The 72,089-nt window shown below is 39.7% G+C and overlaps 3 protein-coding genes across 4 annotated transcripts; all 3 read left to right on the top strand.

The window, feature by feature from the left end:
• Window positions 1-5,594: 5,594 nt before the first annotated feature.
• Window positions 5,595-6,370, top strand: LOC144712201 (dehydration-responsive element-binding protein 1E-like). The gene has a single exon (XM_078586406.1). The coding sequence runs from the start codon at window positions 5,686-5,688 to the stop codon at window positions 6,271-6,273; it is 588 nt and encodes a 195-aa protein (XP_078442532.1). The 5' UTR covers window positions 5,595-5,685; the 3' UTR covers window positions 6,274-6,370.
• Window positions 6,371-20,673: 14,303 nt separating this feature from the next.
• On the top strand, window positions 20,674-25,681 carry PRH75 (DEAD box RNA helicase (PRH75)). Its single transcript, XM_078586776.1, has 14 exons — window positions 20,674-21,341; window positions 21,431-21,565; window positions 21,643-21,783; window positions 21,881-21,992; window positions 22,069-22,139; window positions 22,234-22,388; window positions 23,189-23,300; window positions 23,390-23,491; window positions 23,606-23,666; window positions 23,763-23,934; window positions 24,009-24,105; window positions 24,188-24,282; window positions 24,393-24,526; window positions 25,380-25,681. The coding sequence occupies exons 1-14, from the start codon at window positions 20,796-20,798 to the stop codon at window positions 25,577-25,579; spliced, it is 2,133 nt and encodes a 710-aa protein (XP_078442902.1). The 5' UTR covers window positions 20,674-20,795; the 3' UTR covers window positions 25,580-25,681.
• A 23,996-nt stretch (window positions 25,682-49,677) lies between these two features.
• LOC144711918 (obscurin-like protein) lies at window positions 49,678-54,031 on the top strand. 2 transcript variants are annotated; one of them, XM_078586065.1, is made up of 5 exons: window positions 49,678-51,549; window positions 52,126-52,273; window positions 52,348-52,495; window positions 52,745-52,990; window positions 53,669-54,031. In XM_078586065.1, the coding sequence occupies exons 1-5, from the start codon at window positions 49,962-49,964 to the stop codon at window positions 53,855-53,857; spliced, it is 2,319 nt and encodes a 772-aa protein (XP_078442191.1). In that variant the 5' UTR covers window positions 49,678-49,961; the 3' UTR covers window positions 53,858-54,031. The 2 variants fall into 2 exon arrangements, with proteins under 2 accessions (XP_078442191.1, XP_078442189.1); XM_078586063.1 differs by having other exon boundaries at window positions 49,681-51,549; window positions 53,624-54,031.
• Window positions 54,032-72,089: the final 18,058 nt, after the last annotated feature.

The following is a 72,089-nucleotide window of genomic DNA, read 5'->3' on the forward strand; positions in this document are numbered from 1 at the left end:
GAAGCTGCCGAAAGAAGAAGAAGAAGCTATTGAAAGAATAAGAAGAGGAAGAAGCTGTTGAAAGGAGAAGAAGAAGAAGATGTTGAAAGAAGACGAAGAAGAAGAAGCTGTGGAAAGAAGAAGAAGAAGAAGAAGAAGCTGCTGAAAGAAGAAGAAGAAGCTATTGAAAGAAAAAGAAGAGGAAGAAGCTGTTGAAAGAAGAAGAAGAAGAAGTTGTTGAAAGGAGGAGGTGGAAGAGGAGGAGGAGAAGGAGAATGAGGAGGAGAAGAAGACTGAATATGAGGAGGAGAAGGACAAAGACAAGGAGGAAATAGAGAGCAAGACGAGCAGAAACCTGGAGAGGTCATCGAAATCAGATCTGAAGATCTACACGATGGGTATCCACTATCTATCATTAGTATCTCCACAGTAATTTTGACGACATAGATCACACTGATATAATTCAGACTAGATAAATAGGTCATATTCATATGATTCAACATTATATCTGGACATTTCAATATTCTTTTAGAGTATTCTTTAAATAATAATATTGATAACACATGTTTAAAAGACAATTGATCTATGTATTATGGTTTTATCATATTATATTTGGTCATTGCATGTATTCATGGACTTCATTATAAGCACCACATGTGCAGTATACTGGTTATATTGTATAGCTAAACATTCAACAAGATGTGATTGGGAAACATTTATTTCCTTCGGATGTCCCTGGTTATTTGATATAAACCTAAATAAAGTTACGTATCGATTTCCAAGGTAGATCTATATTGATGTAGTAGAGAGTGTGTTGTATTTACATGGAAATTTGGCTTGGTCCATAGTTTACTCCATCCTTATAAGGGCCGATTCAACACACCACTGATAAATCAGATCCATAATAGCTCAGGCTAAATGGATTGCTAATGTCAACCCTTGAGTCAGCTTGGCCAATCTGACTGAACTCACTTACCGTAGGTGTGGTTATATTTGGATTGGGTTAAGCAAACTCCGCAACTTGAATGACAGCTCTTACTATGCTCAACTAGGGGTCATGGATTTGGGCTTTGATTAGAAATTGCTATCACTAGGAAGCCATGATTATAATCTGATCATGTAGACCTGTCAATCTAATCCACTCATTCATGATGTATGCTTTCAATCCAGTACGATCATGATGACACCCTGTGATCTGATCAATAAGATTGGCCAATCTGAGTGGTTGGATCAAACTATTAAAAAAATCCTAGGATGGAATAAATCCAAGCAGGGGGGAAGAGAGAATGATTTTTTGCAAGGGGAGAGGACAATGCCTATGAGAAGGCATGCATATGGTAGTGCATAAGGATCAATCACATAGGGCAGTGCATTTTTTATCAATCACAGACATTCGACACCAAAATTTATAATTATATATGTGTATTATGCTCAATTTTAGAATTCAACACCAAAAAGTCAATTTATAATGACTATACTATCATCACTCTTAACACAATCTGATTTGCACTATTATCTATCACAGTTATTGATTGGGCTTGGGACCCATTGGGATGATTGGTTATTTTTTTGAATCCTGCCTATCAAGGTGCCCGGAGCTTACTTCTGATGGAATAAATAAAAGCTAGATTATCTGTTTAAATTTCCATTTTCTGAAATAAATGAACATTCCAAAACCTGTGGAAAATTCTATAAATTTTACTCCGGCTTTTTTCACATTTTGGATACAGGTTTATTATTATTTTAATTTTGTTATTTCCTCTTTGGTTGACTTCATAACTTGATCCCAGACCCTTATGTTGGGCACATTTATCACCCTCTTGCTGCCAAGCTTCTTTCTTGCTCACTGGAAGGATCCAAAATGACAATCTCTCTCTCTCTCTCTCTCTCTCTCTCTCTCTCTCTCTCTCTCTCTCTCTCTCTCTCTCTCTCTCTCTCTTCGAGACTTCAGCCTTCGCTGTCAGAATGAATGTGGCAGCTGACCCCAAAATAAAGGAAAGGTTTGACTCGTTTTAAATGAATGACAGGCTGCGTGAAGCTGTTTTTCTCCTTTTGTGAGTCATGAGAAGGTACCCAGCTCATAATTTACAGTCTGGTGCTCACAGATGATAAAGTCAACATTAAAATAATTTGCAAACTTTACAGTTTTTCTCCTTTTCGGAGTTATGAGAAGGTACACAGCTCATAGTTCACAGTCTGATGCACAAATATTATAAAGTCAACATTAAAATAAGGACCCTGCGACGCAAGGCAACCGGTTGCCCCAAAGGAATCTTGGGCAACCGGTACACGTCGGAAAAAAACACATGTCTCGCCCTCGCCCTCGCCCTCGCCCTCGCCCTCGGTGGCGTGTTTGCCGTCGGAAAGTAAAATCGCTATCTCTCTGTACTCGGTGGCGGCGGCGGGGGGGGGGGGCAGAGAGATGATGGCCGGTTCGTCGATTCTTCGAAGGAGATCGAAGATGACGAAGATCGTTTGCGTGAATTGGCAAGGCGAGAGATTCCAAGCCGCTTTCGCCCATCCAGTCGACGGCAAGAGCCTCTCGAGATCAAAGGCAGTGGTCCGCCGCTCCTTCCCTTCCGCCACCACTCGAGGTGAGTACACTTCGGCATTCTCCGGCTGATTCCGAAGTATCGAGTACAGAACGAAGAACAACACGCAGAGGCCGAGATTGATGCCAACGGAGGTAAACAGCGCCGCAAGAATCATTGCGAAGAGAATTTCAATCTAACGAGCAAATTCCCAGCGGACGATGATACAAAAAAAACCTGATTCGACAAAAAACAGATCGTTAATCCGAGTTAAGGCACGCCATCGGCGTCCGATCCTCCCGCCAAATCAGGCTCACCGCTCCAATTTCTCCTGCGACAGCACGACGTGTAGCATCAAACACGCCGGATCACGACGTCTAAAATCGAGAATCAACCACTCGGAAATCACACCACAATTCAAACATCGTCACTTCCAAAACAAACGAAATACCTCCAACGATAATCACTTAAAAATTTCTTCAGAAACTCAGCTTTCTCGACGTTTGATTTCAGGAGCTATGAGCTGATGGAACAACTTCTTAAGGTCTACGTATACAGGGACGGAAGAAGACCGATATTTCATGAGATATTCGGCCACGGAAGGGCAGAGAGAAATAGAGCTGTCGCCGAAGTTGGGCGAGTCGGTGGGCTTGCGCCCGGTGAGTAGCTCGAGCAGGACGACCTCGTAGCTGTACACGTCGCCCTTGGTGGTGCAGCGGAAGCTCTGGTAGTACTCGGGCGGGACGTAGGCGGGGGTCCCGGCCAGGGTCGACGCGCTCAGGTGCGTGTCCGCGGGCGCGTCCATGACCCGCGCCATGCCGAAGTCCGAGACCCGCGCCTCCATCTCTGCGTCCAGCAGCACGTTGCTGGACTTCATGTCGCGGTGGATGATGTGGGGGACGCAGCTGTGGTGCAGGAAGGCGAGCCCGCGCCCACAGCCACGTTCCGGCGGGCCGTCCAGCCAAGCCGCGGCGCGGGGCGGGCGTGCAGCGCGTCGTCGAGACTGCCGTAGTTTTTTTCCACGTGTCTCGGTTGCCCGAGATTCGACGGGGGCAACGGGTTGCCCGTGTAGAGGTGTCCTTAAAATAATGTGCATACTTCATACTGACGTCCATAAAAGTGAGCTTTGTCGTTACCTCCAAAGCTGCTTCTCATCAAAGAGGAAGAAAAATATGGTTTTAGAGAAAGAAAGAGGAAAAACCAGAGGCGTTATGGAGATAAACGGTGTCTGGGCCCTCTTTTACCTTTCTGACTTCCCGCTCATCTGGAGAACATTCATTTAATGGAGAGAGACGTTTACAGGTAAAAGGAGAGAGAGAAAGAGACTGAAAGAGAATAGAGAGAGATATATAGAGAGGAAAGGAGAGAGGGGAACAGAGAGAGAAGGGAAGAGAAATGGAGATAAATATAAATAGATAGACAGATATAAAGATAGAGTGATAGATTTATAGATAAATACATAGAGAGATTTAGATTTATGTATGCATACATACATACAGACTTAGAGTGAGAGAGATAATGATAGATAGCTAGAGGGATTGGGAGATAACGAGAGAGAGATAGTTATTAATAGAGACATTAGCGAATGAGCGATAGATAGAGAGATAAATTGGTGAATGAGAAATAGATAGTGATAGAGAGATAGAGAGATACAGAAATATGGATAGAGATAGAGACAGAGAAAGAGGGAGAGATAGAGAGATAGAGACAGAGAAGAGGGAGAGAGATAGAGATAGAGAAAGAGGGAGAGAGACAGAGAAAGAGGAAGAGAGATAGAGATAGAGAAAGAGGGAGAGGGAGAGAGATAGAGATAGAGATAGAGAAAGAGGGAGAGGGAGAGAGATAGAGATAGAGATAGAGAAAGAGGGAGAGAGATAGAGATAGAGATAGAGATAGAGAAAGAGGGAGAGAGATAGAGAGATAGAGATAGAGAAAGAGGGAGAGAGATAGAGGGATAGAGACAGAGAAAGAGGAGAGAGATAGAGAAAGAGGGAGAGAGATTAAGAGATAGAGACAGAGAAAGAGGGAGAGAGATAGATAAAGAGGGAGCGAGACAGAGAAAGAGGAAGAGAGATAGAGACAGAGAAAGAGGAAGAGAGATAGAGACAGAGAAAGAGGGAGAGAGACAGAGAAAGAGGGAGAGAGATAGAGAGATAGAGAGATAGAGATAGAGAAAGAGGGAGAGAGATAGAGATAGAGAAAGAGGGAGAGAGATAGAGATAGAGAAAGAGGGAGAGAGATAGAGATAGAGATAGAGAAAGAGGGAGAGAGATAGAGAGATAGAGATAGAGAAAGAGGGAGAGAGATAGAGGGATAGAGACAGAGAAAGAGGAGAGAGATAGAGAGATAGTGACAGAGAAAGAGGGAGAGAGATTGAGAGATAGAGACAGAGAAAGAGGGAGAGAGATAGATAAAGAGGGAGCGAGACAGAGAAAGAGGAAGAGAGATAGAGACAGAGAAAGAGGAAGAGAGATAGAGACAGAGAAAGAGGGAGAGAGACAGAGAAAGAGGGAGAGAGATAGAGAGATAGAGAGATAGAGATAGAGAAAGAGGGAGAGAGATAGAGAGATAGAGGGATGGAACCCAGAAAACAAAAAATGGAGACGCCTTTGTGCAAGTTGCGACTCGCAACTTCTGCGTGGCTCAGAGTTCCCCTTCTGCGAGGTCTCTTTGTCCCCCCCCCCCCGGACGTCATCTGACGCACCAAAAAGGCAATATCGAAACCCATCCCAGAGATTTTCCCAGACCCACGGCGCCGATAACATCGACTGACCAGTCAACCTCTCACCCCCGCCTCCTCTCAAAAGGATAACTCTAAACAAACAACACTCCCAATACGCGCGAAGAACGCGTCTTCCATCCCCCTTATCCAAACTGGGTTCTCCCCCCCTTCCCACGTCACTCAACGTCACCCACAAAAAGCCATTTTTGTCTTCTCCCCACTCAACCAACGCCTTAGATTCACCCACCATCAAGCTCCCTCCGATCACAACCCATCAAGTCCTCTGCTCCGCTGTTCTCTGCGGGCCCTTCTTCCTCCGCGTCTCAAACGTGGTCTTTCCCCCCTTTATAACTCCCCTTCTCCCCCCCTCACTCACACACCATCACTCTCTCCCACAACACCAACAACAACAACAAGAAGCTGCAGAAGAAGAAGAAGAAGAAGAAGTTGTAGATGGAGAGCGAGACGAGTAGCAACATGGGGAGTCCGCAAGGGTCGGACGAGGAGAACTACAGGACGGTGTCGTCGGAGCCGGCGAAGAGGAGGGCGGGGAGGACCAAGTTCAGAGAGACGAGGCACCCGGTCTACAGAGGAGTGAGGAGAAGGAACGGAGAGAAGTGGGTGTGCGAAGTGCGAGAGCCCAACAAGAAGACGCGCATCTGGCTGGGCACCTTCGCCACGGCGGAGATGGCCGCGCGCGCCCACGACGTGGCCGCCATGGCGCTGCGCGGCCGCGCGGCCTGCCTCAACTTCGCCGACTCCGCCTGGCGCCTGCCGGCGCTGCCGCGCGGCGCCACCGCCAAGGAGATTCAGCTCGCCGCGCAGCAGGCCGTGAAGGACTTCCGGGACGAGGACGACGCCGCCGTGGATGACGCCGGCGCCGCCGGGATGACGCCGGGTTACGGCGACTTCGACTATCTCCTCAACGTGCGGATGCTCTCCCCTCCCCACAGCGCGGAGATGTACCACTGGGGAGACGACCAGCTCTGGGATGACATGGAGGTCGTCTCCGACGTGTCGCTCTGGAGCTTCTCCACGTAGCCTCCCCTTGTGTACAGATGGCGCTGACGTGGTGGTCCGTTGTAGCTTGGCCTGCCGTTGAAGGAAATTAAAAATTTTGGAATGGGTTTGCCTTGAACGAGCTTCTTCGTTGTGCCAATTTGGAGATGGGTTTTCTGTTTTTTTTTTTTTTCTCAGAGGTCTAGGAAGGATTTTTGACGGTAATTTTGGGAGGGATTTGTTGAATTCTGGGTTAGAAAAGAAAATGGGGATTGTCTTCTGATGGCCACAGAGAATTGAGATGATTTGAACCCGTTCTCCTCTTCCAAACGGCAATTTGGGGATGGGTTTGCTAATCTCTGGGTCGGTAAAAATATAAGAAAATTGAGATGATTTGAACTAGTTCACCTTCCTCCGCGAGGATCAGATTTATATTTTGACCCAAAAATTTTGGGATGAATTATTTGATCACTGGGTCAGAAAAAAGATGAGATTTTTTCTCTGATGGGCACAGAAAATTGAGATGATTTGAACTAGTTCACCTTCCTCCGCCAGGATCAGATTTATATTTTGACCCAAAAAATTTGGGATGGATATTTTAATACCTGGGTCAGAAAAAAGATGAGGTCTTTTCTCTGATGGGCACAGGAAATTGAGATGACTTCATCCAATTCTTCTTCTTCTTCTTCCAGGAGGATCAAATTTATATTTAGCTGCAATTTTTGGGGTGAAATTGTTGATCTCTGGGTCGGAAAAAGGATAGGATTTTTTTTCTGAGGGCAACAGGAAATTGAGATGAGTTGAGCCAATTCACCTTCTCTTTTGAGGATCAGATTCCCAAGTAGACTTAATTTTGGGATGAATGTGTTGATATCGTCGTCAACCGACAAAAATTACCACTTTCTCGTCACATCAGCACCGGATGGTTGACTCTTTGATTATCAAGAACAAATAAGTTGACTGATATCTCGTCGGCTCAAAGTCAACGTCTGGGCTATTAAAGAAGTCAACATCAGTCAATTCCTTTTGTAGGACGATCCAGTGGGATGTTGTGACGATTCAAGAGCAGAAAGAGTGATGGGGATGGCCACGGCAAAGCTGATGACAAAAAAATTCAGAGAATTCAGTCGGTGCGTTCAATAATGGATGAATGGCAATCAAATATCTGTGATAATGTTTCTAATCCTTTTATTTTTTATAATTGAGGCCCAGACATTAAACCTGTCGGCCAAAACAGTCTCTCTGTGGATTTTGACCCTTGTTCGCACAATGAGTCATTCAGATGCTTTCGATCAAATTTAAAAGATTTTTCTGAGAAAAATGGTTTCTGAGAGGGATTCTAACGCATGTGCTTAAATTTTCAAAAATAAGTATTTAATATTTTCGTCCAGTCATTTGCATTGTGAATAAAATAGCCAAGAGAAGAAAACCTGTATCCAGCCACTTTGGCTTCAAAAACGAGTGTGGACAAGAAATTTTCAGTTTTTTTCTCAAACTGAAAAAAATGAGGCTTATATTAAAAATAAATATTACGAAAACACTGAGGACCTGATCAGTTTTTAAAATTATCTGGAAGGAGTGAAGATCACATCATAGAGGAAAAATGATAAAGAAAAAGGGGAATCCTAGTCGACGTTTTGAATTTTCCTTGAGAAAAATGATCTTAGACTGAAACGGGGAATCCATGGCATATTAACGCTTTTTCAGTTGGTCGGATTACATGGAATAACATCGAGCGGAAGGATTGCACAAATCGCCAGAACCGATTAATCCAACGATTGAAATTCAATGCATTCTCGATGTTTTACTCATGCCAGGAGATTCGGATGATAGTTTAAACATATTCTTTCATAATTCACCAAGATTTCTAGTAAATATCACGCAAATGCTTATTAAATTTATCTGGTAAAATTATGATAAAATTGTTATGAAAAACAATCCCAAAGCCCACGTCAGAAAATAATTGTTGTGGATTAACGAAATTGAAAAGAAGATCAAGAAAGAATATTTCCGAACCTTGTGAATGCCATTCAAAATGGGCCAGAAAGAATCGAAATTTTGATTGATACGGACATCTGGGTTCCTAGGGATGAGAATGACCGAACCCACTTTATTTATTCAGGGAAAGAAACTGAGAGTATTAATTCTTATATAAAAAATACAATTTTTGTTCGGGCCAATAGCCCAACCCAAAGCCCATTTCAGAAAACGAGCCCAATTAATTCCCAGTAAGAGGAGTAACGGAATGGGCCTGTTCAGTTTGGGAGGCGTAAACTGCCCAGTAGCCAAAAAATCCCATTTATGTTCCAATTTTTCTCAAGCTTATCCCGTCATATTTACAGTTGCCATGGTCTCATCAAAATTTGATGGGTTTTTTGGCCCAGGATAAGAAAATCAGAGGGGAAATGGAGTATAAGTTGCAAAGAAGGAACAAAGAAAAATTAAACTTTTAATTCGTTGGCCTCTTGATAAAACTGTATTCAACCCCAGCCTTGATGTTTGACCAGATCCGAGGTTTTGTCTCTTCATGGTAAATATATTCCTTTGTTAATGATGGTAAACTTTCATCCAAACCTAAATATGATTTTCTTAAGATTCCATAAAGTTATCCAAAGAAGTAAATTTATATCCTCTCATCTGCCCAATGAAATACATAATTTTTTTTTTACTGTTTTCAAGTACTTTTTTTGTTAGTGGCTGTTGGATTTCGACACTCACCTATTGTGCCCAAAAGCTATAGCTAATGGCATGGGCGCTACTTTTCATCTTTAAGCAGGATTTTATTCTTTGATGCAATCCTGATTTGGGAGCATGGTCGATTCAAGCTTGTAACTAGATTTCCAAAACCAAAATGAGATTCCAAATGATCTCAAAGCATTTAAAAGCATTCACATAGAGACGAGAGAGAGAGAGGTTCCTAGGGCAGAGAGGAGAGAATGGGAATGGTCAAGAGGAATCTCGAAGGATCATCGACGAATCGTAGTTGCTTCGCAAGGGGAGGACATCAGGTCTACTCGATTGAAGAAGTAGAATCACAACAGGAATGGAGCAGAGGAGGGGTACTAGAGGGACTCATAAGTGACCTTTTTCTTGGCCTTCCTCCAGGGAAGGAAGGCTTAAATAGGGGATGATAGGGGCTGGGCCTGCACTTCTGCGTCAGGCTGTCGTCGGGTCTTCTTCTGAGCATAGACACATTGACAGATCATATAAATACTCCCCCTATTTTGACAGCTTTTCCTCAAGCTGGAAGTCAGGAAATTGGTCACAGAATGTAGCTATGAGTTCCCACGAAGCTTCAAACGCAGGGAGGCCTTGTCACTGGGTAAGGACTTGGCAAACCACTGTGGAGGGCAGAAAATGGAAATTTTTTCTGGTGCCACCTGCCACACTCAGTCTTTGGTCTCTACCACAAGACACAAAAGCTTGTAGGTGTGAATGACTAGGTGAATATCGGTATCCGCCATAAGAGATAGATTGTCAGTGAGGAGATTGAGCCATTGGTTGATGGAATAGGGTTCAAAGTAGTGAGACCCAAGCTTCTTGAATGGTCATGTGGCAAGCGACTGCAGATGATAGGGGTGCAGCTTAAGGTAGAAGAGATCACCAACGGTGAATTTCAAATTGCGGTAATGCTTGTTGGCGTGGATCTTCATGGTGGCTGATAATCTTAATTTTATGCTATTGTTAATCATAGTTTCATACATTTTATGTGCTTATTTTCGTTGAAATGATCATAAATCCATGTTATTAATGGTTAAATCCATTTATTACTCTTTTAAAATGAATTTCTGATTTTTCTTAATTTTATGGTATTTTAACATAATTTTCTGACATTAATAAACTAATTTTAGAAGTCATAAAATATTTACTTAGATTTAGTCAAATATTTTGGGGGATTTATTTTATTTTTAAAACAATACTCTGATTTTTTATGAATTTTCTAGTATTTTATGGAATTTTTTGAAGTTAAATTCACTAATAAAATATTATTAATAAATCAATTGACTTTTTCTACTCCTAGAAGTTTGTGCCAGGCTGGCAATCTGTCATACAATTCATAGGAGAGAGAAAACCGGATGGTGTAGTTTGCTCCAATTTGAAACAATTATACCTAATGATCCAAAAGGAGTTTTGGGCTGAAATATTGAGGGTAGTTTTGACCTTTCCCTCCTCTATACATCCACCATCTTGGATATACATCTTTGTGTAAAATAAACCTTTGGATTTTGTTTTCTAACTATGATTAGCGAAGTGATTTGCTCATTCAAAATATCGTTTGGGTCAGTTCTTGTACAACTTGGCTTGCTGGGCATGTGACAATGAGGTTAGTATGCTCCTTGTCTTTTTTGAACTCGTATCTTCATCCTTTTTCCTAGGTTATCATCACCCATAGCCATGATCACGCATGCCATCTTCAACTCCGCCGCTCATGGGCACATATTGGCCTCCATCTTCGTCGCATCAATGACAGCAAAATCATCATCTCTCACAGCCAGTCCACAACTCGTTAGCGAGTATCACCATCATCTCTATTGCAATCAGCACAGTATCTCTTTCATTCAATTCATTCCACTCACATCCATCTTCATCTATTGTTGCCCGAGTCTCCCAAAGCACCCATAATGGTATTTTAAATTAATTATTAATCTTCAACTATAAAATGATATTACAATTCTCAAAATTATTCTGTAAAATCTGCATAAATTAGGCTAAATAATATTCATATTTTTCTGACCATCCTATAATTATTTTTAATTACTCTTCCCTTTTTTGCTTTCTTTAAATTAAATTAAATTATTGAAATAAATATAAAAATCCTAAAAGCAGAAATTAAAGATAAAATCTGCTTATATAATACTTTATCCGTGTGGATCTGACCCTTGCTCTATGCTCATGAGTAAATTATAAATATTGTTATACAAACCAGAAACCTTAAACGACATATTTAGCCCTAATTTTTGGTTCATTATAGAGTAACTATAATCCTTTGTGTCTTCTAGAGCACGGGGAATATTTTAAAATGTGTGCTTGGCTTGCTTGTCACATATATTTCCATTAATCTCCCTCTTGGAAAAAATCCAATCACTCTCAAAGAACAAACCCGTTGTTTCCTAAAAATTCTCAAAATATTTTACTTTAATAGCTTCATCAATGGATTGAAATCTTACGCTATGTCATATCCTTTATAAATGATCTATATAATCAAGTCAATTATCTTACAAAGGTTGTTACTTATAATGATACCTTGATTATTTTACTTTTGCAATTGCACAACAGGTGTTGTACGATAATGGAATATGGTATGTGATCAAAGGATGACCGGAAGGTTAATCTTGAATATCTTGAATCATCATTTTGCGTCAGACATACATAATAGCTGAAATTAGGAACTAAGATTTCATGGTCAAGTTTCAAGTTTGCCTACTAAGAACCTCTGCGATAGGCTATACCTCTATGTTGTATGAGCATGAACGCAAATGTAGATTTTTTGTCATTTGCATATGATTTAAAACGCTAATATGTGTTGTCCTTGAGTTTCAGTTATTATTCAATATAAACTAGAAATATGTCACTGGTCATTTCAAAACCTAAACAACGCATCTCATATCATTGCAGTACTCATAACTATTACAACATAGGCTACCTTGGGCCTTGTACCTAGAAAGGTGTACATGATGAATCCAATTGGCATTAGACATTGGATCTCTAATTGAGCTCTCCATCACATAGGCTAACTTGGGCCTTGTTTCTATGTTATGAATTTGGATAATGTTGAAAAATTCATGACCTATCTCTATAGATCCGTATTCCCAACATGAAAGTTTCTTTTCCCAAATCCCTTCATGGAGAAGATATTTGATAATCATTACTTTATTGAGGATAATACTCCATCATTGTTCTTAAGAAGTATAATCTCCACTACATAAAGAATTACAATAGTAAGTATACCTTACTTGTCTATACATACATACACGTCTCGTCTTCATTCTCAATGATTACATGACATTTGATCACTTTATCAAAATTCATATTCCAACTTGAATTAAATCTAACTAAATCTAAATAATTTAATAATATTTATCCAATTAAATTTACTATAATCTAATTAAATATGATTTAAAATCAATGATCAGCTCAAATCATAAGAGTGCATTGACAAAGTCAACTCATTCATTTTTAAGGATCTTTTTTGGAAGCGGACAATGTAAGGTTTATTAGGAATATACTTTTTAATTTGAAATAATAAGAAATTCAATGAAATGTGGCTGACCCATTGGCTTAATCTCAACCGAGGGTAAAAATGATAATATAATTTTAAGAAAAATATATTTTCATAAATTAGAATGAAAAAGGATAATTATCATATTCGTTTGGGAATTTTTTAGAAGAGATAAAATTATTATCAGTGTTTCAACTTCAATGCTTTGAAGATTATGTGAATACTGAAATCAGGTCAAAGTCAAGAAATTGATGTCAGAATTGGATGCATGAGTTATTGATGGAAAGATGATGAACATAGGATTCCAAAGGTATTAAAATGATACTTTTTGGAGATTCAGATACCAAGATATGCATCTAATAATTCAATTCCCTAAAGATTTATTCACATGAGAATGTTTAGTTCAAATGAAGATTCGGGGGTAAAAAATCAGAATAATTACAATTATCGTATATGGATGGAACACAGATTAAGAGTTGCATCTAACATGCTGATATCAAGAGATTTTGGTTGAGGAACAGGTTAGAAAAAAATATTTGAATATTTTTTCTTTCCATCAATAACTCATTCCATCAATAACACAAAAGTGATACAGAAAATTTGAGGAAAAAACATGAGGATTCAATCAAAATATCTATTTTTTAAAACATAATTGCAATTTTAGCTCATTCTAACTCAGGATAAATGAAGAGTATGTACTTCAAACCCAAAATCCCCAAAATTAGGCCTTAAATCATGTTCAAAGCTTGTTAATTTCCTCATTCCTTGATTTTGGAGTATTTTGGAATGTTGGTGACTATTATCCCTCCTCTTTTCATGGATTGACTAGATTTTTACATCAAGACAAGTATCGCCAAGTGAAAATGCAAATCCTTCTATTTTTTACCAAAAAACATAACTACATGCTTGATCGATCAAGGACTTTTTAGGTGTCCTTATTGTGAAGAGAGGAAAAAAGCTTAAATAAACCCATATAAACATGAGAAATCTCTAATCCATTTAATTTTAATAAATTTGGATAATTGAGATGATGACATGTGGCATCATGGGAAATGATATGTCCTGCACGTTGTGGGGTCCACAGTGGGGTGCGTATTATTGATTTTTATTATGAAATAAATAGTTTTGGGCTCCTATGGATTGTTGGGATCTGTGTTGTGGTTCAACCATGAAAAACAGGTCTTTCCATGGATGCGTAAGCATTAATCATTTCTCAATCGATCTTTAAAATCATATATCATATGTACCTTATGGGGAACTTGTTCCGCCCTTGGCTTTTCCACTTTGAGATCGTTCTTAATTCATTCATGTGTCTGACCTCTAGAAGTATCCATGCGCGCACGTTGCTCTTAGATCTCCAAATTGTTGCACTCCTCCTATTTATATTTTACTTAAGATTTTTCTCGAAAACCCATAAAATAAATTATATTCACCAATGCCCTTATGATCTTATGTGTGTGACCCTCTAGGCCCATGTATTATTCTAATTAATAACATTAGTGGCCCAAAAACAATTATTAGCCAACCTTATTAATTTAATATATTAACACATGTATTAGTTGATCGATAGGTTAATTTCCCATCCCGTGGGTTGCTAAGATATACTTCGTGCGAGAGAAGATACCGAGTAGTGTTCTAAATCTCTCATGGAACCTTTACATTTATGTATAATCCATCATCTACGTGGGACTCTCAAATGACTTAATGTATGGTTGATCGTCAAACCCTAATCCATCATTTGATTACTACTGATGCGTAACGGGGATCATTGGAGAATGCCTTCTGAGGTCGGACTTTATAGATGATGTCATCTGCTTGGTAACGAGGATGATGCTTGGATACAGAGATATGGTTGTCGGACGTCGACGGTGTCATCATCTGATGGGTAAAACCCTAATTGGGGTATATGTAACTACGATGCAAATGAATGCAATCTGCGTGACGTACTTGCAGGCCCCGACTCGATGGAGATGCCAAGCTCTGAGCTCTGAAGGGGTCACTGGGTGATGGCGACGGTGGCCTCTCGATCCTCGTCAGAGGGGATGAAGGTGACTACAGCGCCAAACATAGTCAAACCGTAGGGACCATCACAAACGGGCTCTTCCGTACCAGTAAAGACGCTCAATTATTCTCGTAGTTCTCTCAATTTTCCTCTCTCTCTCTCTCTCATTTATCTAGCCCGAGCGTGGTAGAAAGGATCAACATTTTACTCCTAAGGATAATATAACAAGCAAGTGGGAGGACGACATACCTCGTCAGCGCGTGGCTGGTCGTGCAAATTCGTCATCAAGGGAGGCAATCGACGCGGATGGCGAGTGGAGAGGAGCCGGAGAGGTTCGGCGGCTCGACTGGCATAATGGCACAGGAGCGATGGGATGGGGGTCGGATGAGGAGTTCAAGATGGCGCGACAGACGGTGCACAAGTACGTGGAGGCGGTGGAGAACTATGGCACCAGCAACGTCGACCACGGGTGATGTTGACAATCCCAACAATGGCGTCACAAGCAGAACACAGGCGTGATGAGGCTCGGCGATGGGTTAGCGCCAAGGCGCGCGCGGGGCATCGATACTTTCAATGCAGCTACCCTTGATCGAACAGATAGGACGCATGAAGATTGAGTCCGTCCGAGACGGTACCATGGATTTCAGCGTGCAATGTGGTATTTGGCACTGAGCGCGGAGTTACCAGGTCGGGATCGACTCCACAGATGGGTCGGGATGGAGCTGACACCAGCCCGGGATCAGTCAGATCAATGTTGAGCGTGCGTTCCCAATAGGCCTAGACAGTGCAAACGGTTCCCTGATTGACACCCACATCCATATAGATGCAAGAGTCAAACACGTGGACAGGGGTGTAAACACCGACCCTGACCAGTCGTGGACTCACTGCATCATGTGGCCAGTTCAGCGGGTAGGCGGGTTCGCACTCTCGTTGTCCGACTGTAGACGATGGTCTCGGATTGGAGAACGGAGGCGCCTAGATGGGGAGGATGGTTTGTTGCTTCTTGACTTAGCGGAAACGCTCAAGGAATGATCCACTGCCCTGAACTTCCACGGGAACGGATCGTGCTTGTACTACGCTGCACGATGTAGGCTCCTCACGCGTACGCAGGACGGACTGCCGGTTAGCCGATGCTGGAGCGGCCTATGAGTGGATGGCGGGGGTGCTCGATGCACGCCGGAGGTAAGGGAGTGACAACTGATCCTGAACGGTGCTCAAAATTTCCCTCTCCCTAACCCCTTTCCTCCTTTTCTCCCTTCTCCTTTCTCCCTCTCCTTCTTCTTCCTATTTCTCCTTCTCCTTCCCTTTCTCCTTCTCACGGTGAGATCTGAAAGCAAAAGACTTTAAATGCAAAATAAAACTTCCAGATCTGATGAACGTGGTGCCCATCATGGCCTTATATAGGGCTATGATGGGCCCCTTACAATGAGTCCAACAAGGGGGGAAGGGTAGTCCAACAAGAGGGGCCCTTATATAATGGGCCCCCATTACAACAAAATAGAAGAAAATAAAACATAAAAAGGGGAAAGGGGAGGGGGTCCAAATGACTAAGGACCCCTCTCACATGACGACGTAGACACAAAACACAAATAAAACGACGGACACGAATACGACGACGGTGACTAGACGAATGGGTGAAAGAAATCAAAACACGATACATGAGCATAATTCACCTGGGCTGTCGGTGTCGGGTGTCTTCGTTGGTGCCTTGGTGTGCCGGTCGGCTGGACGCGATGGTGGGCAGTCGACGACGGTGATGGCGGCTCAGATGACGGCTTCGACGGGTCCAGATGGTGTGCGCCATCACCTTCTCCCATATCCTCATCACCCTAGCTAGGGATTTACTGCATCGTCTTCCTTGAGTGAATCTCCTTAAATATCGAGGACGGATGATCACATCTTGACCACTCAATGACCTCGGTAAGCTTCTCGCTACATATGAGCTATGACTTGTTTGAATCCCATGATTAGAGGCTCGTAAATCAAGATACCTCTGGAGGCCAGGCATCTGAATGGCTAGAAAATGCTCACTCAAGGAACTAAGAAATCAGATATTCCATATAAAGATGTTATTTTTAATTTTTCTATACTTTTGGTTTTCAGATCCTTCTTTGATTTTATATTATGTTGCACAATCAAGTTTAAATTATGTTGATCAAGGCCCAAAATTCTGAGCAAAATGGTCAAGGTAATTTTCATCTAAATGTTCACCCTTTGCATTGTTGAGAAAGTTGTGTAGTTTAACCAAGCTGATATGAGCCTTTTTTCATATTAATATTAAGGAATAACTATGAATACGTGTCATGATGGGAATCAAATGATGGTCAATACTAATTTCCAAGGAGGGCCATTCTCGAATCAGATCTTGCATCCTATTCCATTCAATCATTTTCATCACATCATCATGTGAAAATTTTCCCTCCATAATGTGACTATTGAATAGACTTTTAGGTGTTTCATATCTATATGTAATACAACATTATTCAACAAACTATATTTTATAGTGTCTCGTGGTCTTAGGTTCTATGTCTTGTACTACAGCTACTGTTTGTGACTCGTTCGGGGTGTGTAACAATTAACCATGTCAGAGTGAATTCTTCATTTCTAACTCTTCATTCATATCCCTTCATTGACATCTAATGCCGGCTTACCACGAGCTTGATTCCTAAGGACATAAAGTAATAGCTCATATTTGACGACTACCATCAACTTTTGAACACATCATTAAGTATGGACATGTCAAATAAACTGCATCAAATACGTCATATAGTGGGTTTCTTGCCATGTTTGTTTGTAGGGGATTAGGTCTTCTAAGACCTAATAAACTATAGCAAATTCTCCCACTAAATTTTATTTTTCTGAACAAAGCTCGAGTGTATTGAAGTGGAGAAGCTAAGTATTTACTAATTCCTAGTAGGATATAGATCTCAATAATTATATTATATTTGGAGTAGGTTCCACCAATCATAAGGAATCAATGGAAATCCATCTTATGGACTTGGCAACTTCTTATAATTATTGATTGTACTTTGGTTCGGAGGCTCACGTGTCTTGAAGTATGGCCCACCAACCAAGTTTGACCTGGTTGGTGCCGCTCTTGATTTATACCCTCTTCTACATTTTTATCAAATTCTTTAGAAAAAAAATTCAGAAAGTCTACATCCAGAGGAACATTTCACAAAAGTTGTTCAACTTGGAGTGCATCTACCAAAGTCAAAAAACCTTACATGTGTCCTCTAGGTCTTGTATCAGACTGTTTAAAAACTTTAGTATTAAAATAATATTTATTGGGTTATCATTATTAATTAACTATATCGACATATAGATTAATCGATAGGTTCAATTTGTACCATGTGGGGTGTCCAGTTGCAGTTTGTACTCTAGAAGACACATTGGTAAATGAACATTTTCATGAACCCTTTATTTTCATTGGTTACGTTACACATATAATTCTTTATCCATGTGAGCATTTTGAATGACTTGGGATATGGTCTATTGTCAAACCCTTATTGACCATTCTAGTTATTATTAATGCACACCAAAGTCATCAAAGAACACCTTCTCAATATTCCTACTATCTTACCTGAAATTTGATTGCATCTTATTCCTTGAGTTTATCTCCTCTAATATCAAGGAAGGATGATCCCACCTTGACCACACATCCACCTTTTGTGGACTTGTTGCTGCATCTAAATTAGGATACTTATTAATTCCATGAATATAGAATCATAGGTTATAGTCAAAACACAAACGTCTATCCAGAAGGTTTCTATAGTGTTTGAGATCCGACCACTTACTCAACCATAACGTAAATCAATACGATTGAGAATTTGGTACAATAACATTCATGGATTGATATAGATCAATTCAACGAACTCTAACCCCTAAATATAACCCACCATTTATCCTCAGTATCTCCACACTAATGGAAATGGGATCAACTAGTTTCATTGTACGAGTGGGAGTCGACAATGTTATTCCACCTGCATATTTTGACTCCTTGAGTATCATTGGAGCATGAATATTTAGAACACTTATTAAAAGACTAGTGATGGCTCATTGTAATTCACATATTTATTGTATGCATTCATGGACTTCAATTATGAGAATCACATGTCCATTATAATAAATTTATCGTATAAATGATAATTGAATGTGACGTGGAATGTGGGATTTGATTTCAAGCCACATAGAGTTCCACTACTACATCTCTGGTGTTCTATATCGAAGAAATAGGGTGAGCATTGCATGTTGTTGTGCACTAGGTTGTGCACTTGCATATATGTATCAATGTAACTTCCAAAAAAATTCTATCCCTGTGTTAGATGTGCAAAAGTCTCACTTTCATATTATAATTCTATCGTGAAAATGCATAGATACAAATTGATTATCTAGACCTATCAAATTGAAGTGCACATTTAATCATCCAACTTGCCCAACCAATGATACATCAATTCAGTTTGACTTGGTCCCCGAGCTCTAGCTCCATGGTCCATTGCCCCCATCCTATCTTCTTAATCACATTTTCCCAATAAATATATTTACTATTGTGAGATCAACAGAGGAAATGCCATAATTCTGCCACGATAGATGTCGAATTACACAAACATAATACCACACAATATTTTCCGAGTTTCATTTCTCTTGCACTATATTTTATTCACTTATTTTCAACCCGAGACTTGACACCTATAAAAGGATTTTAAGACCAATAAGGGGAATATGGGGAAAAAACTTAATATTAAGAACATTCATTCACAACTCAAGGAATATAAACAAATCACCCATCATTTCCAACCAAACACAGAAGCACATCACTCCCAGACACTTGAGGCGTAGTAAAGGACTTTACATAACCACATTCGGAATCTTGAAATATGACTTAACATTAGGAACATTCATTCAAAACTCACAAAACATAAACAAATCGCCCATCATTTTCATCTAAACTTTGAGGCATATCAGCCCAAGATACTTGAGCCTTGGAAACGGATTTTACATACCCACGAGGGGAATCTTGAAATATAACTTAGTATTAAGAGAAATCTTTCAAAACTTAAGGAACAAAAACAAATAACCCGCTATTTTCATCTAAACACAAAAGCAGATCACTACTGGAGACTGGAGACTAGGCAAAGGATTTTACATACCCACAAGGGGAATCTTGAAATATAACTTCACATTAAGAACAATATTCAAAACTCGCGGAACAGAAACAAATAACCCATCATTTTCATCTAAACACAAAAGCAAACCACTCTTGGAAACTGGAGGCCTGGAAAAGGATTTTACATACCCACAAGAGGAATCTTAAACTTATTAAAAATTATGAGAACAGAAAACAAGTGTGTTCTCAGCCTTAGGGCCCCCTCGCATCATAGGTAGCTAAGAACAATTATTTAAGAACAAAACATCCCTTAGAACCAGGATTTTAGACATAGAGATAACGACAGTCTAAAATTAGCCTTTTTACGAAGAAATTTGTAAGAAATTAGCCATTTTTCTAAAATGGTGTATAGGAGTTAGAGTTAGTGGTAATAAGTTTAAATACCTTAGAACCAGGATTTTAGACATAGTGATAACGACTGTCTAAAATCAGCCTCTTTACGAAGAAATTCATAAGAAATTAGCCATTTCTCTAAAATGGTGTATAGGAGTTAGAGTTACTTGTAATAAGTTTAAATATATTATATTAGAAAAGTTTAAATTATAAACGAGAGAGCAAAGATTGGCTGCGAGGCTTCGCCGATTGAAAACATTCATTCAAAACTCAAGGAACAGAAACAAATAACCCGTCATTTTCATCTAAACACAAGAGCAGATCACTCCTGGAGACTTGAGGCCTGGCAAAGGATTATACAAACCCACAAGGGGAATCTTGAAATATGACTTTTTTTTTTTCCTTTTTTAAATCTTGAAATATGACTTAACATCAAGAACATTCATTCCAAACTCAAGGAACAGAAACAAATCGCCCATCATTTTCATCCAAACAAAGAATCAAATCATTCCATTTCATCTCCAACAGATGATGGTTCAAGACTGCATGCATCAGAGTGCACTGATTCTGAGTATACTGGGCTTGTATCAAACAGCATCTCCAATAGATCCGATACCCTTATCGGATCAGATACCCTCTTTGGCGCGAAGAAACGCTGCGCAGTTGAACTAAACAACGTTCCAGGGAAGACCCCTCGCGGGTATTTAAGCACCAAAAACCCTAACTTTGTTCTTCCTCTTTCCCCCGCTGCCTCCCGTCGAGGAAGGAAGCCCAATTTTCTCGGGTAGGCGTTCGCGGCGGGCTTCTATCGGCTCTTACTTCCCCTTTCATCGCTACCCGTCATGCCTTCTCTCGCCATGGCGGTCAGCGTCTCCCCAGAATCCCCCCTCGAGAAGATCAAGATCAAGAAGACGAAGAAGGTCGAAGCCGAGGAAGTGGGTTCTGCCGGAATCGTCGTAGAAGAGAAGAAAAAGAAGAAGAGCAAGAAGATCGAGGTTGATGATGGCGACCGTGATGTTGCTGCCTCGTCCGAGAAGAGAAAGAAGAAAAAAAAAGTGGGTTCGGATGGAAACGGTGAAGAGAAGGAGAAGAAGAGGAAATCTTCTGATGATGAGAATTGCGGTGATGGGTCGACCAAGGAATCAAACGGCGTTCAAGCGAAGAGGGCGAAGGTTGCTCTGAAAGACGACGAAGAGATGGGTTTGTCTGAAGATGCAGATGAACAAGCGGCCAGCGATCCGAACGCGGTGTCTAATTTTAGAATTTCAGAGCCTCTCCGGATGGCGTTGAAATCCAAGGGAATCCAGGCGCTTTTCCCCATTCAGGCCATGACCTTTGATTTGATTCTTGATGGTTCAGATCTTGTTGGCAGAGCGCGTACCGGGCAGGTGAGTTTCGACTTTGTTCATTTAAAAAACGCGAAAAATTACAGTTAATTTGTTCTTCGTTTTGATTGTTCGTTTTGATTTGGAACTAGGGCAAAACTCTGGCCTTTGTACTACCCATTTTGGAGTCTCTCATAAATGTCCAGAACAAAGAGTTGGGTAAGAAGATGTACGGAAGAACACCCAGCGTGATTGTGCTTCTGCCGACTAGAGAACTAGCAAATCAGGTAATAACTCGTTAACTAATCAGTAACTTTGCTTTTTAATCTTCTCTTAATAAGCCCGGCGTGTTTATTTAATTTAGGTGTTTGCGGACTTTGAGTTTTACGGCAAGGCTGTTGGATTATCTTCTTGCTGCGTGTATGGCGGAGCCCCTTTCCGTGCCCAGGAGATGTCACTTAGACGAGGAGTGGATATTGTCGTTGGGACTCCTGGCCGTATCAAAGTAGATTCAAATAACAATTAAATTCATGTTTCTTATACAGCTCCAGTTTTTTCTGCGAATTTAATGTTTATTTTTGCTATTGGCTTGAATCTCGTAGGATCATATAGAGAGGAGAAATCTTGACCTGACTTCTCTGAAATTTCGTGTCCTGGACGAGGCAGACGAGATGTTGAACATGGGTTTCGTTGATGATGTTGAACTAATTCTGGGTTAGTAATTTCCTTCAGTTTTCTTTTACTTTTTTTATTTTAATTGCTTAGGATTTGGAATGTTGCTATTCTTCAGGCAAAGTAGCTGACGTGAACAAAGTCCAGACGCTTCTCTTCAGCGCCACCCTACCTGAATGGGTCAAAAATGTCTGATCTCGCTCGTCTTTCTTATGCATCATTTTTAATTTCTTTCTAAGTTCTACCCATTATTTTGTAATTTATTTTTTATTGATGTCCACAGATATCGTCTAGATTCCTAAAACCTACGAAAAGAACTGCTGATCTTGTCGGCAATGAGAAATTGAAGGCCAGTGCGAACGTTAGGCATCTTGTTCTCCCATGCACGCGCGCTGCTCGAAACCAGATCATCCCTGATGTCATTCGTTGCTACAGCCGGTAATTCTAATGTTCTTCTTCCGATTTGCAATATATTGAGTAGGTTTGGTGGGGGATGGAAATTTTATTATCGTTATAATCCCCAAATCTTGTCAGTGTCATCCCGAGTGTCATCATCGTCACCCGAGTTTCCTTGTTGTCATCCCTAATATGGTCATTGTCACCATAAGTTTCTTCATCATCAAGTGTATCATCTAATTTCATCATCATAATCGTCATGCCCAAATCTTGTCATTATCATCTTAAATTTTGTCATTGTCATTGTCTTCTCCAATCTAGTTTTCGTTGTCCACGAGTATCACCATCCCCTAATCTTATCATTGTCATCGTCATCCACAGTTGTCATAATCATCATTCTCAAATCTCGTCATCATCATCGCCATCCCCAAATCTTCTCATCATCAACGCTACCCACATGTTCAACTGTAATCCTCTGGTATCATCGTCTCCATGTCTTTGTGTCACCATTCCCATGCCCAAAGTTCGTCATCATCATCCCCAAATGCTCCATCCTGATCATTATCGTTCCCAAATCTCATCGTTGTCATCCCTGGGTGTCATCATCATCCACAAATAATTGGCATTCACAAATTTCTTCATCATCATCATCATCATCCGTTAATCTCGTCATCATCATTTATATTCCTAAATGTCGTCATTGTCATCATAAGGGTCATGATTGTCATCTCCATCCTCTAATCTCGTCATTGTCTTCGCCGTATCTGGTCATTGGCCCTTTCATCTCGTTATTAACATCATCGTTGACCGAAACACACATAACAAGTATCATGTTTTTATAGTGGCGGACGGACGATCATATTCACTGAGACAAAAGGTTCTGCCTCTGAACTCGCTGGGGTTTTGCCGGGTGCTCGGGCTTTGCACGGAGACGTGGTGCAGGCTCAACGAGAGGTTAAATGCGATAAAAGTTCTACTAATTATCATGAATTCTTCACTGTCAAGTGACTCATTGAAACAAATGTTCTTCTTTCTCTTCATAGGTCATACTAGCCGCTTTCAGGTCAGGTAGCTTCTTGGTGCTTGTTGCTACAAATGTTGCTGCTCGTGGTCTGGATATCAATGACGTTCAACTGATCATTCAGGTTGATGCTTTTTCTCATTTTCCCACCGATATTCTTTGTCTAAATTTTTATTATCGCAAGTCTGAGCTTATTTCACTTCGATATAATGAACTAATTGTGCTTTTTTTTCTGTAGATTGAGCCTCCTAGAGATGTTGAAGCTTACATTCATCGTTCGGGCCGCACGGGGAGGGCTGGTATAACCAATTTTCCTTTTTTAAACTACCCAACGTTAAATCAAGTTTGTATTTTCATAAGCTCTAACTGGAGAATCAAAACTTCTTGATGCTCAGGCAACTCTGGAGTTGCTATTCTGTTATATGAACCGAGATACTCTCATGGTATTTCGAGGATTGAAAGAGAATCTGGTGTCAAATTTGAGCGGATCTCAGCCCCCCAACCTGCTGATGTTGCTGATACAGTAGGTTCTGAAGCTGTTGAGGCTGTATTGAAGATATCAGACAGGTTAGTTTACTGAATTCTATGTCTCTTTTAATTTATTTTTGTTTTACCGGGATGATAAATTTTGTTCTGTGCAGTGTAATTCCAATCTTCAAGTTTCATGCGGAAGAGCTCCTGAATTCTTCAGGCCTATCAGCAGTGGATATCCTGGCAAAAGCTCTTGCCAAGGCGTCTGTGAGTTTCTTCCATAGATTTAATGAAAAAAAAAACTATGAAATAATTTCATTTCTAACAAACGCAATGTGGGTTTTATCAGGGATACACCGAAGTCAAGAGGCGATCAATTCTTTCATCAAAAGAGGACTACGTGACTTTACTCGTCCGCCTGGGAAAGGCTATGTATTCGCCATCGTAAGTAAAAAGGATTTGCATTTTTTTGCAGCTGATTTCAGTGTTTAAACGCTGATTGCACTGTTGGATTTTAATTTTAAATTTGTTTTTACGCGATGGTGGTGGTTCAGATTCGCTTATGCGTCTTTGAGGAGATTCATCCCGGATGAGAAGATGGCGGGTGTTCGTGATCTATCTCTGACAGCCGACGGAATGGCCGCTGTCTTTGATGTGCCTGAGGAAGATGCTGAGTTGTTCCTTGCGGGTATCTCATCTTTCTTATTCATTTCTCTCTCTCTCTCTCTTATTCGATCTTCATCGCACCCTCTTATATCCTCATCATTCCCTTAGCTTTCTGGGTTCATTTCTCCTTCATTTCTCCTTCACCGCCATCCTTTTTTTTTTTTTAAATCCTACACCGCCATCTTCTTCTAACCTTTCTCCCTCTCTCTTCCTACTTGCTTATGTTTTCTGTGAATCGCCCCTCTTTCTTTCTGAGTTCTCTAATCCTCTCATATCTCCACCACCTCGTTCTTCTTGGGTACTCTAATCCTCTCTCGCTTACTTCCATTAATCCCTTTCTTTCTCTTTTTCCCCCGGCTTGCTTGTGTTTTCTGTGAATCATCCCTCTTTCTTTCCTAGTTCCTTAATCCTATCATTTCTCCTGCGCCTCTATGTATCTCTCTCTCCTCTCCCTGCTTGCTTGTGTTCTCTGTGAATCTTCCCTCTTTCTTTCTGAATTTTCTATTTTTATTTCTGATACGTCTCTTTCTTTCTCTCCGTTTCCGGCTTGCTTCTGTTTTATGTGAATCTTCCCTCTTTCTTTCTGAATTTTCTATTTTTATTTCTGATACGTCTCTTTCTTTCTCTCCGTTTCCGGCTTGCTTCTGTTTTATGTGAATCTTCTCACTTTCTGAGTTCTCTATTCCTCTCTCTTCCATTAACCTCTATCCCTTGCTCTTTTCTTACTAACCTCTCTTCTGGTCTTTTTCTCCCTTCGTCCTTTCTTTATTTTTTCTGTTTATAGCTCTCAAACATTTATCAGGCTTGCCTCATTACTCATTTTCTCTTAATTTGCTTTTCTTGAAGTTCTCTTTTCCTTATTTTTCTTCGTGCAGGTCAAGACAATGCAAGCATGGTGGAGATTGAGGCAATCAAGGAGTTGCCTCCCCTGCAAGAGAAGGAGCAGCCGAGAGGCGGTGGCTTTGGTGGCCGCGGCCGCTTCGGGGGCAACAGGTTCTCTGGCGGCGGCGGTGGCGGTTATGGCAGGAGAGGTGGTGGTGGTGGCGGCGGCGGCGGTAGATTCAACCGACGGTAGATACATCACAACCACAATTTTGCCGACATGGAAATATCTTAGTTCATGTCAGAAAATACACTTGCTCGTATTCATTTAACTAAGTTGATAAGTTTATTGGTATCAGATTTATCAATAAATGGTCTTCGGATGATTATAATCTGATAAACCCAAGTTTAAATCCTCTTTAAGACACTCCTAGACATGTACCCTGTGATTGATTTTTAGTTTAATTAGTCAGAACCGGTGGTCTTAATTTTGCCGACATGGAAATATCTTATATTTCTATGGATTAATCACTCCATTCGAGTTCTGGTTTTAAAGAGAATTCAACGGGCTAAAATTCAAATCCATGCAAGCCCAGAGCCCTTTGTAGGGGAATGTATGAAAATTTTGTCAGAGCCTATGTGATCATTTATGCTTTGGGTTAATAATATTAATTAATTTGTTAGAAAAATTAGCCTTAAGTTACATCATTTAGATACTTTTCACTGGCTGATGGTGGGGTTGGAGCGATCAGATTGATTGAAGGAATTTCTGAGCCCACATTCCCTGATTGTAGGTTTCAATCATAATTTCACATGCATGATCACGTTTGATTGCCCTCATCGGTTATATCTTTGAACTGATTGATGGAGTGCTCGAGGGTCCGGGACGGGACGGAGATCATCCTGTCTGACGTCTGGAATCAGTCCAGGGACGTGGACGGGATGGTTTTTTAGTCCAAGTGGATGGAAACTGTTCCGTCTGTTCGTCTGGGGACGAATTTCTGTCCCTGTTTTCGTCCAACCTCACCGACGGGACGATTTTCTCATCCTGGGATGAGAAAACCGTCCCGTCTGCGTCCCTGCACTATTATAGATCTGGAGCGTCCGGGATGTGGATGATGGACAGGACGGGATAAAGATTGTCCCATCCGACGTCGGGAATCAGTCCAGGAACGCAGACGAGAAGGTTTTTTCATCTGAGTCCTGCGGATGGGACAGTTTTTTTGTCTGAGTGGACAAAAACCATCCTGTCCGTTGGTCTCGGGACTAATTTCCGTCCCGGTTTCGTCCAACATCGCGGATGGGACGATTTTTTTGTCCTAGGACAAAAAAACTGTCCTGTCCGCGTCCCTGCACTACAATTGTGATCATGATCATTTTGCGAATCATGTTCAATGATCGATCAGATCAATTTGGATCGTCCATCAGGGCTGATCTGGTCCAATTCAAAACTCATGATCTCACATTATCCCTGAAACTCTGGCAAAACTAATTCTGTATTTGTGAAACATAATCGTTCATCACTGTAAATTCTAGTCACCAAAAAGAGTGAGGCACGAATTAATGAATTCAGTTAAATTAATAATCTTCTATTTTTAAAATACAGTAAGCCTAAGTGTTAGGCCCTAACTAGGCAGCATACCCTGTCCAGAGGCCTGTGTGTTTATTGGGAGGGCGTGTTCGTGTGAGACTCACGACCTTTAATGATTGATTCATATTTAGTGCTACATGCACTAAGGGAAGCGATGCCCAACCTGATCTTTCAGGCCATCGCCCCGCATGTGGTGATACACTACGGACGGTGCGTGTGTCCGTTCGCACCTAGGCGGAACGAATCAGGTGAAGTTTGCGCGTGCTGGGTGCGCAGGCCAACAGGTGAGCGTGCGCGCGCCAAGTGCCGCGCGCTACCGCCAAACGCCACGCGCGGGCGCCAACGCTTTGTGCGAGTGCCAAGCGCCGCGCGGGTGCGCGAAGCGCCACGCGCGGGCGCAGGACGCGCAGGCCGGGCGGCATGCCACGTGTGTAGCGCGCGAAGTTGTGCGGGTTGTCGCGCAACGGTCGCGCAAATAGCGTGCGCATACTGTGTGCGGGGCGCGGGGCTGGGAGATATCCTGTCAAGAGACTAAGGCCAGTGGCGCACTGAAAGCACCGATGCGGCATGGGGGCGTGCAGCGTCCCCGCGGGTAGTGTCGAGCGCACAGCGTTCGGCTTGAGGTGCCGAATGCGGTTGTGCCTTGCAGTTTGTGTGCGATAGATATCAGCATGGTGCTAGTGGCGTTTGTGATCGTCAAGGCAGGGGTGGCGTGTGTGATCACCATGCTCGTGGGCGCACGGCGCCCAGCCCGGGGGCACCTGTATAGTGGCAGAGTTGGCGAGCGCGCGCACGCGGAGCGGCGGGCCTGGAGGCGGGGAGGCGACACTACCCTGGCGCGATGCGCCTCGTCTCGTTCGTTTGCATCAACCCTCGTCTTCCCACATGTAATTGTCCCTACCACGAAGTAACCTCTTATGATATTAATGCAATGACCCTATTCCTTGATGGGGCTGCGTCCTCTCCCTTTCCTCTAACCCCTTCTATGCGATCTTAAGCAGTTGCAAAGACTTCCGCTGCAAGGGATCAAGGCTGCTCAGTGTTCTGCTCCAAGCACTGAGGCCGGCACACCCAAAATTTGAGCGATTGACATAGCGTGGGATTTGACCGCGTGACACTAAGTCATATATTTTATAAGAAATGAGTGAAGGTAGTCCAATTCAATTAAAAAATAAAATCAAGTTAATCAAAGCCACATATTTGAGTCGAAATTATATAGGTGAAATTAGAAATCATAAAACGGACTTGCACATTATATTACTGTAGTAAACCTGAGTTGGAAAAATAAATAGTAAACTTGTCATATATTTTTGTCGAAAAATTGTTGTACTATCAATAAGCAAGCGATTGTAATTATGAATAATTAGTAGAATCATATAGTATCTTATTTAAACAAAATTGGATTATGAGGTTGACATCATAAATAATAAGTAAAAGTTAAGTAACATTTTTAAAGAATTCCTCTTCAGCATACTTATTTAAGTCGAAATAAACTGTTCATGTTTTTCAACAGTTGTTAAAAATATTCACGTATATTTTCATAAAATAATTTGAAATTATGATTGAAACTATAATGAATGAATCAAATACGTATATCTTATCTTATTCAAATCAGTTAAAATTAAAAATAAATTATAAATAGCAAATCAAAGTCACTTATATGAGTCACAAAAAAATTCTGCTAAGTTAACCAAAAGTATACAACAGAAATTATGAAGGATACACCATATTCATGTATTATCTTATTTACGTAATCTTAAATTAGATGATCGACATTAAAATAATGATTGAAAATAATATTATCTTATCTTATTTCAACCATATGATTCTTTTGTACATGTCGACACAAGTTAAATGAATATGTATTCGTATTATTTTTTGCATCTGATGTAAACAATATTATTATATATTTAGCATCCACAACATTTCAAGCAAACTGAATCACACTTTACATTATAATAAATATTCTTCACTTCTCTTTCATTAAAAACCACCATAATTCAGTCCGTGCAGAGAAGATTGAGTAGAGCATATATAAATAGCAAACTGGTTTTCCTGCCACTTTGAAAGGGCTTTGGCGGGATGAGCGGAGCCAGGTGAGATGCGGAGATTTTGACAATCAGTTCATAATAACAAGCCCATCATGTTATTTTGACAATCATTTCATAAATCTATGAAAATCCTGAAAGAGGAACTAGGAATTCATTAATTTGACCGATAAATTACTCACAAATGAATGAAACAGGTAAGATTTTGATTTATCGCTCCAAACCCCAAATCGGATGATTTTGAAAATTTGTTTATGAGTACGCGTTTAACCCTTAAAGAGGTAAAATAAAATCATTAAAATTCTCACAAATGAATGAACCAGGTAGAATTTTGATTATTGCTCCAAACCCCGCATCAGATGATTTTGACAGTCAATTAATGAATATGCGTTAAACCTTAAAAAGCTCAAGAAAATCATTTAAATTTCTCACATATCAATGAAGTATGTCAACTTTTGCTTCCTTCTCCCAAACCCCAAACCCCAAACCAAATTATTTTGATTATCGGTTGACTAATACACCTGAACCCATAAGAAGAAACATGAAATCATTTTATTCAATCATTTAACATCCCTTCAATCGAATGAAAAAGGTCAACTTTGCTTTCTTGTCCCAGAACCTGATAGGATCCTAGGGGTAGTTTAGTCATGTTAGCCCACAGGGGCGTTGTAGTCATTTGCTATTATGTATTTCCCTTTAAATAGGGATGCCCTCCCTTTAGGAGAGCAGCCAATAAAGAAGAAGAAGAATGAAGTAGTGCCTTGTCTCCCCCTCTCCAAGTCCAGGTCTGGCCTCCCCTCTCCCTTCACGATCCCCGTCCCCCGAGATCGTCTCTTCCTCACCGCATCTCCAGGCGGCTTGTCCCCGGCTGATCCATACCTCCGCTGCTCGGCCCGCCCTCTACCATTCCCGTTTCACCTCTCTGCCCCGGGAACTTCTACCTTACCTCGTCCTCCGACCTCCTTCCGATACGAACCTAGATCAAGGTTCGTATCTACCCAAATCAGATGCTTTTGAAAATTGGTTTATAAGAGGAACAATAAAATGCCCTTTAATTTTACCACATTTTTCTCCAAATGAATGAAAGAGATCAAATAAGATCTAATCTCAGGAACAAAACATACGAGAAAAGAGGTAGCAATGACAACCCTGAACAACATCCAAAAGAGGATAAGTCTGGCAACCTTCATCCAAAGTCCAGTTCATCCACTTCCTAAGCACCTCCTTGCGCATCCCCGCCATCTCATGCTGCAACGACGGGGCGCCAAGTGGACCAACCAAATTCAGCTGTGTGGCAGCTGACACGACATCTCTCATCATCATGAACAGATAAGCCCTCTGCGCAGTCTCCCCATCAAACTCTAAGACCCCTGAAACAAGCCCAAACACAGCAGCATGGCGACAAAACTGACCTCCAATTCCCCTAATTCTATTAAAAATTGGGCACTCTGGGAAGACCGAAGCCGCCACTCTCAAAAGGGCTGAACCCTGAGACGAGGACGCCTTTCTGCTGATGTCGTTCGTCAATATAGTGCAGGGACGCGAGGATACGGACGAATTTCAGGAAAACAATTTGTCCCGGTGACCACCGGACGGGACGGTTTTCATCCCGTGGGACGAAAAAACCGTCTGTCCGGAGGTCTCAGACAATGGACGGACGAATCTGGACGGAAAACCGCCGGATTCACATCCGACAGTTGGGATGTTGCCACGTGGCCTCGCAATGACAATTCGCATCAAAGTCCCTGTATTTTTACGTGCGTGCAAATGGACGCCACTCAGAAATAATTGTACATATGTCCCTTTGTAATCTATCTCCTCAGTAATGCCCTAAAAACCTTGAAAAAATCCATATTAATATATTAAAAATATAAAATGGGTAATTTTTGTCTGGGACGAATTTCAGGACGAAAATTCGTCCTGGGAGTACTGGACGGGATGAAAAAATTGTCCCGGTATGTGACTGAACGGGATGGTTTTTTTATCATTGGACGAAAAACCGTCCCAAAAAACCGTCCTGTCCTTCGTCCCTGAACTTACTCTGGATGTCGGACGGGACGAAATTTGTTCCGTCTTGTCCATCGTCCACGTCCGGGACAATCCGGAACTATATTTGTCAATGTCCCCTCCAAAACTGAGTCCAATTTCAGCCATGTATCCAATTCTGGGCTGCTGTTCATGGCGTAGATGAAGGGAAGGATGAGGCTGCCCATGTTGTCCATGACGTGAACAATGTGGGCCTTCAGGGAGACGAGGTCCACGACTAAATGGGCCTGCATGGCGGCCTCCAGGCCCAACGAATGGGCAAATCCACCTGTGGGAAGAACAGAGTCTACAAGCTGCCATTGGATCCACTGCAGCTTAGCACCTGGTGAAGGCGCTTGAATAAGCTCCTTCTCCATTAATTTCCCTTCTGTTTTGTCGATTACAGGTTAAACCCATCAGAGGAACCAGAAAATCATTCAGTTTCATCGTTAAGTTTATGATAAACGAATGAAATAGATCAAACTTTGGTTGATAATAGGTTTAATATTAAATTTAATTCTCATACATCCAGTTTGTAAGAACCAGGAAAGCAGGAAACATAAGTTAAAATCATCTTTCAGCATCATCGTTAAATTTATGAAAACAAATGAAACATGCCACACTTTTCTTGACAAGAGGTACAAGAAAATCATTAAATACTCAAATTTAACTCTTATAAGTGAATAAAGGAGGTCCAGTCTTGCGTTCTAGTCTCAATCCCCAAATCAGATGACTTTGAAAATCGGTTGATAATTCAGACAGTAACTTCACGTTAACCCTTAAAAAGAACCAGGAAATGATTCAATTCAATCACTAGATTTACGACAAACCTATAAAACAGGTCATACTTTCCTTTCCTGACCCAAACCCAAATCGAGTTTGTGAATACACGTTAACCCCATTGGATGATCCAGGAAATCTTTCAGCATCATCGTTCAATTTATGAAAAGAATAAAACAGGTCGTACTATGCTTGATAAGAGGAACAAGAAAATCATTTAATGCTAAAATTTAACTCTCATAAGTGAATAAAAACAGAACCGCTTTTGTTTTCTTGTCCGAATCTCCAAATCAGATGGTTTTGAATACCGGTTGATAACTTGGAATGTAAGTTCACGTTAACCCCATAAAAGGAACCAGGAAATCATTCAAGTCAATCATTAGATTCCTGACCAACATAAGAAACATGACATATTTGTCTGTCCCAAACCCAATTTGAGTTTGTAAATACACGATAACCCCATCAGAGGACCCATGAAATCTTTCAGCATCATTGTTAAATTTATGAAAACGAATGAAACAGCTCAAACTTTGCTCAATAAGAGGTACAAGAAAATCATTTAATACTCAAATCTAATTCTTACTAGTGAATACAAACGGGACCGGTTTTGCTTTCTAGTCCTAATCCCCAAATCAGATGATTTTTAATATCGGTTGATAAGCCGGATAGTAAGTTCACGTTAAAACCACAGAAGGAATCGGGAAATCATTCGGTTCAATCGTTAGATTTAAGATAAGCGCATGAAACATGTCATATTTTCCTTTTCTGTCCCAAACCCAAATCCAGCTTGGAATTCGCTCCACTCATGGCACGAGAAAATTATCTAATTTATAATTCCAACTTTGCTTTCTCGTCCCAAACCCCAAATCAGATGATTCTGAAAATCGGTACATTAATCGCTAATCACAAGGACACTCAAACCCGGAAAGAGGAACCAGAAAATCTAATTTGTAATATATTTCCTCATAAATAAATTAAGACGCGCTAATCCACTTCTCTTGGATCGGCGAGAGGATTACGCGGCCGGAGTGAAGATCTGAGGCTTCTTCCAAGGCTAAAAGCTCAACAATAAAGAAGATTAAATGCGTCAGAAAAGATAAGGAGAGCAGCTGTAAAGAGAAAAATGATTCTACGCGGCGAAGAAATAATCAAAATGGCAGATTACCCATGCCTGCAATACAAACTTGATTTCTTGAGTGACCTTCTTCCGGTGGTAACATTAGAACTTAATGGTTCAAAATATTCATAGTAAAAATGATATCTTTAGAGCTAAAGTTTATGGTGAATTTGATTTGTCATTTCCCAAGGAAAATGTCTGCTGACAGATGATATAGGACTGACTGCTTGACTCCAGTCAATCCATAGTACATGCTATATTAGTTGCTTGAACTTATTGGTTCAAAGAGTTCATTGTAAAAATGATACTTTTAAGAGCTAATTTTTTTTTCTGGTGAGAAATATATTATGGTAAATTGGAATTTTAATTTCCCAAGTAAATGTCTGGTGACAGATGATATAAGATTGACTGCTTAATTCCAGTTAAGTCGCACTCAATTATACTAGTTGCTTGAACTCATGTGGTAGTATTGAATTGACTAGCTCACCTGAACCTGCAGTTTACATGAGTGTTAGAGATATATGAAAATACTGCCTCTTATTTCATCAACTGTATAAATTTTTTTTTTTGGGGGGGGGGGGGGGGGTCAGGAAAAACTTTTAATGTTTTGTTTGGTAACAAGGGAATTTTGCACTACTTGGTTTATGATATTATTTGATATCTTTTTGAATTATATATGCATATGCTTACTGTTCTGAACTGAAGCTGCTAACAAATTATGATACTTTTTTTGCTGAGGGTGTCTGCTTGTTTGGGTAAGATTATTTTCTATATTTCAATGGCTATTAAGGGAAATTTATCAATTTTTATAGTTTATCTTATTCATTTATTAAATTAGAGCCTCCATTACAAGGCATTGGAGAGACAAATCTTGTAAGCCTTGTTTTTCAATGTTTCAAAAGTACATGGGAATTAGGTATAGTTTTATCGTCAAGATAAAGTTATTAAGTAATGTTGAAATTTTAAGGTAATGGTTTTCAAACAACTATTATGCAAACATTAGTAATGATTCGAATATTGCTGGGGTATACAGTAAAATAGTTAAAGCGATCCTTCCAATTTTTTTTGGTCGAATATGCAATACAAGAAAATAATTTGACAAAATTATTTTCATAGTAACCTTGACCCTTTCATGTCGTCGATGCTATTATGAAAAAATAACCTCATTACCTTCACAATACGAAATTAACACTTAAATTTTCTTAATTTAAAATTTTACCACTATGTTATGAAGCTTATATATTCAAGCTTCATAAAGTAAGAATTGACCTTCTTAGGATTAGAATTTTTTATTAATATAGAATCTGTATAATACCCTCCTAAATGTCCATATCAATGGTTTCTAGGGCCATGATAGACATGAAACCTTGACGACATGCATTGGAAGAGAAAATACAATCATAGTAGATCTTAAAATCGGATGATCAAATCACATGTGTGAGGATCGGATCCACAATTTCTCTATTCCTCGAGCAAGAAATGTTAAGCTACTCAACTGTACTGCCTCTCAACTTATGCATGTGATCTTTAGCACATAGAATCTCCTCTTTCATCTCGATAATCCCTGTTATAGATCCATCATCATTACGTCGCTTCAATTACATTGAAAGTGGAAGGGAGCTAAGGAAATAATAGAGAAGAAGGTTGGACACCTGAACAATTGTGGTAGGGAGAAAAAAAATTTCACCGACTTCCCCTATTTATACCTGGTGGAGATTTTTTATAAAATCCCTAAACATTAGGTATACCTTTAGATGTCCAAAATACCATTTGCGTGTGACCCAGTAGACCCATGTATCATTCTTGTTAACATATCCAAGGACCCAACAAACTTATGTGGCCAATTAGTTATTGATGAAGGCAAGTTGTATATTTAATTTTAGTGTCATTATAATTTAAATCTACCTAAATCAAATAAATTTGATAAAAATAGATAACTCACTCAAATGAAAGTAGTAGGAGCGAGGTCATCTCCACAGGGACTGGCGTTTAGATGCGAATTTAATACTTGAGTTATAGTTAAGGAGAAGTAATAATAGAAATAAATATAGTGAATATAGTAAGTGATAACTAGTTAGTAGGTGGATGAAATATTAAATGGATGAGAGAACTAAGATACGGTGTAATAATAAAGAAGGGGAAATGATGTTAGAGAGAACTGGAGATGAGAGAGAGAAAAAAGATATTATTTATATATTTTCATAGATACTAGAGGTAGTAAAGAATTAATATATTTGAAATGGATTAGTTGTATTATAGTTTATGGGTGATATTAATATAGGTAGTGGAAGAAGTGTAGGAGATCAGTGAGATAGAACAATGATGTACTATTAATAGGAGATAAGAGGTTATTTATTTAGTTAATAGTTAGTTATACGTGAAATAGGAGATGAATATAATAATGATAGATGTTAATACCATAGTCAGATAGGAAATAATATTTTATGAAAATAATATGGAAGAAGTTAATTGATAGAAGTATTTAGTTTAGTAAGAGGTAAGAAGAAGAGTGAAAAGAGAAAGTATTACTTATGATAGGCGAAAGAGGGTATTATAAGTTGAGTTATGGATTGGATCAGAAGAGAAGATGTATATTTATGCTTATATTTAAAGAATAATAAAGGTAAGCAGAAGTATAGGGATTATTTAATTAGTAGGATAAGTAAGCAGAAAGATAGCAAGATAGTCCAGTTGACTAGATAGATAGAGAGGGAGAAATTAAGAAGAAGTAGAAGAATTCAGAGGATTAGTAGATGAAGTTTAGTTGGTATTTTAGGTTTTTTATATGTATGAGTACCTTAGACAGACAGTAATATGATCTTTATAAGTAAATATATTAGGAAACATTTTTTAGTATTTTTGAATAGAAGATAATCGCAAGAAAACTGGTGTTTCTATCAACACCTTGCATTTTATTCAACATAATGCCTCAATGAGGCCACAAGACATAAATAAGATGAAAACAAAACTTTCATCGAATCAAACTGAAATTGAACAAATGTATTATGTTTTATGATGGATTCTCATTCAGATTGAGTGAAGGAAGTTACCAGATCTACCTTGAATTGAGGAATGGGGTTGGGGATGCCGATCGCCATCCCCTAACTTTGGTATACCATTTCCCCCTTTCCTCTCTTCCTTTCAGGCACATATTTCTCACTTCCGAGCTCTTCTCTCAAGCCTCCCTGAGTGGTATGCATAATGACAGAGCTGTCACGACCCCGCCAAACACATCAAGCTCCAAAAGGGACCTCCACGAGTGCTCTCCTTTCCTGTGACGATAGATCCCCAAATTAGGTCTTCTGAGAGGTTTTAAAGCCTCTAGAAGGGGGGGGGGGGCGGGCTCCGGTGGCTTTCGATCGCCTCGAGTGGCCATGGAAGGGCTCTTAAAAACCATCAAATGGCCATGGTCGCCCCCTCGGCCCCCAACCGCCATCCAGCGGAGGACGACGATGACCAAGGAGGTAGATTATGTATCTGCCCCTTGGCAGTTGGATTCTTGTATATGAGGGTTTTACGGCTGTGATTGAATGACATTCGTGCACCCCTCTTAACTCGGTGCACCCTATGTCCATGTCAGCTGCCATGTCATGAACATCGTTAGCGCCCCGTCAGCACCTTGTACACTAATTCGCCCGTTGCTTAGCCTAGGTATCTGCATCATCATCCCTATCCAATCAAAAGGATGAAAATAAAAAGAAGTGAAGTTCAATATTATGAGATGGATCTCACCGTACGATTTTACTTAATAAGATCAGGTGATTGAGATCCTGTCCTTTCACATGAAACAACCCACTATGATACAGGCTTCGGGCCAGGTCGGCTCAAAACGTGGTCATGTTTTTTTTCTATTTGACGTCATAAATAAACACTAAAATTCTTGGCTCGGCCTGTGTGATTAAACTAAAAAGTCCATCATTAATCCCATATCGTAATATTGTAAAATAAGTAACGCTAAGTAAGTTTTGTCCGATGTTATGGTATGAAATAAATAAACACTTCCGTTTCATGCACATGCACGGGCCTCTATGTGGGCCTTACATGGGTCTCTTTGAGGGCCATGTTGCAGCTCCTTAGGCGCAGCGGTGCTCACTTACTGTAGGCAGGCTTGAGTGCTTGTGCACTAGCCTGCATGTGGCCGTCTTAAGTGCTGCTGGTGCTTGGCTCATAAAATCACAAAATTTTTTACATATATCTTTTATTTATTTTCCTGAAAATATAAGCCAACATAATAGAAAGCAATCAGCCCATTAATGCCTTAAAAACTCTTTTTGCAAGAAATTAATTGAACTTGTGATTTATTGAAAAATTACCTTAAAATTTATTGATGTAACCAATTATTATATTTAATGCATGAGATTCAAATCCATATGAAAATGAAGATAAGATAGATAAAATGATCCCAAAATTGGCATTATAATGTGCATAATTTCATGATACATTTAGATTTTATCAGTTATATATATCAGCATTACATAATCAAGGATTGATTCAACACAATAAAGAGGTTGAGTTTACAGCTCGTGATAAGGATGAAATAGTGATTTATTCGAGCGGTCTGAGCTCATAAAATCAAAAAAAATTATGTATATATATGTTTTATTTATTTTCCTGAAAAATAGAATCCAACATAATAGAAAGCAATCATCCCGTTGATACTTTTAAAAACTCATTTTCATGAAAGTAATTGAGCTTTTGATTTGTGAAAAATTACCTTAAAATGTATTGATGTAACCAATTACTATATTTAATGCATGAGATTCAAATCCGTATGAAATTGAAGATAAGAAAGATAAAATGATCCCAAAATTGACATTAGAATGTAAAAAAATTTAATGATGCATTTAGATTTTATCAGTTATATATATCAGCATTACCGAATCAAGGATTGATTTAACACAATAAAGAGGTTGAGTTTCCAGCTCGTGAGGGGGTCAAATAGTGATTTATTCGAGGGGACTGGACTCATGACTTCCCACTGGCTGAAATGTGCATTAATCCAGCTTCTGGCATCGATAGAACCCTAATTAATCATAATTTGGTGTCCATATTTTGAACTTAGTTAAGTAATCTCTTGAATACTTGATTCTGTTCTAATTTAGAACATTTATGTGAATGATATTTTGGTACAAGTCTTCGTATTCTGTGTCTTGTGGTGAAAACATTACTCCTCTTTTCACTCTAAATTTAAGAACTCGAGCATTATAATCAGTTGGGCTTTACATCTCTCTTTTTATTTTATTTAAACTTTAATAATTCTATTTCCTCCTGTTCCTCATATACAGTGTGATCCTTCTGTTGCCAAATGGTACTTTGTGAAAGCTTTCAATGGCTTCCTTGTGAAGACGCCCATTTGTTTTTGTGTGTCGAGAATTTTTCATTGTTCTTGGTGAGATTGACAACATTTCTTTTTTATCCCTATTTGCATCTTATAGGGTTAGTCTATTATGGGAAGTTACAGGAAACATTAAATTAGAACATTTATAGCTCGTGAATTTGCAATAATCTCCATGCCCTGCATGTTTGATCTTCAGCTGTTTTATTGTCTTCTCAAAATTATGTCAATCGCTATGTTGTGCAGCGATCAACATCTTCTATTCTCTTTGATAAATTCAATTTCTTTGTACGAACTTGTACAGAAGATTCCAAGCAGGTGGTCCTCTATTGTTGTAAAGTCAAATGGTCTTCATGAATCATTCCAAAAGAGGGAATTCTTATGTGTAGGCATAACATTTCTAGTCAAACCACTAGATGAAGTATGAACATTAATAGTCTTGAAATCATTCCACATGTGATACAGTTATGACCTTCAACTTGACCTTTTTTTGAAGAATATAATGAAAATTTATATTGAATGCCTCAAAATGAAAATAAAAATGATCTTACTACAAATATCAAATGAATTTTTTTTATGATTTATTAGTTTTTTCACCTAAATAGGCAAACACAAGGTTTTGGTGTGGTAAGAATCTTGGAATAAATGAAAGAATTATGGTTCTCTAGGTTGATCACAAGGAATAATTTTGTTATAATGTAATTTTCTCTTGTGAGATGGGTTAAATACTAGATTCTGAAAAAGTTTGCTTACTTTTTCTTTTCATTTAACATCACTTATTTTTTAGGAGCCAGAATCAATGACAGAATCATGATTCTCTAGGTTGATCTATGTTTCTGAAAAACTCTCATGAATCAGATTTCTTATTAGTGGAACTTAAGTGGAAAGTGAATGAGATTAAAAATCAGAACAAGATGGTATTTTTTAAAAATACTCATCCAAGTTATTTTAAATGATTAATATTGAATAAAAAATTGTTTTATTATCAAAAGCATTTAAGACATAAAATAAAATAAAAAGTCCTTGTAATAAATAAAGATATTACCTCATACTCCAAGAAGGGGCTTACATAAGTGTTGAGTGATTGTTTTATTATCCATTTTATTTTTATGAATTATTTCTAAACAGTTTTTTATATAAAAATTACCAAGAATGTTACTCTATTTATATTTTTTTAAATACAACACTGTATGTTGATATTTAATAATTTTAACCTCATCTACTATATCTATGTCCAATATACTAGGCACTTGGATCTATTTATGTATTAATTCATAATAACAGGGTACTTACTCAGTAATTTTGATATTAGTTTGGGATATTCACTAATCATGTCTGAGGATGAGTGCACCTTTCCCCCTATGTTTTTATTGGCCTCACCAAAGTACATGGTTAGATAAATGATTCTTACCAATATGCTAACACTAAACTCATGAAGGTCAATATATTTGACTGAAATGAAATCATCATTATTCACCAACTTCATGGAGCAGAAAGAAGATTATTGAATATAAGCTATATGCTACCAGATTGGTACAGTTGCCAAGCCCTTAAAATGCAATGGGTTAAAGGGTATTCTGAAACATGGATCCATAATCCATGGTACAGTTGCCAAGCCCTTGTTCCACCTTTGACTTGCTCACTCTGAGATTGTTTTGAAGCTATTCATGTGCTCGGCCTCTAGTGACTCATTTGTTTTAAAAATGTACGAAAAAGGTATGATGCTGAATATTTAAATATATTTAGCATCTTATGTTTACATATATTAAGTTAAATGTAAATTAAAATATTTTGGGTCTTATCATGGTTCCTAAATTTCACCACATACGTGAACTTGAATTCTTTAAAACCTTATGGCATCTTACATTTGCTTAATTCAAGGAGATATTATATGATAATTTTTTTTAGTATTCCAACTTTTTTCAGTCATGAGCTCACAAACTTGGAAGAAACAAGTGAGTCAAGTGCTGTCGAACTAACACACTGGAGTAGAGGAAGACAAAAGAGCGTCATGGATTCAGAAGCAACAAAGATAGGAACAAGAGAGAAAGGAAAGGTACAGAGGAAGGAATGTTTTTCGTATATCGAGCCTTCAATATAGGTGTTCATGTAAAGGTATGGATATGAAGTGGAACAGTATGCGAAGTCCTATTAATGTCTCTAACTTGTGCAAACATTACATGAAGCAAGGATTTGATGCTGTCGTACCTTTGCGGGATCTCAAACTCATCAAAACAATCCAAATCTTATGTGCATTTTTTGTGGAACATAATAACGAGAACATTATATGAATTTCTTGTTGTCGATAATTATTCTTGGATTTTTTGGTCATGTAAATTAATCATTCCGTCTCCTCCTTTGTCATCTCCATCTAGATGCCACTATATGGAGGGCTGTTCAACAAAACTAATGGGTTAAACATGTCCTCTATTGATATCCGTCACCTCATGGGTTTTAGTCTCCTAAAGATATGATTTTTTGTGTCAGGAATATAAAATATACAAGTATAAGGTGACTGGCCACATTAGCCTGTCAGGGTTGCTAGGTAGGGCAACCAGACTAGAATAACTCCCAGGTTACTATATGTTCACCTCAAATCTTTGATGGAAATATATGTGGCAGGCAAGCCAATCAGACATTCCATATCTCATTCCATGTTCATTAATACAAAAAATTCATTAGTGCACGTGTGATGCTTATAATGAAGTCCATGAATACATGATCTGACTTAGTGAAGTATGAGCGATCATATTTAATACAAAGATCACTACTCTTTAAGCATGTGTTCTAAATATTCCTATTCGAAGGATACACAAGAAGGAAATTAAAGTATCTAGATAGACTAACACTATCTAGCCTCACTCGTATAATGAATATGGCTGTCTCCGAATCCATTAGTGTGGATACTCTATGGATAGATGGTGGGTGCTCTTTAGTGGAAAGAGTTCACTAAATTGATCCGTTCAAATCCCTAAATGTTATTATACTGAACTGTCAATCAGGTTGATTGACATCACGGTTGTGTAAGTGGTCCTTAGACTTGAGACACCAAGGATGTCTTGTGGACCGACAATTGTACTTTGATTCTGACCTACGCGTCCCTAATCATGGGATTCTAAATAGTCTTAGTTTGGATACATCAAGAAGTTCACAAAGATGATTGAGTGGTCAAGATGGGATTGTCCACCCTCGGTATAAAAGGTGACAGCTCAAGGAAGATGATGCGGTAAAGTCCTTGGCCAAGGTAGTGAAATATCAGAGAAGAGTTGTCCGATGATTTCTAAATGCTTTAGTACTCAATCGGATGATCGATTAGGGTTTGACAGTTGACCATACCCTAAGTCGTCCAAGGAGCGTCAGGTGGATGAGGGACTATACATACATGGTAACTGATAACGAACAAGTTCCATGAAGTGAGTCGATACACAATCCTTTGTATCTTCTAGAACATGAGGTATAGCTTGGCACCCCACGTGTTGGATACTTGACCTATCGATTGTGGTTACATCAATCAGATATTAATTAATCTATATGATGATATAGTTAATTAATTTGGAAGGCCAATAAATGTTACTGGGCCACTGGAGTCGTTAAATAGACTGATACATGGGCCTAGAGGGTCACACGCAAATGGTCTTTTGGACATCAGAAGATATACTTAAGTTTGGGGGTTTTTATGAATAATGCCCACTTAATATAAATAGGGAAGGGCCCTAAACGAAACTTACCCAGGCCATAATTGTTCAGGGGCCTTTCCCCTTCTTCTCCCTTCTCTCCACACCCCCTCTCCATGCCCGATGCGAACGTAATGACGTAACAATGACAGTGGAGGTAGAACAGGCCTCGTCAATGATAAGGAGGAGATTCGACTTGCCGAGGATCGTGAGGATATGTCTAGAGGCTGAACACTTGAGCAACTTGACTCATCTCGCTCTGAGATCCAAGAAATCACTGAAGTGATTCGTGCACATGTTCCTCGTTTCATGTTTTAATGACATCGTTTGATTCCGTTTTAAGTCTTCCGCTGTGGAATGATTTGTTCATCCATCTCAAGGCCACTAGAACCCAACAATCTTGTCACTCAATATCCCTTTAATAGGGAATTTCAATCACACACACATATATAAATTTTATAATAATATTGAACAATGTAATTGAAATAATTTTTTCTCAATTTTCCAATCAAGTGGATACGTCCAAAAGTAACCAACATTAATATATTTACCGACAAGCTTTCTTAATTTAGAGGGAAAACATGGATTTTTTCACTGCACAGAGTACTCCAAGTGCTGTTTTAGTATGAAGTTCATCAGGATCTCTTTCGTAGCTTAGTCTTGCCTTTTAATAAGCTACAACCACTTGCCTATATATGCACATATCCAGTTAAAAATGTAACATGGAGGTAAACAGATCAACAGAAGCAGACTAGAAAACACTCAAACATCTTTTGAGATATCTCAAAGGGAATTCTCCCCATGGTTTTTTTGTAAATAAAAAATTCTGATTTGAACATTTCTGAATATAATAATGGAGTAGTGGGATCAAACCCTCCATAAAACATTAACTGAAGGATTCCTGGTCTACTTTGGGAATAATCTATTATCCTGGTGCTCAAAGAAACAACCTGATGTCCCAAGTTTCAGTAAAGAAACCTAATATAAAGCTTTGACTACTTCTGTTACAGAGATAATTTTGATGCAATTTCTAGTTTAGAAATTCTAAAATGATTGCAATAATATATATATCGAAGGATGGATGTAAGATAGCTTATGTCGAGGTTGTTCCATAATATTTGAAAGTTACAAACATGAATTTATAATAAAAAGTGCTCTAAATGGTGGATCCATAGATCAATATCAAAATAATAAACACTTATAGTCATATATAACTGAAAAGTGTATTGATTAATATATGAATATCATAATCGTCAGTATATATTAAGTAAAATGAAGTTCTTGTATTAATATAAAAATTGGTTCCTTGTATTGAAGTTGAATTTGATACTATGAAATAAGTCTTAATTCCAAGTTGATTGATAGCTCAACATTACCAGGGATCAAAATCATGTTAAATGTGAAAAAGGCCCCAATCAGATAGATATAGGAAACCAAAGAAGCTTAATCTATTGATGTGTGGTATAAAGGTTTTGGCTCAGAATGGGGACTAGAATCTAGAAATAAATTTATTTTTCATCTTTACAAACTCTTAAGTTAAAATTATTATTATTTTATTTTGTGTTCATACTTTGATACTGAGACTTAGTTTGGAGTTTAAAACATGTATTGGGAGGTTTAAAAAACATGCAAGGTTAATAGATCTTGATACCATATATGAAAAAAATTTGAAATAAAAAAATTGTGAAACAATTAAGAAAATACGAATATGAAAGATAGATTTTTTACACATTTCTGAGAAATATTTGAAAGATCATATCATAAGACACCTTTTTGTGATGTGATTTGGAGTCAGATTTAGGAGTGAAGGAGATCCCAACTGATGATCCATACCAAAGCCCAACTGATGATCCTTACCCAAATTTGGGGTCAGTAAGAATTTAGACAAAGTAAGCAACCCTAGCCCTCATTCTCTTTCTATTGGTTTTGACTTCTCTTCCTCCTCGCTCTACGGGCCCAGTGTCATTCCTCTCAAGAGCAGAAACCCTTTTGTTAGTGATCATTTATCATGATCTCACATTCTCACCCTTATTTTGTTCCATGCCAATGCCTCTCATTATCCTCTCCCTCAATCTCTCTATATTCTGAAAGTGTAATTATCCTTCAATCATAGTGGTATTCATATTGATTATATTGAAAAATTTTTGGCAATCCTTAAATTTGAGAGATTATTCTGTCAGGGTTATACCATTTGGTATCGGAGCTTACCACCACAGCCACAAATTCCATGGATGCCAAATAAAAACATTTGTCCACTGATAAATCCATTTTAGGATAAATTTATTGTAATTTAGAAAACATGTTATGGAATTAAATCTTGAAAATTACTTTAAACCCTAATTATGAAGAATAGAGTGAATAAGGTCTCAAACCATTGAGAGGGTGAAATATTACTCTGATCTATAATGTCAGCAAAAGAATGGAGGAGTTTAGGTTGAATAAGGTACTGAACTAGATGAGACGAGTATATAGAAGCTAGATAAATCATAACATTTTTTTCTCTTTTAACAGATCAAGGTATTTAAGATCAAATAATAAAATAATACATAAGATAGTGATGATGTATGAATCATATTAAAAATATTAGAAGTTCATAGCATAACATTACTTTGGTATTTTTAAAGTGATCAAAATAAATATAGTGATGCTTGATAATCTCAATTTTAGGGTTAAAATTTGTTGTTGGTGATTGAGATTATTCAATAAAATATATTTAACCGTACTTAAAAATACTTAGTTAGTGATGAGTACGGATCGTCTCCACAGGGAACGATAATTAAGGAATTACTTAAACTAGTGATGATCAATGAGCGATCGACAAAAACACAATTCAAGGATATGAGCGAGTAATATCGATTAAGTACTTAATTTATATGTAAAGTTAACTAAAATAAAAGAGTAAGTGATTTTGACAGACACGATAATGAACGATTGTATGAATGAGGATAGTGGTTGGATATGGAATGGCACGATGACAAGGATGGAGAGATGAGAGAATGGGAACGTATGAAGTGATAAATGAAATGGTGATAATAAAAACTAGAACTATGATAACGATGATGTTGGGAGAGAAACAACGTAAGGCGAAGACACTTACCTTTGATCCTTACGTTCCGCCAGGATCACGGCGATTTGTGAGTGCCGGTAAGCTCCCCATCTTCTCTTTTGTCTCTTCTCACACACCCAAGACACCAAGAACACTCTTGATGGATCTCAAAACTCACTCTCTTTCAATGAGCCCACAAAAGTGGGAAGCAAGTTCAAGATGATTTTTACAACGATCCATGCCTCTATTTATAGATGAGAGGGTATGGATAGAAAGAGGAGGGGAAGATCAAAAGTTATGGCTGTTGGAAGTTAAGAAGTCAAAGCACTTGGTGTTCTGTGGCTTTTCATATTCCGTGGCTTTTTGTATTCTGTGGCTTTTCGTATTCCATGGCTTTTTGTATTCCGTGGCTTTTCACATTCCATGGCTTTTCGTATTCCGTGGCTTTTCGCATTCCGTGGCTTTTCGTATTCCATGGTTTTTTGCATTCCATGCCACATGTACATGAAAAAAAGACAAAAAACAAAGAAAAAAATATCTTTCTTGATGCTGACGTGGCGGCGCATCCGCACGCCACGTCACACTATGCCATAAAAAAACCAAAATACTTAAAATTTCATATTAAATCAAATAAAAGCCCAAAAAATACGTATAAATATATATTTTGAATCAGAAAAATCATATCTTTCCAAATTAAATATCCAAAAATTCCAAAAAAATCATATTCTTTCTCAAAAAATTATGTTATTTTAGAATATACTATTAGAAAAATCCTAAAAATATAGAAAATTGAGAAATTTGTTCTAAAAGTAGATTTAATCATTTTAAGCTTGATAACATGCAAATATGAGTAATTTAATGCATAAAGACGCATAAATATAATAATATAAAGCACTAAAAATGCATGTTATCAATGCTCCTAAATAACTCATTCATTCACGAGCCTGTGCATTTTTCACAGGATAGGTATTTTCAATAAACAAGAAGGATATAATTAATAAGAAAATTACCAAAATTGAAGTTTTAAATCCAGTTGATTGATCACTGGAGTCTGTCTTTCCTACTGGCAAACTATGTTGGGTGTGCGTCGAAAAGATGATTATCATGGATTTTGGACACTCTCTTATTGATACTAAGTATGAATGTACAGAGGAGAGAAAGATGATCTATCCTTCAATTTTGAGCTCAGAACACCTCTTATATCATAATAAATTATGCTTAGAAATTAGAAATTTTGGAACAATTCATTTCCTTTTGTCTCTCCGCATCAGCGCCATCAAATGCTCTTAGATTTATGTGTCCAAGATAGATCCAAAAGGTGGGCATTGATTGGACGCACAAAAGCTAAATTTTCACTATTTTTGGTAATTGAGTCAAGATATGACATGGTTCCTTGCATAGAGAATAAAAAAGAGATCATTTGATATTTTATCGTAATGTGTAAAACATGGCACTACAAACCGGGGATCCAGATCAAAATATTTGATTCTTTAGCCAATAATCATTCAACTCATATGCAAGCATGTAGTGGTTGCGAGACACAGTTATTGATATTCAAATCATACATTCTTTAACTGCGGCCACCTGTCTCATGAGTCAGTCTTAAATTGTATTGTCATTCTAACTTATCAAAAAAAATTAATATAAAAAACAATGAAAAACTTTTAAAATTAAATAAAATTATTATATGAATTATTAAATTAGTTTCTTAAAAATCTGGTGTCATAAAAATTTGATAAAATTAAAAAAATCTAGAAAAGTAAGGTCACTCAAAGTATAAAATTTAATCTTTCTAACTCATGATAATTATCATGAGTTAAATTGAGATAATTGAGATATTAAATTGAGATATTAACGAGATAATTATCATGCTATTCAGATATGAGATGTTGACCACCATGACATTCCAAGACATTAGGGAGTAGAAGTTTGACCCTCTTGGTGAGCAACTGTGGCCTGATGCTCTCCCTCCTACAATAGCAGATATATCCCATGCATCGTTTTGGCATGGTCTCCTACCACCACAATGGCACAAGCACCATGAAGTGGTGGAAGATACCCAGGAGCACCTCTTGCCATCGCTCCCACAACTGCCACTCATTTAATGATACTCCTTCCCCCTCCTTTGTAAAATAATCACAAACCATAAAAGACTGTCACCATATGGTGTGTGTTAGCCTACCTTGGCCAACAAGGACAAAGTAGTGGACCTTGCTCACTAACCTTGGCGTTGGCACCTTGCATTACTCGGGTTTAAAGACAAATGAGGGGCCCACCTGGTTTGACCCGGTGGATCTCATTGAACTCCCTCATTATTTGGGGAAGTGATGGATATTATATTGCAGTCAAGCTAATCACACTTCCATTTCATATTTTTTTAGATCCATGAAATAATTGTCTGTTCATTATTATTCACATATGATGTTTATAACAAAGTCAATCAATTCATTCAATGACTTGATGAACTATGATGAAATCATAATACTATGAGCGCTAGTATTGAAACAAGTTTTTTAAATACAACTATTTGAAGGATAGTCGAGAAGGACATTGAACTATCTGAAATAATAAAATTATTTTAAACTAATGACTAATCCTATGACAATTAACCAGGAGACACTAATGATGATAGTGGGTAGTCTATATGGAACGAGTTTACTGATTTTCTCCATTTGAATCCCAAAATGGAAGTATATCTAAACATTAATTAGGTTGACTCATATCACTTTCGTATATGTGGTCTGTTGACCTTGGACGATAATGCCATATTGTGAAGGGACGATTATGTCTTGACTAAGACATACCTGTCACTAATCACAGGATTCAAAAATGTTGTAGCTCAGATATGGAAAGAAATTCAGGAAGGTTATTGAGTTGTCAAGATGAGATTTTCTGCACTTGACATATAAAGTGAGTGACTCGAGGAAGAAGATGAATAAATACGTGTCCAGAGTAGTTAACCATCCTTAAAAATTGAAAGCCAGATTAGGATTTGTAGTTAATCATACCCTAAGTCATCCAAGATTTTCATGTGGCCGAAGGATTATACATGTAAGGTAAGGGATGATGGCAAATGTTTCATGACAGAGTTAAATCGCAGCATGAAATGTAGCTTGAAACCCCATGGGCTGGAAATTGAACCTGCTGATTGGGTTAAAATGATCCTAGATTAATTAATCTATATGTTGGTATGGTTAATTAATAAAATTTGGAAATAAATATTATTGGGCTATTAAGGTTCTTAAATAGCCTAATACATTGGCCTAGAGGATCATATGGATATGAGCAATGAAAATAGTTGATATACTTTTAAGTTATAAGGAATTTTATGAAAAGCACCTAAAGGGGTGCAACCATTTTAGGTGTCCAGGATATCCAGACTTGGGTTCCCCTTTTTGTTCCCTTCTATTCTCTCCACTTACTCTATTATTAAGACTTGATGAAGAGGAGATCAACCATATCTTCAAGAAGTGTATGAGAAGAATAAGAGAAGGTCTGTCATTGCATTGATCATGTGGATACATCTAGAAGGTAGACACATGAATAACTTTAAGAGTCACTCCCAAGGAGAAAGTTAAGGGTGGGATTTATTTCTGGCAAGGTAATGTGATTAGTTGACTTTTATAAAATATTTTTTAAATAATTCATAGCTTTCACTACATGAAATAAGTTTTTTCACCTATTAATGAAGGCCACAGAACCCAACAATAAGCCCCAAGCCATTTGTGCTTGCTGCCTGAGAAGCATGAGACCATCTCTCCTTTCCTCTAGGTAAATAGTGGAAAAGAGAGAAAAAGAAAGAGTGATAAAGAGGGAGAGAGAAAGAGAGAGGGAGGGTGAAAGAGAGACGAAGAGGGAGAGAGGAAAAGAGAGAGAAAAATAGAGAGAAAAAGAAAGAGTGATAAAGAGGGAGAGAGAAAGAGAGAGGGATGGAGAAAGAGAGACGAAGAGAGAGAGAGAAAGAGGGAGAGAGGAAAGAGAGAGAAAAAGAAAGAGTGATAAAGAGGGAGAGAGAAAGAGAGAGGGATGGAGAGAGAGAGAGACGAAGAGAGAGAGAAAGAGGGAGAGAGGAAACGAGAGAGAAAAAGAAAGAGTGATAAAGAGGGAGAGAGAAAGAGAGAAAAAGAGAGAGAGAAGAAAGAGGGAGAGAAGAAAGAGGGAGAGAGATAGAGAGAGCCGATAGAGAGAGAAAGAGCGAGAGTGAGAAAGAGGGAGAGAGGAAAAGAGAGAGAAAAAGAAAGAGTGATAAAGAGGGAGAGAGAAAGAGAGAGGGATGGAGAAAGAGAGACGAAGAGAGAGAAAAGAAAGAGGGAGAGTGAAAGAGAGGGCCGATAGAGAGAGAAAGTGAGAGGGAGAGTGAAAGAGAGCCAATAGAGAAAGAAAGAGAGAGAGGGAAAGTGAAAGAGAGAGGGGGAGAGAGAAAGAGAGAGAGGGAGAGTGAAAGAGAGAGGGAGAGAGAAAGAGAGAGGGGGAGAGAGAAAGAGAGAGAGGGAGAGTGAAAGAGAGAGGGAGAGAGAAAGAGAGAGGGAGAGAGAAAGAGAGAGAGAAAGAGAGAGAGGGAGAGAGAAAGAGAGAGGGAGAGAGGGAGAGAGAAAGAGAGAGAGGGAGAGTGAAAGAGAGAGCCATTAGAGAAAGAAAGAGAGAGAGGGCGAGTGAAAGAGAGAGCCAATAGAGAAAGAAAGAGAGAGAGAGAGAACGGAGAGAGAGGGAGAAAGAGAAAGAGAGACAGACAGAGAGAGGGAGAAAGAGAAAGAGAGACAGACAGAGAGAGGGAGAAAGAGAAAGAGAGACAGACAGAGAGAGGGAGAAAGAGAAAGAGAGACAGACAGAGAGAGGGAGAAAGAGAAAGAGAGACAGAGAGAGAGGGAGAGTGAGATAGAGAGGAGAGAGAAAGAGAATGAGAAAGAGGGAGTGAGAAACAGAGAGAGAGAGAGATAGAGAGCGAAAGAGGGAGATAGAGAATCAGAGAGAAAGAGATGGCGTCGTGGGATTGAATTCCACCGGCGCCGTCTCCCCACCATGCAAACCCAGACCGTTTTCCTCGAGGACTGGCTCCGCCGCTACAGCGGCGCCCCCGCCGCCGCCCCGCCGCCGAGAACCGGCGGCGCTTCCTCAGCTCGCACGACCATTCTCCAATCCTGGGCCACTCTCAGAGACCCATCAATCTCCCCCTCCGACGACCGCCGCCTCGCCGCCCTCCAAACCCTGGCCGACTCCCACCCCACTCTCCACGTCGCCGACCCACAAGCCAAGCTCCTCCTCTCCCTCCTTTCTTCCTCCCCACCTCCCTCTCTCCCCTTCATCTTCCATCTGCTCTCCATCTGGGCGAGGAAATCCACCCGCCCATCTCCCTCCCTCCTCCAATCCGCCCTCTCTTCCCTCTCTCCTCTCCTCGTCTGCTCCCCGGACCTTCCTTTCCCCTCTAATGGCGTCCTCCTCCTCGGCGCCCTCTCTTCCTCCTCCGCCATGCCCGACGACTCCCGCCGCCGCTGCCTTCTTCTCCTCCGCCAACTCCTCCGCGAAGGCCTCCCTCTCTCCGCCGGGCTCTCCGACCCTCTCCTTCCCGACGTCATCGCCGGAGTCGGGTACTCCGCCGTCGCCTCCGCCCCCGCCGATCTGTCCGATCTCACGGCGGCGTTGTTCGGTATCTGGTCCTCCGCCGCCGTCCCCAAGCCCAGCCTCCGCCATGGATTGATGATCCTGGGCTTGTTCGAGTGGCTGGCTTCTGGGTTCATCGCCAATGGCTCTGTCGAGAAGATAGAGTCTCTCCCAGGCGGAATTACCTCCGGGGAGGAGGTCCCTTCCTTCGCCGCCGCCATGGCCGCCGCCGGAATTCTCAGAGCTTTCCGGCGGTCGACGAAGCTGCCGCTGACCCAGAAACTCCAGGCCGCGGCGGAGGACTCCATCGCCGCCGCCGGCCAATGGGCTCTCCCCAAGATCGGAGCTTTGGCCATCGCCGGCCAGGAAGAAGAAGAAGAAGAAGAAGCAAGGATTGTTCTACAGTGTATGGCAGTGGGCCTGGCCCGCTGCGGCCCAATTAGGCCCCGGCCCGTCGTCGTCAACTGCCTTTGCCTGGCTGCTCTCCATGAAGTCTTCCCAATTCTCTCCTTCCTGGGTAGAATTGCCATAGCCGGCGAGCTTCCTTTGCAGGAGGCGAGTGCCCATGTCGGCGGCGTGCTCTTCAAGGAAGGCGGCGCCGTCTCCGGCATCCTCTGCCGCTTGTACGGTGCCGCCGACCCGGCTACCCAGCTAGCTGTTGAAGAGAAAATCTGGTCTTACTGTCATAGATTTTACTGTATGCTTGGTTCTGCTGTTTGGAGGTTCAAAGGTGGGCAATTGGGTGGATCTCTGGAGGAGGTGGCTGAGGCTTTCTTCCTCTTGGTGGTGCTCTTCGCCGCCGAGGCCACGAAGAAGACGTTGACTTTGGGGTCAACGGCGGTCAACGTTTTGACTTCATTCTCCTGCGTGGAGTATCTCCGTCGGATCAGGTTGACTGAGTATACTGATGCCGTCAGGAGGGCGGTTCTCGCTGTTCAGGAGGATTCTGTCGCCTGCGCCTCGTTTGTCGACTCGATGCCTGGCTACGCTGAGCTCACTCGGCCGCCTGGTGAGCTGCCTTCTCTTTCTACTTGTTGAGCTGATTTATCTATGGTTATCAATAGTTTGGTTTGTGTTTTTGCTGGTAGAAAAGGGGGAGGGAACTCTTGATTTCATAATCTGGCCGAAGCATATCCAATGGTCATTGGTTCTGCAAGAACTTGTGCTGATTCTTCTTGAATTATATTTTATTTCATGAGCTTTGCTCTCGGCCCTCAAGTGGCGCTGCTCGTAAACTCATGCCTGATTTTTTTCCGCGAGTTATTCATCATTCTACTATGCAAGAACATGATAAAGAACTCATGTCCCATTTTGATTTTTTTTGGGAACTCATCCATAAAGGTAATTTAGGAAGAAATAGTATTCTTTTATTTTGACAATCCTTCATACAAAAGAAACAGTTTGAGAACTACTCTGGTGCGCAGTGAGGTCGATTCAATCTCAGAAGGAAGATTCTTTATTTCTTGGACTTCCTTTCTATACTTATATCCTTCGCACTGTAATGCCGTGGATTCTTTGCTCAGCCATTTTCTTTTTCTGCTCATTGTCACTCCATTGACTTTTTATGGCTTGTGGGTTCCTGAAGTTGATTTTCCGGAGGGGACGAGTTACAAGTGGGCTGAGGATGAGGTGCAGACAGCCCGCATCTTGTTCTATCTCAGGGTCATCCCAACCTGCATTGGCCGGATTCCTGGAGCCATGTTTGGGAAAATACTGGCCCCCACAATTTTCTTGTATCCTTGCGAGTTGAAGTATTTCCTTTTGCATGTATGCCTTTTTTTTTGGTTGACTTTAACATGAGCGGCAGATATTTGCACCATTATCAGGAGAAAGTAGCTGGCTCAGCGCACTCTGTATTTGCAGCTTTCATCACCTCTGGGATGGACTCTGATGAGAATGACCCCCTGAGTTTGAAGGAAAAGCTAGTCTTCTACTACGTGGAGAGATCATTTGAGGTGCTGAAACGATTGTGGTTTTCACTATTTTTTCTTTTGAGGATGCAAAACTTCAAATTTAGAAGCCTTAGAAGGTCGTCTGTTCTCAGATTTGGATCCGATTTATTATTTAATCAAGAGTTAAATCTCAGAGGCGTATATGATACTCTCTGTCTCTCTTCTTCAAAAAAATGAAACTCTCTGTCTCCGATTTGGATTTTGAATTTCTGTAATTTTCTTAGACTAACTTTCTTTTGCTTAAAACCCAAGGCATATCCAGGGAGAACACCATTTGAAGGGATGGCCTCAGGAGTTGTAGCTCTTGCTCGGCATCTTCCAGCCGGCAGCCCGGCCATGTTCTACTGCATTCGTTCTCTGGTGGAGAAAGCAGCTGCACTCTGTGCGAAGGCCATGGCCGAGGAGGATGACCTGTGGAAGAACTGGCAAGATGATGCTCAGCCTTGCAGGAATCTCTCTGATTTGCTCCTCCGCCTGATCAACCTCGTGGATATTCAGGTACCAGATATTTATTGTTGCTTTATTTCTCAAATAAAAGAAATAATGTCGAAATAGGGTCCAAATCTGATCTACTCTGATCCGATCACCAACCCCTGTTCCTAAAGGGAGTTTGCAAGAACTCAGTCTTTTGATTGGATAGATCTGATCGTTCAGATCAGATCTATCCAACCATGATTGTGGATAATGAACAGATCTTTCGATCTGATCCAATCTGATCTGATCACTGATCCCAACCTCTGATAGGAGACACCAATTGGATCAGTCATATCACCAATTGGATCAGACGGATCAGCCCGATTTATAAAATCATTTGGATCAATCAGATTGATCCAAACATGATCAGGGCCCATTTCTCAAATGATCAGGCCGATCCGGCCAATTTGATCACTGACAATTTGACGATTATCCAGGCGGATCGATCAATCAGATATTTCCATCTGATCCAATCCTGAGATAGCCAGGAACACTCTAATTCAATCTAGACATCAGTTCCGAAGTCACACTCCACAAGAACAATAGATCAAAGAGAGTTCCTGCATCATTGGACCCGTTTACGCATGGAACAATTCATTTTACAGCCATATACCTTGTTCTTTTTTTTTATAAATATTTTTTGTTCCTGAGGAGCAGGTGCTGCCATATCTGCTAAAGCAACTTGCTTGGTTCACTGGGCAGCTCCCCAGAGAAGGACAGAACCTGATACTTGGCGAGCTTCATGCACTGGTCGCAGGATCCGATGACGTGACAAGAAAACCCACCCTGGTTTCATGGGTGCAATCCCTTTCATACCTTTCTTCTCAGGCTAATCCTGCCCTTTCCCTTAAAAACGCCAACGAAACACTCACTGTTCATCCCCGTCTCTGAGAGAAACTTGAGGACTGTAAAATAAAAAGATTCATAGGACACACCTTCACTCGAAAATGTCATATTTTCCTCAGTAGTTTTGGGGAATCCATTAGTTTAAAGATGGACGATAAATTTAGAGTAAAATACATTGGAAGTGGGAAGAATGAATTTGTATCCATCGTTTTCAGTTCACTTGTCATCTTGAGTGGTGACACCACAAAGTATTTGGTCACCATCTCCTGCAGCATATATCCTTTGAACTATGAGCAGAAGAGCAACATAACAGACATCACTTCTCAACGATATCTTCATATGCTCTTTCTCTCGGTCTCTCTCTATCTCTTTCCCTCTTTCTCTCCCTATCTCCCTCTATCTCTTCCTCCCTCTCCCTTTCTCTCTCTTTCCCTCTCTCTCTCTCTCTCTTTCTCTCTCGGTCTCTCTCTCTATCTCTCTCCCTCTTTCCCTCTCTCTCTCTCTCTAGGTCTCTCTTTATCTCTCTCCCTCTTTCCCTCTTTCTCTCTCTTTATCTCTCTCCCTTTTTCCCTTTCTCTCTCTCTCTCTCTCTTTCTCTCTCGGTCTCTCTTTATCTCTCTCCCTCTTTCCCTCTCTCTCTCTCTCTCTCTCGGTCCCTCTTTATCTCTCCCTCTTTCCCTCTCTCTCCCTATCTCTTCCTCCCTCTCCCTTCCTCTCTCTTTCTCTATCTCTCTCTTTTCCTCTCTCCCTCTCTCTCCCTCAATCTATTCCTCTCTCTTTCTCTATCTCTCCCTTTTCCTCTCTCCCTCTCTCCCTCTATCTATTCCTCTCTCTTTCTCTCTCTCTCTCTTTTCCTCTCTCTCTCTCTCTCTCTCTCCCTCTATCTATTCCTCTCTCTTTCTCTATCTCTCTTTTTTCCTCTCTCCCTCTATCTCCCTCTATCTATTCCTCTCTCTTTCTCTATCTCTCTCTTTTCCTCTCTCCCTCTCTCTCCCTCTATCTATTCCTCTCTCTTTCTCTATCTCTCTCTTTCCCTCTCTCCCTCTATTTCTTCCTCTCTCTTTCCCTCTCTCTCCCTCTCTTTATCTCTCTCTTTTCCTCTCTCCCTCTATCTCTTCCTCTCTATTTCTCTCTATTTCCCTTCTTTCTCTCTCTATCTTTCTCTTTTTCTGTCTCTTTCTCTCCTTTTCTGTGTGTGTCTCTCTCTATCTCTCTCTTTTTCTTTCTGTCTCTTTTTCTCTCTCTATCTCTTTCTCTCCTTTTCTGTCTGTCTGTCTCTCTCTATCTCTCTCTTTTTCTGTCTGTCTCTTTCCCTCAATATCTCTCTCTTTTTCTGTCTGTCTCTTTCTCTCTATATCTCTCTCTTTTCTGTCTGTCTCTCTCTATCTCTCTCTTTTTCTGTCTCTCTCTCTCTTTTGTCTCTATCTCTCTATCTCTCTCTCTCTCTCTCTCTCTCTCTTTTGTCTCTATCTCTCTATCTCTCTGTCCCTCTATATCTCTTTTTCTGCTTATCTTTCCCTGTCTCCTTATCTCCCTCTTTTTCTGTCTCTCTTTTTTGTCTCTCTCTCTCTTTTGTCTTTATCTCTCTCTCTCTCTCTCTCTCTCTCTCTCTCTCTTTTGTCTCTATCTCTCTATCTCTCTGTCCCTCTATATCTCTTTTTCTGCTTATCTTTCCCTGTCTCCCTATCTCTCTCTCTCTATATATCTCTTTTTCTGTCTATCTTTCCCTCTCTCCCTATCTCTCTCTCTCTATCTCTTTTTCTGTCTATCTTTCCCTCTCTCCCTATCTCTCTCTCTCTTTATGTATCTCTTTTTCTGTCTATCTTTCCCTCTCTCCCTATCTCTCTCTCTCTCTATATCTCTTTTTCTGTCTATCTTTCCCTCTCTCCCTATCTCTCTCTCTCTATCTCTCTGTCTATCTCTCTCCATTTTTCTCCATCTCTCTTTCTCTCCCTTTCCCTTGCTCTATCGATCTTTCACTCTCTCTATCTCTCCTTTTCTCTCTCGATCTCGCTTTCTCTGTCTCTCTCTTGCTCTCTCTCTCTCTGTACGTCTCTATCCTTTTATAGTTATATTTCACTGTCTTTCTCTCTCTACATCTCATTCTCTATCTTCCTCTATCTATCTCTTTTACTCCCTATCTCTGTCCAGGGAATGTCCGTCCGATATCCGGACATTCGATATTGATAACATGCATTTTTAGTACCTTATATGATGATATTTACATGTTTTCTCATTAAATTATTCATATTTGCATATTATCAAGCTTAAAATGATTAAATTTATTTTTAGAATGAATTTCTGAATTTTCTATATTTGTTTTGTATTTGTTTGGAATTTTCAGACAATAGATTCTAAAAGAATACAATTTATGGGAAAGAAAATATCTTTTTTGGATTTTGGACATTAAAATTTGAAAGATATGATTTTTCTAAGTAGAAATATATATTTATGTATATTTTGTGGGATTTTATTTTATTTAATATGAATTTATAAAGCATTTTTAGTTTTTTATATTTAGCGCCACCACGTGATGTCGTTCGATTCGTCGAATGGCGACGAATCATAGCATTCTTTAATGATTGGCGTCAGCCAATCATTAACTGGACAGTCATCGCTTCGCGAATCGTGAAGCGATGATTGCTATATTAACTCACATGTTTTCTTTTTTCATTCTATTGGCGTAGGGTGACATGGCCTGTCCAAGTCCTCACATTTAAAACTAAAACAAAAAAAACAAAAAAGGGAATAAAGAAGAAAGTCCGCACTGACGTGGCGCATGCTGATCCGCGGCCACATCAGCAACAAATCTTTCTTTTTTATTTTGTTTTTTTTCCCTCTTTTGTCCTTTTCTTTTTCCTAGGTACACGTGGCACCGAATACGAAGAGCTCCACATGGAATAAAAAAGCACGAAATACAGAGTGCTTTGACTTCTCAACGGGCACAGAAAACGAGAATGCTGACAAGGAGAGAGAATGAAATCAAGGGCTAGGATTGCTCCAACTTCAATCGGCCATAACTTTTAATGTACAACTCCGATTGAGCTGAAAATTTCAGCATTGCTTCATCTTCCCCTCATCTTTCCGTCTTTACCATCTGATCTATAAATAGAGGCTTGGATTATTGTGAAATTCATCTTGAACATGCTTTCTACTTGTGTAGGCTGATTGAAAGATTTTGAGTTTTGAGATCCATCAAGTGTTTTCTTGGTGTCCTAGGTGTGTGGGGTAAGGCATTGTAGAAGAGAGGGAGCTTACCAGAACTGGTAAGTAGGCGTGATCCTGGCAGAACATAAGGACCTATGGTAAGCATATTTGCCTTACGTTGTTTCTTTTCCGATATCATAATTCACCTGATTAGTGTTTTTCATCGTATCTTCACTCACATTTTACTCATTTATACTCTCTTATCTTGTCTCCCTATCCTCTCCATCGTACCACTCCACATCCAACCACTATCCTCGTTCATACCATCGCCCATCATTGTGTCCGTTACATTCACTTACTCTTTTCTTTTAGTTAAATTAACATATAACTTACGTATTTTTAATTGATATCACTAGCTCATATCCTCAAATCTTGTCTTCATCTATCCTCTCATTGATCATCACTATCATAAGAAATTAAATCCTTAATCATCGTTTCCTGTGGAGACAATCCATACTCATCACTAAGTATTCTTAAGTATGGTTAAATATATTTTATTGAATAATCTTAATTACCAACGACGAATTAAACCCCTAAATTTGAGATTGTCAATGGCGCCCTTGCCGGGGAACGGTGGCCATTAGTGATTTATTTTCTTTCTAGTGATTTTTTTCATTTTATTTCCATATACTTATATCTTCTAAGGGTAATTAAGTATACCAAGGACGGGAAAATCATCATTCTCAGTTATGACTTTTTTCCTTAATACTGATGATAACTCTTAGATGTATTTTTATAATTTTGTGTTACATAGCATATTATGATTTCAAATATTCCTAAACAAAATTATGAATTTTATGAGAGGAGATATGAAAGAAATTTTAATCCACATTTACGTGAGCCTTTCCATTTTGATTTGAAATCCTCTAAAAAATATTGTATTGATGCCCCTAGTTATTTTAAAAATCATGAGAGTTCTTAAGTCATCATCTTCAATCTTTTCATAATAGTTAAATGTATGAATATTCTAAAAATAAGTATAATGATTATGCATTGATTCAAAATAAAATTTCACAACTTGATGATTCATATGAAAGTCATCAATATTTAATAGAGTATTTTAAGAAGTATAACGAAGAAATTAAATATAAATGTATTTTCAGAATGAGAGTACTTCATAATATGGTTCGAAATATATTTCCTGAAATTGATATTTATGATAAAGGACAGTATTATCAAAAAATTATGAACTATTTACAAGATGTCAATTCTTTATTGCCAAGATTGTTCAAAGAATGTAGTGACATTGAGAAATTTTATTTCATAAGAAAAATGAACAAGATAAAAATGTATATTTTTTTTGCTAAACCATATTCATATAATTATGAAGAATCAGATGAGGACTACTTTCAAGAAGATTTGGTTGAATGTAATACAAGAAAATGTGTTGAGATTTCTAATCATGTGGTTGATAATGAAATTTCTATTCCAAGTGATATAATCTCAAATGAAGAAAGAAAAGTTTTTGAACATAAAGATGGAACTATTTTCATATCCTTTTGTTGAAACTTTGAACGTTCAAATTGTACTTTCAGATGTTCCTTCTATGGATAAAACTTATAAAAGGATGTATGTTCAACAAAATAAAATTTTGATGAAGATATTTTGTGCCTTTTTGGTGATACTTATAATATTCAGATGTTGTTTTTAAATGTTCAGGTTGAAATTGGACAGTGTCGGAAATCAGATATCGGATGGATTTTGTCTGGCATGTGAAAATGGATATTGGGGGCGGATATCGGATTGGTAAGGATGAGGCGGATATCATATACCTGACATCAGAACCGGTATTCGGATATCGATATCCAGTATGAAGAGGAAAAATCAATAATTATCATGATTTAAGATGATTTACATTAACAACGCCAAATGTTTCCACTATATTAATATCTAGTTTAATATATACACCTCAAAATTTTTGTTCTCTTCCATATGGGATAAGGATTCAGAGATTAATATTAAACTCCTAATCTTATTGTTCCATACGGAAGAAAACAAAAATTTCGAGTCGTATATATTAAATGAGGTAGTATATATATTTAACTAATTAATAATATATTTTATTTATATTTAATACATATATATATTTTTAATATTATATTCGCTCGTATAATATATATACCTCAGAATTTTTGTTTTCTTACATATGGGACAATAGGATTTGGAGTTTAAAGTTAAACTCTGAATCCTATTGTCCCATATTGAAGAAAACAAAATTTCTAGTTGTATATATTAAACTAGGTAGGATATATATTTAACAAATTAATAAACATTTAATTTATATTTAATATATATTTAGTATATTATTCACTCGTATAATATATATACCTCAGAATTTTTGTTTCTTCTGTATGGGATAATAGGATTCGGATAATATTTTAATGTTAAACTCTGAATCCTATTATCCCATATGGATGAAAATAAAAATTTTGAGCTGTAAATGTAAAACGAGCTACTAATTTATTCGGAAAACTCTCCCTTACCTGCTGGTCCACAGATTTCCTCTCCAAACCATGCCATGATGGCAGCTATGATGAATTAAATTTATTTTTACAACCATCCTATATTGGATATCGAAATCCGATACCCAACTTCAATATCCGATAACGTCATCCTTCCCGAGAGACGGAGGCGGATAACGACATCAAGACGGATCACGTGTCGGATATTGGTACTATAGCAACCGATATCAGATATTGTTATCCTATATCCGGATATTGGTAAAAACGGATACCGGAAAATTGATTTCCGATATCTGGTACAGCATCCGTCCCAATATCATAATCTGATGTCGGTATAGGGATGGGCGATCACTATTGCTGTCTATCATTCTCTCTCTATCTCTCTTTCTCTCCAACTCTCTCCTTTTCCCTCTACCCCTGTCTATCTTTCTGTCTCTATATCTCTTTCTTTATCCTTTTTTCTCTATCTCTATCTCTCTCTCTCTCTCTCTCTCTCCTTTTCTCTATCTCTTTCAATCATTCTCTCTCTCTCTCTTTATCTCTCTCTCTCTCTCTCTCTCTTTCAATTTCTCTCTCTCTCTCAATATCTCTCTCTCTCTCTCTCTCTCTCTCTCCTTTTCTCTTTATCTCAACTTTTCTCTATCTCTCTGTCTATCTATCTCTATATCTATTTCTCTCTCTCTCTCTCTCTTTCTTTTTATCTCTCTTGTTTTTTCTCTCTATCTCTCTGTTTCTCTTTTTATCTCTATCTCTCCATATCTCTCTCTCTCTCTCTCCTTTTCTTTTTATCTCAACTTCTCTCTATCTCTCTGTCTATCGATCTCTATATCTATTTCTTTCTCTCTTTTTATTTTTATCTTTCTATCTCTCTCTCTCTCTCTCTTGTTTTTTCTCTCCATCTATCTGTCTCTCTTTTTATCTCTATCTCTCTATCTTCGTTTCTTTTTCTCTCTATCTCTCTGTCTCTCTCTCCCTCTCTCTCTTTTTCTCTATATCTCTCTGTCTCTTTCTCTCTCTCTCTCTCTCTCTCAATCTCTTTGCTTCTCTTTTGCTCTCTATCTCTCTATCGCTCTTTTTCTCTCTATCTCTGTCTCTCTTTTTCTCCCTATCTCTTTGTCTCTCTTTTTCTCCCTATCTCTCTCTCTCTTTCTCTTTCTCTAACTCTCTGTCTCTCTTTTTCTCCCTATCTCTCCGTCTCTCCATCTCTCTCTTTCTCTTTCCCTTTCCCTTTCTATCTCTCTGTCTCTCTGTCTCTCTGTCTCTCTCTTTCTGTCTAGCTCTCTGTCTCTCTTTTTCTCTATCTCTCCTTTTCTCTCTGCCTCTCTTTTCTCTGTATCTTTCTGTCTCCCTTTCTCTCTATGTCTATATCTCTCCTTTTCTCTCTATCTCTGTCTCTCTTTTTCTCTGTATCTCTCTCTCTCTCTCTCTCTCTCTCTCTTTCTTCCTATCTCTCTGCTTCACCCTCAATCAGGCAGTATCAATAAGCCGCGTACCATCGAGGAACTACGACAACGACAACTCAGTCTTAATGTCATCATCTCGAACTGTCGCCACAGACTTCTGGATTTTGTTTCATCAGGTTCTAGCACTTTCCCCTCATATTTTGCAGTATCATTACTTCTTTCAGCAAGGATTTTGAATTGCTCCTCTGCCTAGGATATTGACATCTTATAGGATTAACCACTGTCTCAACAAAGATATATCGTTGAGATATCAATTAGGATCACTGTCAGAAACGGTAGTGGATGCCCTTGGAGACTTTGTTGTCCCCCTCCTTGTGGGTCATTGAATTGGATGATTCGGTTATTGGGAGCTTGATCACTGCCTAGCCTCTCCATTTAGTTAACCGATCGTCAAATTAGTCAGTGGTTGTCACTTATATCTCATTGAATTTTGAATGCTTCCGCATTCATATCTATCTGTTGCATTCATCATACTGTCTTTCCCCTATGCTGTAACACGAGCCACTCGATCCCGGCAGTCGTGTGTGTTACATCACTTGAGGCATCTAAAAAAAGGCTTTGCACACATGCACAGAATTTACAGGCAATGACATGCAGTGCACTAAACCAGCTATAACTTACAGGACATGAAGAATTATTTAGGTTGATTTTGAAGAGCTATAAATCTCCAGACCTTGGCTATACTACAGGACTGTGCTTGAAAAAAAGGCAGAAAAAATAGGTTATTGACAATGGAAAATGTGACTAATCTTCTTGACGTTTCTAATAGAAGCTGATTTGGTGTCTCTACTCCAACATCCTGATCATGATTCCTGAAATATATTTTATAAAATCTAGATATAGATGTCCAATTTATAGAGATGAAAGAACCAGCTATAGATAGATCTTTTGTCTGACTTGTCCTCTGACTCCTTCTGCCTGTCATTTTTGAATCCACACCATTGAGAAACAATAATGGATCATAAGAAAATTCTGTTTGGGCCGAAAACGTTTGGGGTACAAATGTAAAGATGGAATACAAAGAGTGGGAAGAGAAGTTTAAAAGACAAGTCCAAAAGTCCTCAGCCCTTGGATCTTTGATGCAGGACCACGTCCGAGACGAAGTCCTGCCGTCACCGAGGGTTCGTACTCAGTGTCGAAGGCGTGTCGGTGCGCGACGAAGGATCGGGGTCTCGTCGGGCATGTGAATCCTATGGACGAGCTACGATGATATGTTCCGGGGAGGGGGTGTTGTACGTGCAGATGCCGACGAGCAGGTAGAGGGCCAACGTCCGGGAGTCGACGGGGTCGCCCGGGGAAGGTAAGGGGACCTCCTGACCCTCGTCCGGAGGGACGAGGTCGCTACGGCGCCGAACGGGAATTACCCCGCCGGATAGTGCTAGCACGTGACGGGCGAACCCGACTCGCACTAAACCAGGAGAGAAGCTCAAATAGTCGGCGTTTTCACTCGTCCTGTCTCGCTCACCTACGCCTAACCCGAGCGCGGTGGAGGCAAAAGAAAGTGCACTGCAAGAAATAAGAGGCGAGAGAGGGGCGGCGTAACTTGTCGTCGTCGTGGGCCACGTCTAGGCGGTTCACAAGGAGTTCAGGGGCAGCCGCAGGCTGGCAGGCGTCCCGGAGGCTGGGACGGGTACCACGGCAGGCGCAACGATGGCAGGTGCTACACTGGGCTCGACTGCGGCGTGGACGGCGCGGCCCACGCCGGGCGGGGCGAAGGGGTGCGCGGACACGCGCGGCGCGGGGAAGGGGCCGGAGACGCGAGGGGCGTCCTACGCGCACCAGGTGCAAGGCGGCGGGGCCGAGTGTAGAGTTGCACTCGTCCTTGGCTGAATAGACGCAGGCAGGTGCGCGTCGTGGTTGCCAGGCCCGCCCTGCGGAGGCGAGGCTGGCGCGCCAACGGACGGTCGAGTGCAGCCCGGACCGTGGGACGTCGGCGGCGAGCAGGAGCCGGCGAGCGGCGGTGCAGGGTTGCGCTGCGGGGCCGACAGGAAACTGGCGAAGTGCTGAAGACACAAGCGACCTGCAGGGTCCAAAATCGATCCTTCCACGAAGCGGGGGGTGAGAGGGTCGTGGGCGTCGCAGCAGTTGTAGACAACCCAGACCACTTGAAGGTGGGCAACCGTATTGGCAGGGTTCGTGGACACGGGCGCGCGCGACACACCCAGCTCGCGGTAGGGGGGAGACCTCCGCGGTAGAGCACGTCAGGCGACGTCGGATCAGTGCCCGGCGGCGGGCAGGATCTCGGCGGGCGTAACTGGCGAGGAGCGGGACTCAGCCACGTAGGGAAGGTGGCAGATCGTCGTCGTTGCCCAGAGTGAAGGGGAACAGCGTCCAGAGAGGGAGAAGGGGGGGGCGGCTCACAGTCGTTGCAACAGCGCGCCGCGGCACAGGGTTCGTGCAACCGCGCGTACGCTGCGCGCGCTCTGCGCGGTAGCGCGCGGGCGCGCGCGAGGGCGAAGAGGGCGGCCGGCGGATCGTCTCCTCGACTCTCCTGGCTCTTCTCCGTCCTCGAGTTTCTTCCTCCCGCCTTCTTCCTCCTTTGTCTCCTGCTTCTTCTTTCTGCAACTTCACCGGGCGTAACCCTAGCTCGACGGGAAGATAGCCAGCTCTTTCCAAAGCACAATATTTCAAATTCTTCAAAAGACAACGTGAGTTTCTTTGGCACCCAACCTCCCTTTATATAGAAGGGGGGTGTGGGGGCCCTTTGACCAAAATAGCCTACACTCTAACTCAAAATAACCCTTAGACCAAGGACATAGGGTTGACTGTAAGACGACAAAAACGAGGATGAAACGAAGGAGAGGAGGGGAGATCCTTAAAGGGTCAAATCCTCCCTTCAATAAAATACATGCGATGACGACGCGTAAGAAAACACGAAAGACGAAGATCAAAACCAAAAGGCGAACAAAATAAAACATGGAAACGATAAGGTGTCCGTTACCCGGAATACTTGAATCCGGGCGTGCGTACCGTCGCCTTGGCTTGCCGAGCGGGCTGAACACGGACGGCCGGCGCTGTCGAGGGCGGCGGTGACGTCTCCGAAGACGTATCCGGGGCTGGAGCTGGTGCTGTCGGGGACGACGGCGACGACTCCGAAGGCGGGTCCGGGGGTGTCGCCGGGGCTGCGCCATCAATCTTATTCCTTGGAGTAGCAGGCTGATATATACTAAAATACAGCCTTGATTCTTGTTTTCATTTATCCTTCAATAAAACATCACCTCCCAATTTAAATCATGATGTTAATTCCACAAATTATACTTCCTTTTGATATGGTCTCTCTAGAGGTTTAAGTTGGGAATTTTGTCTTCCTTGAGTATTGGGCCTTATATTCAGATCCAGGTCACAGCTCGGTTTTCCCTATTCTCCAATTTGAATCCAAAATTAAAATCTAATTTTACTAAGTCCTGTATTAAAAATCATAATAAAAAATTAAATTTATTCACCTTACTCAAAGGGGGTTTCTCAACATTCATTAATAATTGCATAAACAATTTAAATGAGGACAATGAATATTTTATAGTTTTCTAATTTAATCACAAATGATTATTATTATGTGTAAAAACTAAAAGTAATTAATGACAAATATTAAAACACATATATCAATAAGATAAAAATGTTTACTTTAAGATTTCAAATTTGTTGTCTCTTTGGTCACATGGGAAGGAATGTTGTGAATACAGCAACAACAGTTATCCAACCGTTAGCAGCTTCCAGAATATACAAACGTCATCTCAAAATCATGGATACCTATTTGGAATGTTGCTATCACAGGATCAGACTCTAAACCCTCTAAATATGGATCATGATATCCTGGTAGTGGATCTACTTATGGCATGACTCCCGACCAAATCCTCATACATAAGACCATTCAATATCATGGAATCAATAAACTCCAAATAGGTAATGGTGAAGGTTCAACAATTCATTCACATGGCTCATATAATTTAAAGTATCTTTATCTCTTTTTTTACTTCATAAATGTCTGATTATTATGGGCATGTTGAATTTCATTGTGACTTTGATCTTGTGATGGACAAGGATGAAAATGGATCTCTTATAGTAACGACTATGGATGGGTTGTACCTACTGCAGTCACATCAATAGACATAAACCATTCTTAGTAGATAAAAGGCATCTGCATCAACTTAGAAGAATAATTTGTGCCATACTCGTTTTAAATTAGATTACATATCATTAAACTTTTCCTTAGCATCTACACATATTGCTATGTCATATCTTTGTTGTTATTGTTGCTACTCAAAATATCACATATTTCCCTTATAAAAATATTACTGAAAATATGATGTCTCTTGAGTTTATCAATTAGGATATATGGGTTACCTCAAAATTATTTTCCAAATATATTTTTTAAGACGATATTTAGAGATTTTTTAATTAAATATATAAATTTAAATGGTTAAATAAAAATTGATCTTTGAAACCCCTCTATCTTACTTTAAACTCAAGTAGAGAGACATTTATGAGTAATATCATTGAATTAAAACCTGACTTGGGAGGGGGAAGTCTAAATAATCACATATTTCATAAAAAAATCAAGAAATTCTGTATATTTTTTCTGCCCTCTTACTCGAAAGCAGAATGGGACAGCAGAAAGAAAGCATCCACAAATTATTGAGAATTGTTTCTCTATGCTTCATAGTGACAATATGCCCTAAACTTATTGGGATGAAGCAATCATTGGATACATTTTTCTTGTAAATGTCATGCCTTCATTCATTCAATAGACCACCATATTAGATTCTGTTTAAAACAGTACATGACTACTCTCCACTTAAGACTTTTGGATGGCTATTGATAACAACCTAAATTCTATCTTTATTTCATGTTATTAGCACAATTTTATGCATTTAAAGAGCTTAAAATGGGGTTGTTATCATATATTTACATGAAAATAGTGTTTTCAAGTGATTTCTGATTTTTCCCTAATTTCCTGTTAATTCTATGAATTTTAAAGGATTTATTGAAGCTCGAAATAACTATTTTTGAATGAAAATGGCAAGTTTAATATTTAATTTCGACATTTATCAGCATGGGGATGAATCAATTAATTTTCTAGAATTTTCAAGAATTTTTTACGAATTTTTAGGATTTTTCTGAGATTTATTTGAAGAGAAAATGTATTTATTCCAAGGAAAAAAGGTATATTTATAAGAGAAAAAAGTATTTATATCATTTTCAAACTTTGAAGGGCCTTTTTGCAAAGTTTCGTTGCAAAAAGACCCTGAAAACAGCCGTCGGTCGCTACTGCAAGCGTAAAGATGGAATTTAAAATCTTCCAGGGTTTTATTGCAATTATTTAATATATATTTTTAATGTTTTTAGGAGAAACCAGAGGAGAGAGAGTACGGCAGGGGCATATACACAATTACTTTTGGGCGGTGTCCAACAGCAATTCCAGGTTTTTTAAGGATTTTTCTGCAAAAAGAAGGATTCAAAATGCGCCAGCCAATGAGAGAGCAACACGTCATGGCGTGTTTAAAAACGAAATGAATAAATAAATCAATTTTAAATCCAATGGATTAAATTGGTTTAAAATGGATTTATTAATAACTTTTGATCCTGAAGTCCGATTGAGGTGATTTTTTTATGGATCTATTCATCTTGATCCCCTCTTTCTATCAATGTAGGTTGGATCATTCAGATCCAGCCTACATTGATAGATAAATATTAATTACTAAACGGGGGTAAAATGGTGATTTTTACCATATAACCTAAGTATAAAAGCTAAATTTCGAGAGGGGGAGCTCATTCTTGATGGTACTCTATCAAAGCTGCAAGACAGAGAGGAGCTCTAGCTTGGATCAACCTATCTGGTACCTTTTTCTTGTTTGTATTTGAACTTTTAGTGTATTTTGGATGATGTTTTAGTGAAATTTCTTCTTCATTCTTCTTGATCTTGGTCTGAACTTCTAAATCGCTAGGCTTGAGCGGAAGGTACAAGCCCTTACTGAGATTGAGAGGAGAGAATGAGAGATTTACCTAGCTATTCCAAGTGCACATTAAAAAACTATAAAAGAACTTCAATTTCTAGGAGAGTAAATTTCCGTTTGTATTATCTAATTGTGTAATTATTTCTGAATTATAAGACCTACAAAACCAACCAACTCAAATCAAAATTTCCCTCTCAACTCTCTAATTGGCCCCTTGGACCCTTTTCTTTGGATCAAAGAAGCCAATTTAGAGCTCCCTATTTCTTCTATTCATCCCATCTCTTCTACCCCCCTTTCTAAATTTCTCATCTAAATTTCTTATATGCTTACTATATTTTCCATTATTATCTTAATATATCTTCATATTATCTTCAAAATCTAGAGTAGACTAGGGAGCTTAACACTCCCTAGTCATAATGGGGGTGTAACTGTGGTTCAAAAAAATAGCCGTTCCGAAATTGTGGTCAACCGTGGTTAACCCGTGGTCAAGAATTTCTATTTTCGTACGTGCAACGGTACAAGAAGAGTTCGAATCCCGTTCTCAGTTTTGACGGTGAAAAAACATTTCAGTTCGTAAGTTTCGTCATCCGTCCGCATTCGTCATTTTTTCGTTAGAGAGAGAGCGATCGAGACTCGAGAGAGAGGGAGAAGTAGAGAGAGAGAGAGAGAGAGAGAGAGAGAGAGAGAGAGAGAGAGAGAGAGAGAGAGAGAGAGAGAGAGAGAGAGAGAGAGAGAGAGAGAGAGAGAGAGAGAGAGAGAGAGAGAGAGAGAGAGAGAGAGAGAGAGAGAGAGAGAGAGAGAGAGAGAGAGAGAGAGAGAGAGAGAGAGAGAGAGAGAGATTGGGAGATGGAGAGGGATGTCCTCATTCTGCGTTCTCTCTTATATTTTCTACATCTAAAAGATAGAGTTCCATTCTTAAAATGTTTTACAAATCGTTTCCTTCTCTTGCTAAAATTATATTATCTTATTATCAGCTGTTATTATCCTCATTATCATTACATTACATCTTTAGAGTCTATTATTATATACTTATATACTTACTATAGTTTCCATTATTATCTTAATATGTTGTGAAGGGATTTCCCCAAGGATTTATGTTCAGTATCTTCTTGATTGATCAGACTGTTACAAACTTTAGTATCAAATAGTAAGGGAAGACTTGTTCCTCACCTGAGATCTCCAGAGCTCCCTGCAGTATTTAATCTCTAAAAAAAAGATTGACGAGGATAATCATGTTTCAACAACTACTTCCATCCTTGAAAACAAAGTTTCCACGTCATCACCTACTACTTCAGTAATCCAAACTTATTGTGAACCCTCATGTTTGCATTCCCAAATACATCTCATTGCCGTGACAATAATTAATCAGTACTTACAGAACAGTATCAAGGTATTACAAGAGGAAAAGTGCGAAATGAGAAGGATCATAGAGAAATGTAGTTTGGATAATGAAACTTTGCATAAAGATGTTGCTGATATTTCCTCAACGTCCATGCCAAAGAGGAAGAACAAAAGAACAACAAATAATAGAATAAGGAAAAATGCTGGCATGAAGAGGATGAATGTAGACAAGAGGAATCATCAAGGGAGCAATCAAATACATGAGCAAATGAAATGGACTCCTAGGCGATCAACCTTTACGAGGCCGAGAGTCATGCCGACACCAAAGCTACGGCACCAAGCATGGATTCCTAAATCCATCTTAGAAACCTTTAAGAAATTATCATGTAAGGCGTTATGGATCCCTAAATCCATATTAGAACCGTTTGTTTGAATCCCTTGAAATTTTATTTTTATCCTTATTTTATTTTATTTTTAGTTTTAGTGTGTGTGCATTTTGCTCGCTTTGTTTTTTTTTTTTCAGGAATGGGGCCTTGTACCCACAGCTCTCACGGATAAGATTATCAAATGCACAATGACTTATTCAAGATTTTATATCTATCATCTCAACGACGAGCCACATGTCCATCCTCACTGTTTGCTATTCTCTCCCTCAATTTTTATCTTCATCATTTTTTTACTTATGCATTGAGGACCATGAATGTTTTATTAGGGGGGGAGCTAGTTCATTTAAACTGGTCCACTATGACTTATGCATTTAGTTTTGATGAATACTACATGAATTGAACCTGCTTATAACCATAATTAACATCCATGGGGTTGGGAACATGTGGAGAGAAGTTAAGCTCCTAGAGCGAATCAAGAACATGTTGAGGTGCAACACACGTGATTTTGCCCAATGTGGGTTCAATTTCAAATTGGGGAGGGTGTCTAGTAGGTGATTAGATGATGGAAAGTCAAGGGTAGAAGCTCTATGCTTCAAAGGGGAGTGATGAGTGAATTGAGATCCCCAATTCCATCAGCTCAAAACAGCCGATCACACTTATGTATTTTGTCCCACCATTAGCCTACTTTAATTTCAAAATTGTGGGCAGTCATTCTCCAAGTCCTATGCACAGAACACATCATCTCCATCCACTTCATTGTTCCACACACTTCACGCCAAATCTATCACAACTTGATTCCACCACCTCATTTCTATATATTTCGCATTCTAGCAATCATCACCATTACTTCCACTACCGAGGATATGCCTATCTCCCAAGTACGTCTATCTCCCTTTCCACGGTGTCACCACGATACTGCCTCTTTCACTCTTTTTATGTCCATAATTCACTCTACATTATCTAAATCTTATTCTTCTGTCCCTTCTCTCTAGACCAATGTGATTTTTATGACACTCATGCTTGTTGTGACAAGATGTTTGAAAACCATTTAGATAATGGAAAGTGCTTCATTTTTTGTCATGCCCCTCTTTGATATATATATATATATAAAATGGGGTGACAACGTCATATGCAACACACCCTGACATCAATATATGATCAACAAATTTATTACGATATATCTTAATTCGTAATGTCTATAATGCATGAAATCAGAGTTGAAACATAATCTTATTTCTTAAGATATCATTTTTAATGAACACATTTTCCTTAAACTAATAATTTCAAAAGGTTCAGCTCAAACCATCCCCATGGCTTAAACTAATAATTTTCCTACTAATTTCAAAAGTTTCAGCTCAAACCAACCCCAGGGCTTAAACTAATAATTTTCCTCCATCTATAATTTGTTCAACATCTGATGACTTGAAAGAATCTACACCAAAACCATTCTCTATGTTCGAATCCTCAACTTAATCAAACGTTGACTTTAAACTACACAATAATAATTATAAATATCATGTTCCTGAAGGCTCAACCATGCCAAAGGGCAAACTCTGATAAATGCCTTAGAATCCCAAGGGTTAGACACAATCAATTAATAAAGGATATACATACCCTAACTTAAGACCAAATGGGAATGTGGCAATGCAGTCATAATTCAATGTAGTCACTCATAACATGCAATTATTGAGTTACTTCTGCTATATTTACATACTTTTATGCATTGAAAAAATGATATATTTAAATGATTAAATCTATTTTTAATGATATTATGGTTTTTTTGGATTTAATGGTATTTTTAAGGAATTTATGATGGGGACCATCACACCAGCCATGCCACAGGACGCCAACAACCTCGCCGTGGAGTTTGAATTGGCCTCCGTGACCCCGACTTAAAGTACACGGCCTAGCGATGGGTCGTGAGCGTTCATTTTTATTTCTATGCACTTTGATTTTCTGAGTTGTCGGATGGGCCTTCGTGTTTGGGCCTTGTTCATTGTTCCTTTTCGTAATTTATTTTTATGTACGTTTAAGGGGAAATATCTCATCACAAGACGATTTCCCTTCGTTCGGCCCAATTGGGCATCTTCCGTACTCTATGTAAGGGAGGCATGCCCAAGGAAAGCCCTTGGAGTTTAGTTGGAATTTGAAAAGTCTTCTTCAATTGGGCTTCCGCCTCCTCCCTTTGTCAGTCTACCCTTTACAGTTTTAAAGATAGGAGATCATGGGAGGATTTGTCAGCATGTCGCCAGCTTCACTGCATGGAGAATACTCCGTGGAAGAACCACAGGTCTTTGATCTCTCTCCCGTCATCATCTCGTTTTCTTGGAGCATTTAAAGAAGTCTCCATTTAAGAATTTTTTACCCTGCAAGAAAATCTCTCCAACCATCTCTTTGCATGCCCAAGCCTCGCCGTCATCTCGATTAGCCCCGGTATTGCCTCGCCTCCACAAAGAATCATTTTATTAGTGGGCGATTCTCCAAGAAAAACTCCCTTGGAATCTTCTTGGATAATTCTTGAAGATTTTCTGGTGGCTAGAAGCCCTGGTGCCTCCGCCCTCCATGCCATCACCCAGACCTCTCCCGTGCGAGCCTCCTACTGTCCGCCCCTGTGCACCCTCACATCCGCGTGCCAGCGCTGTGCGCCTGTGGCCTGTGCCCGCATGTGTGATCAAGCTCATGCACCAGCCTACTTGCGCCTACTTGCCTGTGCATGCTCGCCCGCTTCTGTGTCCCAACGTGCCTACGCTCAGTGCTGCCGCCATCCACCATCAGCCGTGATCGTTGCTGTTGTCGTCTTACAATCTACCCGAGTGCACTCCAGGCGCGTTTCGCACCCTCCACGCACTCCGCGCATGGGGGACCACGCCCACGCCTACCGTCTGCCCATGTCTACAACCCGTCCATGACCCCCGTCCACTTCTGTGATACTACTCCTCCGCACGACTTTCCAGATTTTGACCCTATCAGGTACCATCGTTCCCCCCTCATTTAATTTCAATATTATTACTTCTTCTAGTGGCGTATTCCGCTATGTGCTCCTCCGTCATAGATATTATTTGTATAGGATTAGTCACTTTGTCGAGAGATAGGATTTTCTTGTGATAACCGTTAGGTCACCAATCAGTAGAGGTGTTGGACGCCTCTGGACACGTCATGTCCCCCACTTTGTTGACGTCTAGTTGATCCTATCGGGTTATTAGGAGTCTGGCCGTGACGTTCCACTGCCAAATCTTTGGTTGATTGTCATACTAGTCAGCTATTGCCGCCCCATTTCTCATTGGTTTTTCTCGACACGTTACATCAATACATTCATCTCATTCAATTACCGTCTGTCCTGTGTTGTAACACGAGCCATCCAATCCTGGCACTCATCGTGTTACATCAATTTCTGATATCATATTCTCAAAGGAATTATTTTTTTAAGAATATTTTAGAATATTCTTAGAGTACATTCACAGAGATAT

Source organism: Wolffia australiana, chromosome 14 (assembly GCF_029677425.1).
Source record: "Wolffia australiana isolate 7733 chromosome 14, ASM2967742v1".
Lineage (NCBI taxonomy): Eukaryota > Viridiplantae > Streptophyta > Magnoliopsida > Alismatales > Araceae > Wolffia > Wolffia australiana.

Bases quoted from the DNA above. Each gene is read 5' to 3' on its own strand.
- LOC144711918 (XM_078586063.1), top strand. From the start codon at position 49,962: ATGCAAACCCAGACCGTTTTCCTCGAGGACTGGCTCCGCCGCTACAGC. The intron at 51,550-52,125 runs GTGAGCTGCCTT...GGGTTCCTGAAG, and splicing joins TGAGCTCACTCGGCCGCCTG to TTGATTTTCCGGAGGGGACG. The intron at 52,496-52,744 runs GTGCTGAAACGA...TTAAAACCCAAG, and splicing joins ACGTGGAGAGATCATTTGAG to GCATATCCAGGGAGAACACC.
- PRH75 (XM_078586776.1), top strand. From the start codon at position 20,796: ATGCCTTCTCTCGCCATGGCGGTCAGCGTCTCCCCAGAATCCCCCCTC. The intron at 21,566-21,642 runs GTAATAACTCGT...TATTTAATTTAG, and splicing joins CTAGAGAACTAGCAAATCAG to GTGTTTGCGGACTTTGAGTT. The intron at 23,301-23,389 runs GTTAAATGCGAT...TTCTCTTCATAG, and splicing joins TGGTGCAGGCTCAACGAGAG to GTCATACTAGCCGCTTTCAG.
- LOC144712201 (XM_078586406.1), top strand. From the start codon at position 5,686: ATGGAGAGCGAGACGAGTAGCAACATGGGGAGTCCGCAAGGGTCGGAC.